This window comes from Salvelinus alpinus, chromosome 16, assembly GCF_045679555.1.
Source record: "Salvelinus alpinus chromosome 16, SLU_Salpinus.1, whole genome shotgun sequence".
NCBI lineage: Eukaryota > Metazoa > Chordata > Actinopteri > Salmoniformes > Salmonidae > Salvelinus > Salvelinus alpinus.
In genome coordinates this window covers 38456348-38528436 of record NC_092101.1, presented here as the reverse complement: position 1 = coordinate 38528436, position 72089 = coordinate 38456348, and the positions used below count along the sequence as shown (strand labels likewise).

Sequence of the window (72089 nt, the reverse complement as noted above, 5' to 3'; positions counted from 1 at the left end):
ATTCTGACATTTCACATTCTTAAAATAAAGTGGTGTTCCTAACTGACCTAAGACAGGGAATTTTTACTGGGATTAAATGTCAGGAATTGTGAAAACTGAGTTTAAATGTATTTGGCTGAGGTGTATGTAAACTTCCGTCTTCAACTGTACATTTTACGGACACAGTATATTTTACATGAGTATTCTTATTTTATTTTTATTTTTCAGTCCCACCCTTCAGCTCCCCTCTACCCCTTCCACCTATCTCTGTACACCATACAGTTTTCTATTTGCCATACATTTTTCAACAGTCCTGACTTAACTATTCCTTAGATAATAATGTACTAGAAACAATTTGAATATCAAACTCACAAAAATTCTAATTAATAATTACACACATTTCTTTTCAAAATTGTATCAAATGTGCAAATTTTGACGGCAGCGATCTTTTAAGAACTAGTACGATTAAGTTGTCAATGTCACATCTCCACATACAGTCATGTGAAAAAGTAAGTACACCCTTTGGAGAGAGGTTTCTTTTCTTCTTTTTTTTTTTTACAGATTTGGACACATTAATATTTGAGCTAAACTCCAACCACATTCATTGATAAACATCATCCAATTTAACAAATCATCCCAAAAAATGTTTTACTTTGAAAATGTTATGCATTTGAAATAAACAAACATGCAATTTCCTATTAAAAACATGCAATATCTATTGTTTACAGGAAACCCATTCAACAGTTTTAGTTTAAGTTTTGTGGAAAAAGAACTGGGGGGGCGAAATATATTTCTCCCATGGGCAAAGAAATTCAAAAGGGTTGATGGTTTTAATTAACAATAATTTTGATCCAAATGTGCAAATTGTCCAAACAGATCCTCAAGGTAGATCGATTATTTTAAATATGTTATTGGACAATAAACAGATATGGCTTATTAACCTATACGGTCCGAATAATGATGATCCAAGCTTCTTTGAAAATATATATAAGAATTTATCAACTCTACAAGCAACACTAGACTCTATTATTATGGTGGGAGATTTTAATACGGTCTTAAATACCTCTATGGACCGGAAAGGAAATCACACTACAAACTATCACCCTCAGGCACTTAATGAAATCATGAATGTCATGGATATATTGTAATTACTGGATATATGGAGACTTAAATACCCTGAACTAGTGAGATATACATGGCGGAGGCTTAATCAAGCTAGTCATCTTGATTACTTTCTTATGCCATTCTCTCTGGCACCAAAAGTTTAAAAAGTGTTGATAGGTGACAGAATGCGGTCGGATCATCACATAATTGGCATATATATTACTCTTACAGAATTCCACGTGGGCGAGGATATTGGAAATTTAATCAAAGCCTACTAGTTGATAAATTGTTTAGAACTAGGACAGAAGAATTTATAACTGACTTTTTCAGACCTAACATAGGTACAGCAGATCCCCGTATTGTATGGGACACTTTTAAGTGTGCCTTTAGAGGCCATGCAATTCAGTACTCATCTATAAAACAAAAGCAATTTAGATCAAAAGAGTCCATATTAACAAAGGTAATTGAAGAACTAACAGTACAGTTAGATAGCAATAAAAACGGTACCATAGATGCACAGAATAAGTTAGTGGAAAAACAAAAATAATTGATTGACGCATGATTCACCAAATTATATTTTGAAAGAGGAAGTAAAGTACTTTAAGAATATGTTTTCGTTTCAGGCTCCTCCATCTCCACTAACTGAAACTAATTGTATGGATTTTTCCCCTAATAATAATGTAAAATTATTATCTGTACAGAAAGACTCATGTGAAGGCCAAATTACAGAGGAGGAACTGCTTGACCCTGGGAAAACTCCAGGGCTGGATGGCATACCAGTGGAAGTATCCAACACTTTTTTTGATATACTCAAAGGACCATTATTAGCATGTTTTAACCACTCCTTTATAAATGGTAGATTATCAGACACGCAACAAGAAGGTCTGATATCATTATTACTGAAACAGGACCCAAGTGGTATATATAAAGATCCATTCCATTAAAAAAATTGGAGACCTCTTACACTTCAGTGTTGTGATGCAAAAATCCTAGCAAAATGCTTGGCGCATAGAATTTTAAAAGTACTGTCAGATATTATTCATCCTAATCAGACAGGTTTTTTACATGGACGATACATTGGAGATAATATAAGACAAGTACTGGAAACAATATAATACTATGAAATATCGGGGACACCAGAACTGGTTTTCATAGCTGATTTTGAAAAGGCTTTTGATAAAGTATGACTGGAGTTTATATATAAATGCCTAGAATATTTCAATTTTGGGGAATTTCTTATAAAATGGGTTAAAGTTATGTATAGTAACCCTAGGTGTAAAATAGTAAATAATGGCTACATCTCAGAAAGTTTTAACTATCTAGAGGAGTAAAACAAGGTTGTCCACTATCGGCATATCTATTTATTATTGCCATCGAAATGTTAGCTGTTAAGATTAGATCAAACAATAATATTAAGGGATTAGAAATCCGTGGCTTAAAACCTAAGGTGCCATTGTACGCTGATGATTCATGTTTTCTTTTAAAACCACAATTAGAGTCTCTCCACGGCCTCATAGAGGATCTAGATACTTTTGCTATCCTCTCTGGATTAAAACCAAATGATGATAAGTGTACTATATTACGTATTGGATCACAAAAAAATGCCAATTTTACATTACCATGTAGTTTACCAATTAAATGGTCCGACGGAGATGTGGACATACTCGGTATACAAATCTCAAAAGAAAGAAATTATCTCACTCCAATACATTTTTATAGAAAGTTAGCAAAAATAGATAAGATCTTGCTCCCATGGAATGGAAAATACCTGTCTATTTGTGGAAAAATCACCCTGATTAACTCTTTAGTTATATCACAGTTTAACTATTTGCTTATGGTTTAGCCTACAACTAGTGATCTTCTTTTTAAATTATATGAACAAAAAATATTCCATTTTATTTGGAACGGCAAGCCAGATGAAATTAAAAGGGCCTATTTATATAACGAATATGAATTCGGAGGGCAGAAATGATTAAATATTAAAGCATTAGACCTAAAGTTATCAGTCATACAAAAGTTATACTTAAATCCAAACTGGTTCTCTAGTAAATTGGTACGAATGTCTCGTACGAATGTCTCATCCTATGTTCAAGAAGGGCCTTTTTCCCTTTATTCAGATTACACCTGCTCACTTTCGGTTGTTTGAAAAGGAAATAATCTCCAAAATATCTTTATTTTTTAAACAAGCCTTTGTTGGTTGCAATTTCAGTTTAATCCACCTGAAAAGACAGAACAAATAATACAACAAATATTGTGGTTAAATTCAAATATACTAATTGATTAAAAAAACTGTATTTTTCGAAGAAATGTTTATAAAAGGTATAATTTTTGTGCATGATATCATAAATAGGACTGGTGGAGTTATGTCACACATGCAGCTAACACAGACATATGGATACACAGACATATGGATATGTCTGCTCTACCCAAAATTACAACCAATTAATTGCAGCATTACCACAAAAATGGAAGAGGCAAGTAGAAGGGGAAAAAAGTAAGAAACTTGTATGTCGGCCCTGTATTAAAGAACATAAATGGTTAAAGAAAAGTGTGATAAATAAAAACATATACCAATTTCATTTAAGGACCAAAAAAATGACAGCTGTGCCATATAAATGGCAAAATAGTTGGGAAGAGATTTTCGATGTACCCATTCCATGGCACATGGTTTATGAATTGATATGTAAAACAACGGCGGATTCAAAACTTCGAATTTTTCAATTTAAATTACTATACAAAATTCTTGCAACTAATAGAATGTTATATATATGGGGGATACAATCTTCCCAGCTCTGCAGATTCTGCTGTGAGGAGGCAGAGTCATTAGATCATTTATTTTGGTATCGTCCATATGTAGCTCATTTTTGGTCACAGGTCCAGGAATGGCTGAAGAATTGCAACATTTGCCTAGAACTAACGCTACAGATAGCAATACTGGGTGGTTTGAAAAGCCATAGTCAATCAATCAATAATATAATAATTATTTTAGCAAAAATGTTTGTTTTTAATTTACAATCTGTAGAAGCTATGAGAATAGAAAGGTTCAATTATTTTGTGAAGCATCACAGCACAGTTGTAAAATATATGGCAAATAGAAATCCGAAATGGATGATGTTGAGAGATAGATGGGAGGAGTTAAATGTTGCTGAAGGGTGGGACTAATAACAAGATAAACAATGTAAAACATACGGATTCTGTAAAATGTATATAGGTTCGGAACTTTTGTGAAATAGCACAGTTACAAATAGAAATCAAACTGGATGGACATCAGAAATAGAGGAAGGACTAAGACCAAACAAGAGAGAACTATTGTAAAGTAGACTGTGTCTGTAAAATGTGTATAAGATGTACAGTGGGGCAAAAAAGTATTTAGTCAGCCACCAATTGTGCAAGTTCTCCCACTTAAAAAGATGAGAGAGGCCTGTAATTTTCATCATAGGTACACTTCAACTATGACAGACAAAATGAGAAAAAAAAAAATCCAGAAAATTACATTGTAGGATTTTTAATGAATTTATTTGCAAATTATGGTGGAAAATAAGTATTTGGTCACCTACAAACAAGCAAGATTTCTGGCTCTCACAGACCTGTAACTTCTTCTTTAAGAGGCTCCTCTGTCCTCCACTCGTTACCTGTATTAATGGCACCTGTTTGAACTTGTTATCAGTATAAAAGACACCTGTCCACAACCTCAAACAGTCACACTCCAAACTCCACTATGGCCAAGACCAAAGAGCTGTCAAAGGACACCAGAAACAAAATTGTAGACCTGCACCAGGCTGGGAAGACTGAATCTGCAATAGGTAAGCAGCTTGGTTTGAAGAAATCAACTGTGGGAGCAATTATTAGGAAATGGAAGACATACAAGACCACTGATAATCTCCCTCGATCTGGGGCTCCACGCAAGATCTCACCCCGTGGGGTCAAAATGATCACAAGAGCGGTGAGCAAAAATCCCAGAACCACACGGGGGGACCTAGTGAATGACCTCCAGAGAGCTGGGACCAAAGTAACAAAGCCTACCATCAGTAACACACTACGCCGCCAGGGACTCAAATCCTGCAGTGCCAGACGTGTCCCCCTGCTTAAGCCAGTACATGTCCAGGCCCGTCTGAAGTTTGCTAGAGAGCATTTGGATGATCCAGAAGAAGATTGGGAGAATGTCATATGGTCAGATGAAACCAAAATATAACTTTTTTGGTAAAAACTCAACTCGTCGTGTTTGGAGGACAAAGAATGCTGAGTTGCATCCAAAGAACACCATACCTACTGTGAAGCATTGGGGTGGAAACATCATGCTTTGGGGCGGTTTTTCTGCAGAGGGACCAGGACGACTGATCCTTGTAAAGGAAAGAATGAATGGGGCCATGCCTCCTTCCTTCAGCAAGGGCATTGAAGATGAAACGTGGCTGGGTCTTTCAGCATGACAATGATCCCAAACACACCGCCCGGGCAACGAAGGAGTGGCTTCGTAAGAAGCATTTCAAGGTCCTGGAGTGGCCTAGCCAGTCTCCAGATCTCAACCCCATAGAAAATCTTTGGAGGGAGTTGAAAGTCCGTGTTGCCCAGCAACAGCCCCAAAACATCACTGCTCTAGAGGAGATCTGCATGGAGGAATGGGCCAAAATACCAGCAACAGTGTGTGAAAACCTTGTGAAGACTTACAGAAAACGTTTGACCTCTGTCATTGCCAACAAAGGGTATATAACAAAGTATTGAGATAAACTTTTGTTATTGACCAAATACTTATTTTCCACCATAATTTGCTAATAAATTCATTAAAAATCCTACAATGTGATTTTCTGGATATTCTTTTCTCATTTTGTCTGTCATAGTTGAAGTGTACCTATGATGAAAATTACAGGCCTCTCTCATCTTTTTAAGTGGGAGAACTTGCACAATTGGTGGCTGACTAAATATTTTTTTGCCCCACTGTATAAATTGAAGGTAAAAGCCGAAGTGTTTATTAGTTTACTCTAGTAATAGTAATAAAGGTATATTCTTTAAAAAAGTATGTATGTCTATATAGGTATGTGTATGTATATATGTGTATATGTATGCATGTGTGTATGGATATATATATTTACAAAAAAATATATATGGGGGATTGGAAATGATGCAGACAATTACATTGATGGAAGCAACATTCTTTCCGCAATATTAAGCTGATCCACCCCTTAAAAAACAAACAAACAACAACAACAAAAAACATGCAATTTCCTTATGCAGATTTTTTTTTAAAACCTCTACCTTTACCATCACCTAAGCAGGCTAAAATTAGGATCTGGTGCACCAAATCAGGTACAAATGATTAGGAAATCATTAGAGAGTACCTTGGAAGGGTCCAGCCTTCGATAAAGATTAGAAACTTGGTCTGGTTTGGTCCTAACCATATGGGTGTGTGGTAACACATCATGCCAAGATCAAAAGACCTATCCGAGAAAGATTATTGATGCCCGTGAGTCTGGGAGGGGTTATAAATTAGAAGTACATCGTTCCACTGTCCGACGGATCATCTACAAATGGAGAAAATTCCAGACCACTGGCAATCTACATCGGACATGTCGTCCCACCAAATTTAGCCCAAATTCAGCTCAAGACCTTCATAGAAGTCTCTAAGATCCCCAGGGTAACATCAAGGGATCTACAGGCCTCTCTTGCCACAATCAATATTGAAGTGCATGAGTAAACTGTCAGAAAGAGACTGCACAAATTTGGCGTACATGGGAGGTCAGGAAGGAAGAAGCCTCTGCTCTTAAAAAATGATATCAAGACAAGGCTGACGTTTGCCAGATAACACCTAGGTAAAGACTAAAACTACTGGAACAATGTGCTCTGGACCGATGAGTCAAAGGTGGAGTTGTTTGGCCACAATGCCAGGCGCCAAAGAAAACAAAACACTGCCTTTGAACAGAAGAACCTCATACCAACCGTAAAGCATGGAGGCGGTGGCGTTATGGTTTGGGGTTGGCCAACTAACCATCATTTAGTCAACCATGAATTCCATATCGTACCAGAGAATTCTTGAGGAGAATGTGAGGCCATCTGTCAAAAAGCTGAAGCTGAACCAAACATGGATCTTGCAACAGGACAATGATGCAAAACACACAAGCAAAGCTACAACAGAATGGCTCAAAAATAAGAAATTGAGGGTTATGGAATGGCCGAGTCAAAGCCAAAATCTCAATCCTGTCGAAATGCTGTGAGGGGACTTGAAGCGGGCCGTACATGCAAGAAATCCCTCGAACATGACACAGTTGAAGAAGTACTGTAAAGAAGAAATCTTCCCAGTCGATATAAGAGACTGATAGACAGTTACAAGAAACGGCGGCATGAAGTTATTTCAGACAAAGGGGGCAACATCAGCTATTGAAGTTCGGGGTGTACTTATTTTTTCAGCACTATGGAATTGCATTTCTGTAGATTTTTGATGAATAAATGATTGCAAAGTATAATCTTCCAGATTCATTTGTTAAATTAGGTTACCTTTATTTGTCAGTGTTGAAGTGAGGATTACATATCCATCTGTCCAAATATTTACAAAAATTGTAACTTTCCAGGGGCGTGTACTTACTTTTTCACGACCGTATGTGACAAAATCGAAAAGCCCAGAATGTACTCTCAAAGGAACAACATGACTTAATATGGTGGCTTATATGGCCTCAGAGATACGGACCAAGAACTGATGCCCACTGGAGAAAAGAAAAATGAATTGCTGGGTGAAAGGAGGATAAGGGGCATATCTCCTGGGTTATTTATGAGTATATAAAGAAAATACTGTACACACCTCTACCACTCACCACCCACCCACCGCACGCACACACACACCCCTTGACACTTTGAGCAGTACACTCGGAGTCAAGACAGGACAGGACAGGGCACTCAATTATCCCAAACTTAAGAGGACCCTACCAAGCCTGAGTCTGGATTTATGACTTTCAATTTCCATACTAAATGAGGTGGCAGGCCCACCACAGGTACAATCATTTCCCCAGATTAGTTCTTATTCAATACTTCCTGTTTAACCTTCTCTACTCCCTGTGTGTGCATCAAGTCAGAGGTAATCTGATTGGGGTATAGACCACATACACACACAATTGTAGGTGGGGTATTGTGCGTGGGTGTGCGTGTGCATGTGCAAGTGTGTGTGCAAGGGGAAGGCATTAATGTGGTATTGATCAGTGTGACTGTGACATCACTATTAGCTGAGACCGACTCAGTGTGTGTGTTCAGGGACAGAGCATGGACAGATAGAAGGGAGAATGATGGAGTATGATGGAGCGCCTCATGGAGAATAGTGGTGATCAGTTTGATCGAGTGCCTCATGGAGGATAGTGAAGTGATCAGTTTGATGGAGGGCCTCATGGAGAATAGAGAAGTGTATCAGACCAATTCAATTTAATTGGAGAAAAAAATCAATACGGCTGAAGCGTCTTATTTACTTCCTCCAAAATACCTGGGGTACTGTATTTCCCAAATGGCACCCTATTTATTTGTGTTTATTTTATTCAGATCCCCTTTAGCTATTGTTGGAGCAGCAGATACTCTTCATTGTCCCATAGGGCTCTGGTCAAAAATAGTGCACTATACAGGGAGTAGGTTGCCATTTCGGCCACAGACAGATATCTCCTGTCTTGGTGCTCTAGTCTAAACATTGTCTAGAGTGGCCAAGGTGTCTAGAGGGTAAACTGTCTAGAGATAGAGATAGCAGTGTAATGTGATTCACATTTCACAGCTTAGAAAAATACTTTTAACTTAACATACTCCAAAGTAACATTTCTCGGATGTTTTCAAACTGTTAAAAAATCCTCTTTCGAGATGTCCATGTGTTAAGCATGTGTAGCGGAGGCGAAGTCAGGTGCAGGAGAGCAGAGTGTAGCAAACAGGTGCACCTTAATTCCGTTCCAAATTGACAGCACAATAAAACATACAAGTGCCAAAACCACGGAAATAACAAAAGTAATGCGCCTGACAAACAACATAACAATAAACAATTACAGACAAAGACATGATGGGAAACAGAGGGCTAAATACATGTAGATTGATTGGAGAATGAAAATCAGGTGTGTATGGGACAAGACAAAACAAATGGACATATGAAAAATGGAGGGGCGATGACTAGAAAGCTGGTGACGTCGATCGCCGAACACCGCCCGAACAAGGAGAGGAGCCGACTTCGGCGGAAGTCGTGACACCATGTCCCAGGCCATTGGTTTTGTACATCCAGCTCACAGGAGGCTGCTGAGGGGAGGACGGCTCATAATAATGATTAGAATGGATAAAAAATGGAATGGCATCAAACAGCGATAATGTTGTATAAAACATTTGAAAGGCCTATAATACCGAAGACAATTAAATACTTTCAATTACTCACTTATAGACATGACCAATTTAGACATATTTTTTAACAATGTGATATTCTGCTTGAAATAACATGAAATAATTGATTTAAAAACATTTTTTTATTAGACTAGTGGTTATAAGTATTTAGGCATACAGTGTATCATGTGAATTAGGCCTCGTGAAATCATTGTCAAAAGTGCAACAGATACTGTTGCATGTAGGTCTAGATTATTTATGGTTGATTATATAGAAATATTCTTTAAACTCCAAAGCAATTGCCTTTCTGTGGTGCAGGAACCACTGACTCACTGCCTTGTTCCATTATCAAGACACCTGCTGGTAACTCTTAACTGGTTAGGACAGCTTCTGAGGTGTCCTAAATATCTGTCCACTAGGTGTGACTCTGATGACTAAAGAGGCTTCACGCATAGATTTTATTTTTACCCAGGAGTAAAATGGCTCTGTGCTCAGCACTAAAGACCGATTGTCTGCTCTGAGACCGTTTGTGGATACGGGAAAACCTTTATAGAGCATGGGTGGAAAAGGCCTTGTGGTGCTCATGTGACTTTCCTTTCTTTTCAGCTACAGACCAATGCCTATTCTCACTTAAAACTTGTTGTTTTTAATTATTTAGCTATGAAGGTGTCTGAAGTCCTGACCTGACCTTCATCCAGCACCATACTAGTGGTTGTGCCACACACCTACTCAACAGGATAACTAGCAACACTAGTATTAGTGTTGTTTTGACATACCGTACTTGCTGTTTAAAAACTGATACAGTATTTCTCATACTTTGCTGTTGTTCAAAGAAAAGTATTTATCATCACTTCCTCACAAAGTTCTGTGATGAATGTCTATAGGAGCTTCCAATTGGCTAATTCATCCCCCTTCCTCTCCCCTGTAGCTATTCCCCAGGTTGTTGCTGAAAATGAGAATGTGTTCTTAGTCAACTTACCTGGTAAAATAAGGGTTAAATAAATAAAAAATAAAAAATGAGGAGATTCCCTGCGCTCCTTTCTGACTGGTCAGGAATTTACCTGTCACATAACCTTGGTGAGGATGAACAGCCAATGAAATGTGTCAGAGCCACACAACACAGTGTCCATAAATCCACATAGAGAACCAGAGGGGATGATAATTTATGATAATGGTCTTCATAGATAGTGTGTGTGTGCTTGCAAAAGGCGAGCGTGCTCGCGGGTGTGTGAAATATGTGTGATAAAAGCACATGACTGAACAAAAACAGCAGACGGCAGCTTGTTATCAGGTGGGCTGGAGCTGCATTATGATTCAGCCAGATTACCAGGCACTTTTCATTTGGGTTTTAATCCATCCCATAGTTAGTTTGGGGTTTTACAGGTTAGTCTGGTGTGCATCCCAAATGCCACCCTATTGTGCACTGGGCCCTGGTCAAAAGTATTGCACTATATAGGGAATAGGGTGCTATTTGTGATGCAACCCTTTTCCTAGCCTGGTATGTCAGGTGATCTGTCAGGTGATCTATGGGTGATCTGATTGGAACAGAGGAGGAAGCATCATTAGTGTCATGTGTTCTAATTGGTCTGTAGTGATCATGGGCTCAGATAGCTTTAGGATTAATTGACCTGGTTTAGACATAGAGGATGGAGACAGCTGGGATTTCATTCACTCTCATCTTAATTTAACTGGTCAAAAACAAGAACCACAGTGAATGTAGGAATATACTGTACCTCCTGATTGTGTTGCCTTGCTGTGGGGACAGAAAGACAGACAGTTGACTAACAATGCTACTGATTTTAATTAAAAGGTGGCGATGATTCCCTGATACTGTAGAAAGTCTAAATCTGCACTGTTTATGACAGATGAAGAAAATACTTTTTGAGTGTTTGTTTCATCTAGATGGAAATCAGGGATGTCTAGACGCAAATCATTAAATTACTGTGTTTCAAATGATAACATATACACAATTGTAACAGACTGAATTGCACTGAAACAGTAGGCCTGACTCCAACATCCTTTCTATTTTCTGGGTCAGCCTTGAACAAGGCAGCGAGGGTATTTCTTGATAAAGATCTGCGATGGCTGCTATTGAAAGTGAATCCACTCTCAGGGCCTGAGGACTACAGAGGATTACAATCAGACACAAGAGAGAGACTGCTTCCTCAGTGGTCATAGCCACAGAAAATGACTTTCTCTCCCTTCAGCCTAGTGTATGAAACAAGAGAATGAGGGATGGGTGACACAAGGGAGAGCTTAATTCAGAGAGGAGGGGAGAGGAGAGGGAGAAGGAAGAGAATTGAATGAGGGACAGAGGGAAACAAGTGGATGAGTAGAGAGGTGGAATCAAGCGTTTGTCTGGCTGCATGGTCATATCTGATTAAAGTACATGAGGATTGAGGATGGAAGGCTTATTTTCATCTGGAAAGCCACACACAAACACAAACACAAACACAGAACAGGAGGCTGCTGAGGGAAAAACGGCTCATAATAATGTCTTGAATGGAGTGAATTGAATGGTATCAAACACATGAATTCGATACCATTTCATTCATTCCGTTCCAGACATTACTATGAGCCCGTCCTCCCCAAATAAGGTGCCACCAGCCTCCTGCTTTCTGCTGCCTTCTGAATCCAAGCTGAATAGCTGTGATGGTGCTCTCCCCCCCCCCACTCCCTCCCTCCCTCCCTCCCTCCCTCCCTCCCTCCCTCCCTCCCTCCCTCCCTCCCTCCCTCCCTCCCTCCCTCCCTCCCTCCCTCCCTCCCTCCCTCCCTCCCTCCCTCCCTCCCTCCCTCTCTTTGTCTGTCTTTCTCCCCCTTCTTTCTCTCCCTCTTTCTCTTTCTCTCCCTCTCTCTCCTCTCTCTCTTTCTCACATACTTTGTCACTGTTGTTTTTGAAAACCATGATTAAATGCATAGTTCACTTACACTGAATCTAAAAGTCCTAACCTGGGAAATATGGGGATGGCATTCTTTAATATATCAGATCAAATGTGCCTCAGTGCATCATGACATGTTGCTGTAAACATGACAAGAATATCAGTTTTCTACTGGTGCACTTGTCACTTACTCTCACCATCAAATCCAACCATAGTACCTCTGATCCAGTAGCTCTGTTGTGTTAGTTCAAGGTGTGTTATCTTATCTCAGTCATGCACCTGAGCACAGCGCTCTCTGAGGAGAGCAAAGCCTGGGGGACAAATTAGCTGCACACTTTTTAGAGGATTTATATTTAATTTTTGCATAAACCCTCTCCATCTCCCCATCTCTCTTTCTTGCATATTTCCCGCATATTAGCATCCCAAAATAACTCCCCTTGGCGGAAATATCTTTTAAGTAATTGTTGCTTTGATAAGAAAGTGAGAAGCTTTAATCTGACCCTGTAATAGTCACATACACTGTGACTGTATGACTGTATGATTAAGCTGGCTGCAGCACTGTGACTGTATGGCTGTATGATTAAGCTGGCTGCAGCAACTGTGACTGTATGACTGTATGATTAAGCTTGCTGCAGCACTGTGACTGTATGACTGTATGATTAGGCTAGCTGCAGCACTGTGACTGTATGACTGTATGATTAGGCTAGCTGCAGCACTGTGACTGTATGACTGTATGATTAGGCTAGCTGCAGCACTGTGACTGTATGACTGTATGATTAGGCTAGCTGCAGCACTGTGACTGTATGACTGTATGATTAGGCTAGCTGCAGCACTGTGACTGTATGACTGTATGATTAGGCTGGCTGCAGCAACTGTATGACTGGGTTCAGAAAGTATTTGGTTCGTATGACTGATGATGCTGGTGGTAGGGTTTGGGTTTTACGCATAGCTAGAGATATAGAGGACAGGAATAATCCTGTTTCGTGTTTATTTTGTAAATATCTCTGCCCCATCTGTCATATCTGGGATGCCTTATTTGGTCAAATATCGGTGTGAAAGTTTTGTATCTTCTCGGCTTTACCAAGTACTGTCTTAACAAACAAAACAAATCAGAATTCAAAATGAGACTGAAATAGGAATGGAATAAGCGGTCTATCAAAGACCACCTTTCTCTTTAAGTCTCTAGAACAGATAACCCATCAAATACAAGTCATTCATCTTTCATTTGAAGAGGATCACCACAGGAGTGCTTGTCTGTCTCTGTGGTAACACTAAGGTCAACATATTTATTTTTGCCTCTAAAAGAGGTCCTCCAGTGTGCAGAATAACTGGAACATACAGTAGATCAGGATGTCACTCTATCCAAAACACATTTAGGATATTGCAGCTTGCGTTTGTATAATATGCATATGTCATCCAGAATCTCCTTCCTTCCTTCTCTCTATCTTGTGCACGCCCCCCCCTCTCTCTCTCTCTCTCTCTCTCTCTCTCTCTCTCTCTCTCTCTCTCTCTCTCTCTCTCTCTCTCTCTCTCTCTCTCTCTCTGTCTCTCTCTCTCTCTCTCTCTCTTTCTCTCTCTCTCTCTCTCTCTCTCTCTCTCTCTCTCTCTCTCTCTCTCTCTCTCTCTCTCTCTCTCTCTCTCTCTCTCTCTCTCTCTCTCTCTCTCTCTCTCTCCAAACCTCTTTGGAACAGTTGGCTGTAACTCTATTCAATAATGTGATGACACAGAGAATGACTCAATCTGCCCTATTCTGTTCCATGATGTGTTTAGGGATCAGCGACTCCAATGGGTTCTCCTGGAGTGACAGGAGCCACTCTTTGAAAGCACTGATGTGATCTTAATTGAGTCTAGTTCATCTTCCCTAGGGGTGAGTGTGTGTGTGTGTGTGTGTGCTTGCATGTGTGTGCTTATGTGTGTGTGTGTGTGTGTGTGTGTGTGGCCGAATAGAGGATCCAGGGTCATCCCAGTCACAGAGGTACGCCTAAACTAAATATCACCAAAGATAATTGACAAGCCAGAGATGGTCAATGGCTCAATGACCTGTGGGGATAAAAGGAAATTAAAAAGATGGGACTATGAGCTACAACGTCTGAGATCATAAACATGGTCAGGGTTTGTGTGTGTGTGTGCATGCGTGATTATCTATCTATCTATCTATCTATCTATCTATCTATCTATCTATCTATCTATCTATCGATCTATCTATTCAATTCAATTCAAGGGGCTTTATTGGCATGGGAAACATGTGTTAACATTGCCAAAGCAAGTGAGGTAGATATTATACAAAAGTGAAATAAACAATACAAATTAACAGTAAACATTACACATACAGAAGTTTCAAAACAATAAAGACATTACAAATGTTATATTATATATATACAGTGTTGTAACAATGTACAAATGGTTAAAGCACACAAGTTAAAATAAATAAGCATAAATATGGGTTGTATTTACAATGGTGTTTGTTCTTCACTGGTTTCCCTTTTCTTGTGGCAACAGGTCACAAATCTTGCTGCTGTGATGGCACACTGTGGAATTTCACCCAGTAGATATGGGAGTTTATCAAAATTGGATTTGTTTTCGAATTCTTTGTGGATCTGTGTAATCTGAGGGAAATATGTCTCTCTAATATGGTCATACATTGGGCAGGAGGTTAGGAAGTGCAGCTCAGTTTCCACCTCATTTTGTGGGCAGTGTGCACGTAGCCTGTCTTCTCTTGAGAGCCAGGTCTGCCTACGGCGGCCTTTCTCAATAGCAAGGCTATGCTCACTGAGTCTGTACATAGTCAAAGCTTTCCTTAAGTTTGGGTCAGTCACAGTGGTCAGGTATTCTGCCACTGTGTACTCTCTGTTTAGGGCCAAATAGCATTCTAGTTTGCTCTGTTTTTTTGTTAATTCTTTCCAATGTGTCAAGTAATTATCTTTTTGTTTTCTCATGATTTGGTTGGGTCTAATTGTGCTGTTGTCCTGAGGCTCTGTGGGGTGTGTTTGTGTTTGTGAACAGAGCCCTAGGACCAGCTTGCTTAGGGGACTCTTCTCTAGGTTCATCTCTCTGTAGGTGATGGCTTTGTTATGGAAGGTTTGGGAATCGCTTCCTTTTAGGTGGTTGTAGAATTTAACGGCTCTTTTCTGGATTTTGATAATTAGTGGGTATCGGCCTAATTCTGCTCTGCATGCATTATTTGGTGTTCTACGTTGTACACGGAGGATATTTTTGCAGAATTCTGCATGCAGAGTCTCAATTTGGTGTTTGTCCCATTTTGTGAAATCTTGGTTGGTGAGCGGACCCCAGACCTCACAACCAAAAAGGGCAATGGGCTCTATGACTGATTCAAGTATTTTTAGCCAGATCCTAATTGGTATGTTGAAATTATCTATCTATCTATCTATCTATCTATCTATCTATCTATCTATCTATCTATCTATCTATCTATCTATCTATCTATCTATCTATCTATCTATCTATCATGTCTCTCTTTCTCTCGCTGTGTGTGTGTGTGTGTGTGTGTGTGTGTGTGTGTGTGTGTGTGTGTGTGTGTGTGTGTGTGTGTGTGTGTGTGTGTGTGTGTGTGTGTGTGTGTGTGTGTGTGTGTGTGTGTGTGTGTGTGTGTGTGTGTGTGTGTGTGTGTGTGTGTGTGTGTGTGTGTGTGTGTGTGTGTGTGTAGGGAAGCTGAGATAAACAGTAGAAAGGTAATTTTCAGCCCAAGCCTCCATTTTGTGACAGGCATTTAACTGCTGTTCCTCCCTACCAGGGAAGGCTGATGTGTTTGCTCCATTGTTTTCCAACACAGTCCAACACAGTGCGTCATTCAATCAGTAATTAAACTTATTAAAAATATATAAAATAAACTTGGTTCTCTCACTCTCAGTCATCCGATCAAGGCTATTCACTGATCTTAACATACTTTATATGCTGTTGGTCTGGAGTTAAGGCGCAATAAAATATATTCCTAACATCATTAGTTTATTTTATCTGTTGGGAAAGATCAATAGTAGAGAAATGTATGGTTAGGAGTTGTTTTCAGAGCTCATCCATATTGGGCTGAACCATATAATCATCTCAGCGTTTTAGGTTTTTCTAATGAGAAACCTAAATAAGTGTGTGTGTGTGTGTGTGTGTGTGTGTGTGTGTGTGTGTGTGTGTGTGTGTGTGTGTGTGTGTGTGTGTGTGTGTGTGTGTATGTGTGCGTGTACCCTGTCCCCTCTCACCTTATCTACTAGCCAGAGGCTATTTCATCTCCGTACGTGATCAGAGCACACCGCCCGTGCGAGAGAGAAAGTGTTGCTTTATCATTGTGTTTGCTCGGTAGTTGGTTACGCATTTAGGACAGAATGAGCAGGACAGAGCGACGGTCACTAATCACTCACTGACATGTCACACGCATAATGTTTTAGGGAATATTGAACAGATTGCTCGATGGCATTTCCACATTTCCACCATCACCCTTCATATGCTACAACTCTGCCCTTCAAAATACCCACACAGGCTCTGTGTAAAGGCCTATTAAAAAGTGATTAACCCCCCAAAAAGTAGAGGCAACATGACCAAATCAACATATTATCATATTGGTCATTCCACGCCTTTTGAGAAGTGTAACTTGGTCAAAACCAACTTTTGGCTTCATCTAATTTTAACATTCTGTCATAAGGATCTCAACTTCATAAAAACATATTTTACCACCTCAAAAGGTTCCCCAAAAATATATACTATAGTAAGTGCCTATGAGTGCCAAATGAAGTAAGTGTTGACTATAACAGGGTTGACGATTTCATCTTAAGTCAGCCATAAATACCCTTGTGACAGGGGGAATAGAACCTTGTTGTGTGCAACAGGGAGTGACAATTGAATGCAAGCTTCACCCAAAAATATTATATCCTCAAACATTTCTAGTCTGTCTATTTATGGGTAACAGGGTTGACGTCTTATACTTGACCCACTCAGTTTTCACCACAAAACACCAGAAAATGGCCAAAAAGAGTAGAACCAGCTCACCTGCTTTTACACTATGATTTGACTATTAGATGTTCAATGTTTCTTTTGAAAAATGGGGTTTAATTATCATTATTATTCACCATATTAAAATGAGAGTTCAGACGTAAATGAATCACTAATCAGATGAAATAAATAATAATCTTCAGAAATGACTTTGTCAAAGCAACTAAATAAATAGGGCAGTGCAATGATGGTGAAAACTTGGAGATTTTTTGGGGTTAAGTGGGTTAAAATCTTCCTAGAAGTCACAGAGGGTGAATGGAGGGACATTCTTTAGCAGGTCTATTAATATAAAAATATGATTTATTGAATTATCCATGTGGTCTATATCAAAGGGAACTTCATTTACTATAACATACTTTTGAAAATCGATATTTGTGCACAATTTCTTCTTAAAATATCAACGGCACACTTTTCGTTGAACGACCCACCCCTTTGTCCAGCTGTGGGTGCGTTGTGTTAGGACATGGAGTCATGAACACATCGAGAGAGAGCAAACCAGAAGATTCTGCAACATCGCTCTCTCACTTCTGCACTTCAGCGCTGGACAGCGCTCAGCCGCGTCTCTCCAGATGGAAACGGGATATGAAGTCATGGCAGGCAATAATGCAACTCTGCCAGCCTAACACCACGGCATGACTTACCTTGTCATGTACTGGTGACTGACCACCTTGGTGGAAGAGCAGGAGGTGCGAGGCTATCGCATACATGTCACCGTGACTTTTTCCAGATCGAATATTTTTCAGTGTTCAAAGCATGACCGTAGTTTGACGCGCGAAACGGAGAACTCCGCACTGCAGTCACACAGTAGGCTATATCACGTACTTTCAGTCGCTCTTGCATACACATTTTATTTCATGCGTGTTTGGTTGATGTCGTGAGGAAAATTCAAAAAAAGGTTTCTCTGCATGGAAATGAAAGTAATATACCTGATGATGACACCGCATCTTTCCTAACAGTCAGTCAGTCAAGGGAGTTATTATGGAATTAACTGCAAACGACCGAAGACATTTGACATATGTAAGGAAATAAAATAAATAATTTACCACATTTTTGTAATTCGCCTTTTCACCAATGCGTGCTAAATTAATACGTTTATAATGCATCTGAAAAAACTGGATCTGAAAACTTTAACAATCGCTTTTATGGGCTAGATGTAGAATATAAGGCTATTTTATTGTATATCGGTTCTCTTTAATAATTCCAGTCGACTCCTCTGACTGTGACAGTCGTGACCAATGTTGGACCCTCGAGCTCAACATGCCTCTCGTGACTGACACATCAGAAGGAAATCTATTGGATTTATTACAAAACAACCACATCTATCTTTACTAAAGACAGCAAGAAGTTTGGTCAGTTGAGTGGATTTTATTTCGTGAATGACACTTTTTTATTTTTACGCATTAGATTTTTGTGTCTTGGTGACCTGGCTGTCATTACGCGGTATTGATGGACACACACACAGGTTGTTGTTGCTGCCGGACCTCGCGCAGTGATATTTAGTAGACATCATGTTTCTATGCAACACAAGTGCAATCAAAGACTGGAGCTATTTCCTCTCTCAGATCCTGCCTCTGATCAACAAGACGTCTGGCTTGGTCAACCAGGGCATCATCGACGAAGCGGAGGTGGCGACCACCACCATGGTGACTGCTCTAGAGCCGGACCTAAGCGGGATAAGCGCCAGTCACCCCCCACTGAACTCGAATCACACCTCCGGGATGGAACATGTCTTTCAGTACTCGGAGAGTGACCTTCTGTATACGGACAACAGGACACCAGCCCGGGACTCCATCCCGCTGCCCAAGGCCGTGCTCTACCTTGTTTGCGCGGCGCTAGTGGTGGTCGCGGTGGTATATGCTATAGTGGGACACCTGGTCAAGGATCTGGTTACTGAGTTTGTAGGTATGTGTCAACAGTTAGTGCTCTGACAAGATGTGTGTGTGTGTGTGTGTTTGTGTGTGTATTTGTGTGTGTGTGTATGTGTGTGTGTGTGTGTGTGTGTGTGTGTGTGTGTGTGTGTGTGTGTGTGTGTGTGTGTGTGTGTGTGTGTGTGTGTGTGTGTGTGTGTGTGTGTGTGTGTGTGTGTGTGTGAGAGAGTGAGTGAGTCAGCATATAAGGTGTGACTATCATTAGTTTGCAACTTTTGGACCTCAGCTTCAGAGCTTTGAGAATGAAAAAGTTGGAACTGAAACACACATTAGTTAAAATTGTGATAGTGTTAGTTTATGATGCAGTATTGCACTGTTTGTAAAGGTAATTCTCTTTTCAATTGGTCAATGCGCAGATATACAGTACATGCCCTTATTAATCTGCAATTTCCACATCATTAAATAAGATAATAATGCCTTCTCTACCAGGGATAGACTGTTGTTTATTATAATGAATAGGCCAACAGTATACAGCACAGCCTTTACCGACTCAGCCTTACTTTAGATACTGTGGATTTTGACCTTGGTGAAAAACTGAGTTTACCCTCAGATTAATTGTTCAATTCAGAAAATGATTTTGAAGAGGTAAACAACATAATGTTTGACCTTTATGGGAGAAATATAGACAGACCAATGGACAGATGGACTGACATCTTATCCTTACTGTCCCTTGTGTCAACAATATGTGTGTTTTTCTTTTTTTGTGGGGGGGGGGGGGGGGGCTGTTTGAAAGCACATTGACATCATGGTGATTAGTTCTTGTGATCAACCAGTTTACCTTTCACTCATTAAAACATAGACCTTGCCACCCAATCCCCCCCAGACCCCCGAACCCAAATAACAGAACCCAAATAACATATCATGCCATCATTTATTGCAAGATTTATTTAAAATATATTTTGAAGGTCTTTTTCTGACTTTATGGAACCGATAGATAGAGGATGACAGTGGGGGAAAGACAGAGGTTGTGTTGAAGGGCAGTAGGCCGGATACGAACCTGAAGCTGCCTTATTACTGCTAGGCCAGCTAGGCCACTATACACACACACACACGTTCTCCGTAAGCAGTGAACCAGGTAGAAATGGCGACGTGGAACAGTGAGTGTCTTACAGAAGCACTTACTATGCCCCAGAGCTTAACCTCTCTCTCTCTCTCTCTCTCTCTCTCTCTCTCTCTCTCTCTCTCTCTCTCTCTCTCTCTCTCTCTCTCTCTCTCTCTCTCTCTCTCTCTCTCTCTCTCTCACCCATCTACCCCCTTCCTTTATCCTTCCCTTTCCTCTGCTTCCTCTTGGTGTGTTTGGGTTATGTTCCTAAGGTGTACGTGTGAAAATTGTGCAGTGGTGAGGCTGTAGTGATAGCTGTTTCTAACATCCCTGGAGCAGCATGAACAGGTTCTTTGTCCCTGGGATCTGGAATGCTGTGATGATATTCCAAAGCAATGCCTCACATATTGGGCAAGAAGACATAAGGCTTTCAGTCTTTCAAACATACAGATCTAGATAAAATTGTCAACATATTATTTGATTTGGACAATAATCTTTCAACTTAAATATGGAATAGCAATAGGACAATGGGAGAGTAGGTTTATTGTCTTTTCAGGATATCCCTGTTTCTATGGTCATTTCCATCCTAGTCCTTTATTGCCAGACACCAGACCTAAGGCTCATGAGGTACAGTATATGTAGGTGAGATAAACACATACGGTAGCTAACCACAAGTATTTGCAAAATAGACTGTTGATGATATTGTTTGACTAATGACAATTAGCTAGATCATTCAATATAGAAGGCAAACTCAGCAGCAACTTATAGTCTGCTGTGATTACTTATAAAACACCACACAGCCCTAAACAATATCTCAACAGAACTTACCAATGAGTTGAGCTTTGTCTTTTATTTTGTAATAAAATATCCCCTCCCATGAAAACCAAAATTGGTTCTGTCAAAGTTCCCAGAACGTCCGTTAGGTCAAGCAAATGTTCTCATAACACAAAAACTGTCCAAATCAAATCAAAGTTTATTTGTCACGTGCGCCGAATTCAACAGGTGTAGATCTTTCAGTGAAATGCTTACTTACAGGCTCTAACCAATAGTGCAAAAAAGGTATTAGGTGAACAATAGGTAAGTAAAGAAATAAAACAACAGTAAAAAGACAGTTGAAAATAAAAGTAGCAAGGCTACATACAGACACCGGTTAGTCAGGCTGATTGAGGTAGTATGTGCATGTAGATATTGTTAAAGTGACTATGCATATATGATGAACAGAGAGTAGCGTAAAAGAGGGGTTGGAAGGTGGTGGGTGGCGGGACACAATGCAGATAGCCCGGTTAGCCAATGTGCGGGAGCACTGGTTGGTCGGCCCAATTGAGGTAGTATGTACATGAATGTATAGTTAAAGTGACTATGCATATATGATAAACAGAGAGTAGCAGCAGCGTAAAAGAGGGGTTGGGGGGGGGTCACACAATGCCAACGGGTAGCCATTTGATGACCTGTTCAGGAGTCTTATGGCTTGGGGGTAAAAACTGTTGAGAAGCCTTTTTTGTCCTAGACTTTGCACTCCGGTACCGCTTGCCATGTGGTAGTAGAGAGAACAGTCTATGACTGGGGTGGCTGGGGTCTTTGACAATTTCTAGGGCCTTCCTCTGACACCGCCTGGTGTAGAGGTCCTGGATGGCAGGCAGCTTAGCCCCAGTGATGTACTGGGCCGTACGCACTACCCTCTGTAGTGCCTTGCGGTCGGAGTCCGAGCAATTGCCGTACCAGGCAGTGATGCAACCGGTCAGGATGCTCTCGATGTTGCAGCTGTAGAACCTTTTGAGGATCTCAGGACCCATGCCAAATCTTTTTAGTTTCCTGAGGGGGAATAGGTTTTGTCGTGCTCTCTTTACAACTGTCTTAGTGTGTTTGGACCATTCTAGTTTGTTGTTGATGAGGACACCAAGGAACTTGAAGCTCTCAACCTGTTCCACTACAGCCCCGTCGATGAGAATGGGGGCGTGCTCGGTCCTCCTTTTCCTGTAGTCCACAATCGTCTCCTTAGTCTTGGTTACGTTGAGGGATAGGTCGTTATTCTGGCACCACCCGGCCAGGTCTCTGACCTCCCTATAGGCTGTCTCGTCGTTGTCGGTGATCAGTCGTGCTGATGACGATAGAATGTTTGTTTAAAACATTTGCCTGATTTTGCAATAACGTTCATAGAACACATTTAATCTGTTCCCCAAATGGTTCCCCAAATGTTTCATTAGGTTGTGGAAAAACAGAAGGCTGGTTGGAACATTATGGGGACATCACAAAAGATATGTTCTCAATACACAAAACCTGTTAAATTGTGCAGAATATTCTACAATGTTTATTTTAGGGTGCAAAACACATTAACCTGATGTTACAAGAAAGTTCCTAGAAAACATTTTGCTTGTTCTTTAAAGGTTCCCATAATGTTTCTTTAGGTTGTGGGAACATTGTGGGGTATCCCAAAACACAGTGCTGATTTTCAGATAATGTTTGTATCAGGGTACACAAAACAATCCTTTTGTCACGCCCTGACCTTAGAGTTCCTTTTTATGTCTCTATTTTGGTTTTGTCAGGGCGTGAGTTGGGGTGTTTATTCTATGTTCTATGTTTTGTAGTTCTATGTTTTGGCCGGGTAGGGTTCTCAATCAGGGACAGCTGTCTATCGTTGTCTCTGATTGAGAACCATACTTAGGCTGCCCTTTTTCCCACCTGTGTTTGTGGGAAGTTGACTTTGTTTATGGCACATAGCCTTTAGCTTCACGGTTTGTTTTGTAGTGTTCATTGTTTTGTCGGCGTATTCACCTAAATAAAAGACAATGTACGCTCACCACGCTGCACCTTGGTCCAGTTCTTTCAACGGCCGTGACAGAACTTCTCACCAACAACGGACCAAGCAGCGTGGTAAGGAGGAGCAGCGTGTCCAGGATTCATGGACTTGGGAGGAGATCCTGGACGGTAAGGGACCCTGGAGGCAGGCTGGGGAGTATCGCCGTCCACGGGAGGATCTGGAGGCAGCAACAGCAGAGCGGCAGCGTTACGAAGGGACACGGCTAGCAAGGAAGCCCGAGAGGCAGCTCCAAAAAAAATGGGGGTGGCAATGGAGTGTGGCTGAGTCAGGTTGGAGACCTGAGCCAACTCCCCGTGCTTACCGTGGCGAGCGTCATACTGGTCAGGCACCGTGTTATGCGGTGTAGCGCACGGTGTCTCCAGTGCGCGTGCACAGCCCGGTGCGCTACCTTCCAGCTCCCCGAATCGGCAGGGCTAGAGTGGGCATCCAGCCAGGTCGGAGGGTGCCGGCTCAGCGCATCTGGCCGCCAGTACGTCTCTACGGCCCAGGATATCCTGCACCGGCTCTGCGCACTGTGTCTCCGGTGTGTCTGCACAGCCCAGTGCATCCTGTGCCAGCGCCTCGCATCTGCAGGGCGAAAATAACCATCCAGCCAGGACGGGTTGTGCAGGCTCTACGCTCAAGACCTCCAGTGCGCCTCCACGGCCCAGTGTATCCTGTGCCTGTTCCCAGAAGGACAGGGCCTCCTATATGTCTCTCCAGCCTGGTGAGTTCTGTGCCTGCGCCTAGAACTAATCCTCCTGTATGTCTTCCCGACCTGGTGAGCCCTGTGGCAGCTCAACGTACCAGACTGCCCATACGTCCCCTCCCTCCAGTGATGATCCATGGCACGAAGCCTCCAGTGATGATCCATGGCAAGAAGCCTCCAGTGATGATCCATGGCATGAAGCCTCCAGTGAGGAGTCATGGCACGAAGCCTCCAACTAAGGCCTCCAGTCCGGAGCCTCCAATGAAGGCCTCCAGTCCGGAGCCTCCAGCGACGGCCTCCAGTCCGGATCCCCCAGCGACGGCCTCCAGTCCGGATCCCCCAGCGACGGCTTCCAGTCCGGATCCCCCAGTGACAGCCTCCAGTCCGGGGCCCCCAGCGACGGCCTCCAGTCCGGGGCCCCCAGTGACGTTCTCCAGTCTGGGGCCCCCAGCGACGTTCTCCAGTCCGGGACCCGCAAAGATGGTGCCCAGTCCGGGGCCCACAACGAGGGTGCCCAATCCGGGGCCCGCAACGAGGGTGCTCAGTCCGGGGTCGACGACGAGGGTCCCCGCACCAGAGGTGCCACCAAAGTTGGGTGAGCCAGTGGTGGAGCGGGGTCTGCGTCCCGCACCTGAGCCGCCACCGCGGATAGATGCCCACCCAGACCCTCCCCTATAGGTTTAGGTTTTTGCGGTCGGAGTCCGCACCTTTGGGGGGGTGGGGGGGCGGGGGGGTACTGTCACGCCCTGACCTTAGAGATCCTTTTCATGTCTCTATTTTAGTTTGGTCAGGGCGTGAGTTCTGGTGGGTGTTCTATGTTTTGTAGTGTTTAAACCGGGTAGGGTTCTCAATCAGGGACAGCTGTCTATCGTTGTCTCTGATTGAGAACCATACTTAGGCTGCCCTTTTTCCCACCTGTGTTTGTGGGAAGTTGACTTTGTTTATGGCACATAGCCTTTAGCTTCACGGTTTGTTTTGTAGTGTTTATTGTTTCGTCATGTATTCACCTAAATTAAAGAAAATGTACGCTGACAACGCTGCACCTTGGTCCAGTTCTTTCAACGGCCGTGACACCTTTGATGTTGCAAGAATGTTGACAGAACAGCCTTTCTGAGTTCTTTAAAGGTTCGGATTACATGTAATTAGGTTGAGGGAACAGTGTGGGTACAGTACAAGAGATTGGTTCCCAAAACACAAAATACGCTCAGTTGTGATGACATTGATGCAATGTTTAAGTTAGGTTGCACAGGACATTCCTATAATGTTGTAAGAATGTTGATAGAACACCTGGTCTAAGTTCTTTAAAGGTTCCCAGAACATTTAATTAAGTTATGGTAGTTGTCTGGGATGTTGTGAACATTCTTATGATATTCACATAGGTTGCACAGAACATTCCCACGTTGCACAATTTTCCAAAATGTCCAAATAATAAAATGATAATAAAATGATGTGCATCATGAGCAAAAACGGTTCTGGACAGTTAGCTCACAGTGGTAAGGTGAAGAGCTCCTTACATCTATTGACACTTGCGGTGTATGTTTAATCACCTGTGGGGCGCAAATTCTTTGTTGTTGAAATGTGGACTTACATTTATTGCGGTATTGTGTTGGGAAGAAAAGTGCAATCATCACCTTGAAAATGAAGATTAGGGGCTCAATTCAATCCAACCTGCACTGCAGTAATTATTCAAGTAGCTATTTTTCAAACTCATTTTTAACTCACAGATTGGTCTTGGGTACTGTATAAAAACCTACAACTACTACCAGTGTGACCCTTCTCACAGGTAGGCTTTCACTTTTCACAATTACAAATTGTGTGGGCATAGGATGAATATTGTAAATAAAGGATTTGGAAGTAAAAAAAGATATGTCACAAATATTTAACTATAAGCCAACTGTCCTAGCGGACTGTGCCACCAGTCCGCTAGGACAGTTGGCTTATAGTTCAGTTGGGAAAAAATACAACGAGTTGACATCACCACCATTGCAATCTATTTTTTGCTACGATGGATGTCGCTACGAATATAAACATATAATCCTCATAGCCTACATGCTTTTTTCTCTTCGTAAAAGCCCATAGATGTGTATGAAACGGGAAGCAAAAACGTACAATTTGGCCATATGCAGAAATGTGCCTTACTGCCTTTTGAATTTTGTGTAACGTCAGTAGTCTGAAATAAAAGATCCCAGAAAATGTCTCTCAAATTTTGTGCACAAAATTTGTAAAATTTGTTTACATCCCTGTTAGTCAGCATTTCTCCATTTCCAAGATAATCCCTCCACCTGACAGGCGTGGCATATCAATTAGCTGATTAAACAGCATGATAATTTCACAGGTGCACATTGTGCTGGGAACACTAAAAGGCCACTCAAAAATGTGCAGTTTCGTCAGACAACACAATGCCACAGATGTCTCAAGTTTTTAGGGAGCATGCAACTGGCATGGTGACTGCAGGAATGTACACACACACACACACACACACACACACACACACACACACACACACACACACACACACACACACACACACACACACACACACACACACACACACACACACACACACACACACACACACACACACACACACACACACACACACACACACACACACACACACACACACACACAGAAATCAGTACCATAGACAGTCACATGTATTAGACTAAGCACAAGTGATTTGATTATGTTGAAATGTTGAAGTTGAAATGGTTCTGGAATAGTGGATGCAGCTCCTGTTTTCTATGTGACTTGCAGTAACTCTCCTGTGTTTATTTGGTAGTCTGAAATTGTCCGAAACATTAACTTGATCCTGTAGGTCATGTAACATGTAATATGCTTGGTCGACTCCACCGGACAGATGTTGGTCTCCGGTTTTGTGATAAAACAAAGGTGTGGTTGAATTTGTCTTGGCCTTAGGCCTATATATCACGGTGGGAAGGCATATGAACTAACAGGTTATAGAGCAAACAATGCAATTATCACAACACATAGGTTGTAATATGGCTTCTTTTCCTGGCTTGCCTTCCCCAGGGATTTTACCCATGTACCGCTACTGATTAGATTTACTCTACTTGTCCTAAATATTTTTGTAGTCTTATATTATTACTTGGAATGAAATGAAAGCTAAAACGCTCTTTGTCCCAGAATGACATGCTAGCTAGTGATAAATCTATCTGCACCTGTTAGCTAGCAATTGTTGCACTTGTTGTAACCAACTAGCTAACTAGCAAGCTAGCTACATTACTACGGTTGCTGTGTTCTAAGTTGGGATTCATTTTACAGTTTGCATTGATGGCATCACGTTTCTATAACTAAATAGTTAGATTTAAAATAAATGTAAAATAATTTACCAGATAGCAATTTGCCAAATGGAAATCTTGCTCAAGATGATATCAGCTGTCTGTCTACTACTGTATCTTAGATACGGATAAATGGATTGGCAGACGTGATCAGCAGAGATAGTACCATGGATAGTACACAAGTTTTGATTGGTTTAGAGTTTAGTACTCAGCGGTGTTTGCCTGTCCAGCTAGCAAACATAAGTATTACATTTCTTTGAGCAAGAATTGACATTGCCAACAAACAGAAATGTGTTCAAAATAAATAAATAAACACAATATGTAAAAACCTGCTCCTCCCTTGGCAGAGATCAATAGTCTCAACAACTAAAGCAGATAGCTTGCTATGGCCCACCACCTACTTCCTCTGGGGACCGCTTTGGAAAAAAATGATTGACAATTGCTTTTTCTTTATAAAATATTTTACTTTACACTAAGTTAATAAAGTATGTATTCATATTCACTTAGCTGCCTTCGTGGTTTGTCTGTCTGTCTGTCTGTCTGTCTGTCTGTCTGTCTGTCTGTCTGTCTGTCTGTCTGTCTGTCTGTCTGTCTGTCTGTCTGTCTGTCTGTCTGTCTGTCTGTCTGTCTGTCTGTCTGTCTGTCTGTCTGTGTTGTACTCATGGGCAGTGTCTCTCTCTGTGCTTTCTACATGGGCTGTCTTCAGGGTCTGTCTTTGTTTGTCTGTTGTACTCATGGGCTGTCTGTCTGTATGTGCTGTCTTCATGAGCAGTGTCTCTGTGCTTTCTTCATGGGCTGTCTGTTGGTCTGTCTGTATGGACTGTCTTCGGGGGCTTTCTGTTTGTAAATGACAGAACAGGTCAAACCTTGGAGATAAGTAGAAGGACACTGTCAAGGTGTTTTCAACAGCCAGTCTGCTGCGATATTTAGATTTTGTTACATCAAGAGAGGAGAAGCTGGTCTCACATAAGTAGGTAGAATGAAAAGAGATTGACGCCTTCATTGCCATCTCACTGAGTCGCGGGTATTCTCCGCTGCTGAACAGACAGAATGTGGAAAGACACATCTCATTAAAACGAGCGTGCAGGCCTTGGTCACAGGACAGCTCCAGTAGTTTATCCTCAAGCTGTGATAAACTGTGTCTCTTCAGTGCTGGTGAATGGATTACGCATCTACTGCCTTCCCTGACGTGGATCAGATTGTGAGAAGAAGTAAGCCTTATGAGAGACACAGCTTGTCTGTGAAATTATTGTGCAGCATTTTTGTTTGGTTGGTCATGTCATCTCGTTTAAACAAAGTCTGGTTAATCCTTGAGATGTGGATGCTTTGTTTCTAAATGTTTACGCAATTTTGATGGCTTCATAGCGTCGTTGCGGTCGTCACTAGTTACCACAGCCACAAAGTAAGAAGGCCCGCCTACTCAACCAATCAGATGAGGAAGTGTGATAAAGCGTATGCCGGCTCAGAAGGCATCCAGATTTGTTTTGAAACAAAGTTATTTTTGTCCTCTGAAGAGGGATGTGGATGGGCCAATAACATGAATGTAAATATAAAGTATGTAAATCGGGTTTGGGTGGTGAGTTTTCCTTTACACTGGGTTGGCAGGTAGCCTAGTGGTTAGAGTGTTGGGCCAGTAACCAAAATGGTTGCTAGATCAAATCCCTGAGCTGACAAGGTAAACATCTGTTGTTCTACCCCTGAACAAGGCAGTTAACCCACTGTTCCTAGGTTGTTATTGTAAATAAGAATTTGTTCTTAACTGACTTGCCTGGTTAAATAAAATACACGACTAAGAGCTTTCGGTATCTAGAACTGTGCCAAGTCCATTCAGTTATTATTAAATGTTTTGCCATCTTCCATAGCTTGAAGACCATGCCTTTGTACAGAGACAGAAACTGGTACAACATACCAAAAAGGTGCCTTCCGAAAGTATTCACACCCCTTGTCATTTTCAACATTTTGCTGTGTTACAGCAAATGGATAAAATTGTGATTATTTTTGTCGTACAATACACCTTAATGTCAAAGTGGAATTATGTTTTTAATCTTTTTGGACAAATTAGTTGAAAATGAAAAGCTGAAATGTGTTGAGTCAATAAGTATTCAACCCCTTTGTTATGGCAATCATAAATAAGTTCAGGAGTAAACATTTGCTGAACAAGTTACATAATAAGTTGCATGGACTCACTGTAATAACAGTGTTTAACATGTTTTTTGAATGACTACCTCATCTCTGTACCCCACACATACAATTATCTGTAAGGTCCCTCAGTTGAGCAGTACATTTCAAATACCGATTCAACCACAAAGACCAGCGATGTTTTCCAACAGTGGTGGTAGGTCCCGTTTAAGACGAGGAAGGACAATTTTTTTTGAATGAGCATGGCCTTATTTCTATTACAGCATATTGGATGACTGTCATTCATATTCAATTCACCCAGTTCATTGTAACATCGATAGGGTTAGGCTACTACATGATACTTGAATGTCCCCTATACCCATCATGAGGTTGCTTCAACCTAGCCTATGAATGAAAGTTTACAACATAGGTGCAGGTCTAGAGAAACATCCGAGTAGGTGATGGACAGTGAGTCATTCAATACCAACTTGCACACTCTTGCCTGCATCTAGCTGATCTAGGGTCTAGGGTGCATTTTTCAACAGAATTGGCAGAATAAATACACCCCTAATCACACACAAACACAGTTAACTTTCATAACAGCCACATACTAATTATTTCTCGCATCTACGCGCTGTCCTCCTCTCACCCTTTCCCTTTACTTGTGGACTCCAGTGCACAACACATCAGCTGTCTGTGACCAGGCCCAAAAAAACGTATCAAAACCTCTGCTACACACAGCCTACTTTGTTGTCACCATAGTAGCTAACGTCATAGTCAACATAGCTACTAGAACTAATGCATTAGTAAACCCGCTACAATCATTCAGTACAGTGTACAGTCAGCAAGCAGTTTAGCAGTTACACTGGCGCGCCCCAGTGGCAATAAAGTAATAAAACCTTAAGCTTACCCTGACTTGGAAGTGTTCCAGTGTTGGATAGCCATAGCGAGCTAGCTAAGATAGAATCCCTCTCTGTTTGAGCCAGGTGTTTGAGTAGGCTAAACTAGCTAGCTGCATTCGCTAGCTAAGTGAAAGTGAAAAAGATACAATGAAACATGGTCTCTCTCTCTCTCTCTCTCTTGCCTCTCCTTCACTTTTAAGGACATTAATTGGTTGAAAACTGTTAAACTATTCTGTTTCTCTCTCTTTGAGTGAACTACTCACCCCATTGTATGCACTACAGTGCTGGTTAGCTGTAGCTTATACTTTCAGTACCAGTGGAGGCTGGTGGGATGAGCTATAGGAGGACGGGCTCATTGTAATGGCTGGAATGGAATAAATGGAATGATGTCATACATGTGGTTTCCATATGTTTGATGTGTTTGATACAGTTTCATTTATTCCATTCAAGCCATTACAATGAGCTCATCCTCCTATAGCTCCTCCCACCAGCCTCAACTGTTCAGCACTGGATTCAATCTCTGATCATTTGATTGGGTGGACAACATGTCAGTTCATGCTGCAAGAGCTCTGATAGGTTGGAGGACGTCCTCCGGAAGTTGTCATAATTCATGTGTAAGTCTATGATAGGGGGTAAGAACCATGAGAACCATTAGGGTTAAAATTTAAGTCAATGTACTCAGAGGAGGACGGAAATGTAGCTGTCCTCTGGCTACACCATGGTGCTACCCTACAGAGTGCTGTTTAGGCTACTGTAAACCTTTATTGCAAAACAGTGTGTTTTTATCAATTATTTAGTGATGTGAATATATTTGGTAAAGTTTTATCTCAAAACATTTAAATAAAATCAACTTTATTTATATAGCCCTTCTTACATCAGTTGATGTCACAAAGTGCTGTACAGAAACCCAGCCTAAAACCCCAAACAGCAAGCAATGCAGGTATAGAAGCACAGTGGCTAGGAAAAACTCCCTAGCAGTGGCCAGTCCTCTTCTGGATGTGCCGGGTGGAGATTATAACAGAACATGGCCAAGATGTTCAAATGTTCATAAATGACCAACATTGTCAAATAATAATAATCACAGTAGTTGTCGAGGGTGCAACAGGTCAGCACCTCAGGAGTAAATGTCAGTTGGCTTTTCATAGCTGATCATTGAGAGTATCTCTACCGCTCCTGCTGTCTCTAGAGAGTTGAAAACAGCAGGTCTGGGACAGGTAGCACGTCCGGTGAACAGGTCAGGGTTCCATAGCCACAGGCAGAACAGTTGAAACTGGAGCAGCAGCACGGCCAGGTGGACTGGGGACAGCAAGGAGTCATCATGCCAGGTAGTCCTGAGGCATGGTCAAAGGGCTCAGGTCCTCTAAAAGAGAGAAAGAAAGAGAGAGAGAATTAGAGAGCATACTTAAATTCACACAGGACACCGGATAAGACAGGAGAAATACTCCAGATATAACTAAATGTTTCACTATTTTATTTTTATGAAATTCACTGAGGAGGATGGTCCTCCCCTTCCTCCTCTGAGGAGCCTTCACTGTTTTCAAAGGCTGCGCAAAGAAGGGCACCTATTGGTAGAGGGGTAAAAAAACTAAAAAGCAGAAAATCCATTTGAGCATGCTGTTATTAATGACACTTTTGGATGGTGTATCAATACACCCAGTCACTTCAAAAATACAGGTGTCTTTCCTAATGCAGTTGCCAGAGAGGAAGGAAACCTCTCAGGGATTTCACCATGAGGCCAATGGTAACTTTAAAACAGTTACAGAGTTTAATGGCTGTGATACGAGAAAACTGAAGAGGGAGCAACAACATTTTAGTTACTCCACAATACTAACCCAAATGACAAAGTGAAAAGAAGGAAGCCTGTACAGAATACAAATATTCCAAAACATGTATCCTGTTTGCAACAAGGCAATAAAGTAATACTGCAACAAACGTTAGCAAAGCAATTACCTTTTTGTCCTGAATACAAACTGTTATGTTTGGGACCAATCCAATACAACACATTACTGAGTACCACTCTCATATTTTCAAGCATAGTGGTGGCTGCATCGTGTTATGGGTATTCATGTAATCCTTAAGGACTGGGGAGTTTTTCAGGATAAAAAATGTATGGAATGAAGCTGAGCACAGGCAAGATCCTAGAGGAAAACCTGGTTCAGTCTGTTTTCCACAAGACACTGGGAGATGAATGCACATTTCATCAGGACAAAAACCTAAAACACAAGGCCAAATCTACACTAGAGTTGCTAACCAAGAAGACAGTGAATGTTCCTGAGTGGCCGAGTTACAGTTTTGACTTAAATCTACTAGAAAATCTATGACAAGATCTGAAAATGATTGTGTAGCAATGATCAACAACCAATTTGACAGAGCTTGAAGAATTTTGAAGAGAGTAATGAGCAAATGTTGCACAATCCCAGTGTGGAAATCTTAGCTGTAATCGCTGCCAAACGTGCTTTTACAAAGTATTGACTTAGGAGTGTGAATACTTATGTAAATGAAATATTTCTGTATTTCATTTTTAATAAATTTGCAAAAATTTCTAAAAACATGTTTTCCAATTTGTGATTATGGGGTATGGTGTGTAAATCGGTGAGAAAAACATATTTAATCAATTTTGAATTCAGGCTGTGACAACAAAATGTGGAATAAGTATGATTAATTTCTGATGGCACTGTATGTTAAGTTAAACAAATACATGACTATAGTAAGTGCCTAGGCGTCAAATAATGTATTTATTTTAACTAGGCAAGTCAGTTAAGAACAAATTCTTATTTACAATGACGGCCTACCCCGGCCGAACCCTCCCCTAACCCAGATGACGCTGGGCCACTCAGGATCCTACATGTAAAATAATATTAATAAAGTAACAGGGGTGAAGTTTTCATCTTAAATCAGCCAAAAATCTGCAAATTTTTGTGAAACTGTGTACGTTTTACTTGTGGATTACTTGAGGATTTTGTCAATTAAAAAATAAACTCAAGATGTGTCAATTTGTTTGTGTACATGCCATTTTAAAAACAATGCAGATATTGGAGTAAAACTATTTTGGGTTAAGAGAAGTAAGAATCAGTAATAATCATAATAATCTTGCAAGCTGAGTTTGAATAACACTTTGCATTTATAACGGTTGGTTTTGCTATATCTAATAAATAACCAAGTCATTGATGGAGCACTAGATAAAATAAATACATGTCTCTTCTCTGCCCCTGGAAGCCAGTTGGCATACGGGTCATCCCACTCCCTCATCTGATTGGTCGAGTAGGCAGCCTTTTGACTTTGTGGCGTTGTTATCTAGTGATGACCAATCGTTGCTGAGGCAAGTTTGAAATATCACACAGACACATTTTGGAGGGCAGCTGTTATTTGAAACAAATCCAAACTTGATGCAGCATGGATTGTACTTACAAGTGAATGGACAATACTGTTTTGTTTTAACTAGGCAAGTCAGTTAAGAACAAATTCTTATTTACAATGACGACCTACCCCGGCCAAACCTTAGGCCAATTGTGCGCCAACCTATGGGACTCCCAATCACGGCCGGATGTGATACAGCCTGGAATCAAACCAGGGTCTGTAGTGACACCTCTAGCACTAAGATGCAGTGCCTTAGTCCGCTGTGCCTCTCGGGAGCCCTAGGTTTGTTTGTTAATTTTACCTCAGATGAATTTGTTTGGTCCACTTCTTTCACATTAAAATACGAATCTAGTCGCTTGTGTTTAGCTATCATACTCCAATTCCACTGATTTCAAAACATGATCCCCAGAAAGTGGAGAGCAACACTTATGCAGTTCCACTACACAATTTTAAAAAAAGATTACAGGATTACCAACACAGACTGACGAGCTCAAATAGACAGAAGCCTTATATATGGCAGACCAATCCGGAACTTCTCTCTCGGCATGTCCAGCCCACTCATTATCTCTATTTTTCTGTGGCTTAACCAACAAGGCTCGTAATTTAACATTTTATTTGTATTTACAGATGTCATACAAGTTTGTTATTAAGGCACATTAAGGCGCATTTTGGTTAAAAATATATTTTTACGTTCAAATGGCTCTCCTGTAAAGTTGTGACTTGCGACATACAACTAGTTTCTTGAATCAGGTCACAATTTTGGTTTGCTGGGAAAACATTACTGGTACATTGTGGTATTACATTACCTGGAAACTTAATGAGAACTTTTGGGGAATGTTCTGTAGTGTTTGTTACAAATGTTGTGCACATTTTTTTGAATGTTAGGAGAACATTCAAAGGATATTTCTTTTAAAATCTTTTTTTTTTTTTTGTTTGTGATGTTATCATCCCAATGTTAGATAAAACCCTATCTAGAACTTAATGGGAATCGTAACTAATGTTCTGGGAATGTTCCCGGTTTGCTGGGTCTGCTAAAGCAAGGGCAAATACCCTACAGCACATCCTAACAGTATGTCAGACGTGTGTGTGTGTGTGTGTGTGTGTGTGTGTGTGTGTGTGTGTGTGTGTGTGTGTGTGTGTGTGTGTGTGTGTGTGTGTGTGTGTGTGTGTGTGTGTGTGTGTGTGTGTGTGTGTGTGTGTGTGTGTGTGTGTGTGTGTGTGTGTGTGTGTGTGTGTGTGTGGGTGGTGCGTGTGCATGTGTACATGCATGTTCGAGTGTGTGGGACCGAGTTGAAGAACACAATTTCACAATACACTCATCCTTCTGTCTGCTCTTTCCATTGTCTGTCTGCCTTAATTCCAGCTCCCTATCTGACACCCCAATGATTGATGTCTTCCAATCAAGATCTCTCCCCCACATGATGGGGGTGGTGTGTGGTCTGTGCGAATGGCAGGCAGGCAGGCGGGTGAGGCATTTCCCCAGAAACAATTTTTTAAAAATTGTCCCAAATGGCACCCTATTCCCTACATAGTGATCATTGTTTGGTCAAAAGTAGTGCACTTTATAGGGAATAGGGTGCCATTTGGGTCATACACAATTTGATGGCGTTTTGCCTCTAATGGAATTACGAATAGTAAAGCAATCATAACTCTGCGTCAAATGAAGTTTGCCTTGTTCTTTTGAATGTCATGAATTTAAGGCTTTCTCACATTCACATTCAGCTGCAGGCATTTCCTATTGTCCTGTCCTCCTCATGTAGTCCACAGCAGCACATCATCTATGAACGATATGTGTGGAGTTTGTGTGTTGGTGTGTGTTTGTTTGCTGTGTGTGGTAGTGGTAGCCATTAGCATGCAGTGTGAGCAGTACAGTGACTATCATAACTATTCACCCCCTCAGATCTCTTCTCATTTTGTTGTGTTACAAAGTGGGATTACAAGGGTTTTAATTGTCATTTTTTGTCAATGATCTATACAAAATACTATCTAATGTTGGAATGTTTCTTCAAAGTGGAAGAATATTCCAACATTCTTTAAAAATGAATGAAAAATTAAACACTATTATGTCTTGATTAGATAAGAATTTACCCACCTGAGTCAATACATGTTAGAAACTCCATTGGCAGCAATTACAGCTGTGCGTCCTTTCGGGTATGTCTCTAAGAACTTTGCACACCTGGATTGTGCAATATTTGCCCTTTAAAATTGGGGAGAAAAAAGCGGGTAAAATACAAAAATAAAATACAAATAATATGGAGAGTGATACTCAGTGATGAATAGTGTGAAATTTGCCCCAAACATAACACTTTGTATTCAGGACAATTTTTTGTTGTTGCAGTATTAGTCAGTTTGGAAGGACACCTGTATCTTTGTAGGGACTGTGTGTATTGATACACCATCCAAAGCTTACTTAATAACTTCACCATGCTCAAAGGGATTTTTTTTTTTACCCATCTACCAACAGGTGACCTTCTTTGGAAAAGCTCCCTGGTCTTTGTGCTTGAATTTGTGCTTGAAAATCACTGCTAGTCTGTAGGACCTTACAGATAATTGTGTGTGGGGGAGAGACAGGGTAGTCATTCAGAAATCATGTTAACCTCTATTATTGCACACAGAGTGAATCTACGCAAGATATTATGTGATTTATTAAGCAATTTTTTACTCCTGAACTAATTAGCATTTTCCATAACAGTTATTTATTGTGTATGAATCTGTGAACATTTATAGAATTTTCTTTTCACTTTGACATTTTGTGTAAATTAGTGACAAAAATATCTCTAATTAATTAATTTAAATCCTACAAAAAATCCATGGTGGATACTTAAACATGAATAAACGCATATTATTTTGAAATAATATCTTTCAAATAATTGACATAAAGGAAGGGACCAGGAAATCTGGTCACAATGCAGACACAGTGGATGGATGAGACACATTTTAATACCATGTGTAGACACGTCGGAAAATGTAAGAACAATCAGAATGTGGATAAGATCAGGACAAAGGACACATGTTAGTCCCATGTATAAACGAGGCTTGAGAAATGTTCTCTCTCTCTCTGTCTCCTCTAGACTGCAGGTTGTTTGGTGGCTGCAGAGTGACCAACAGGAGTAAGAGTGACATAAACTGTATCACCAACAGCGTGAACGAGATGAGTGAGATGAGCGAAAGGCCACGGTTGGTAGAGATGAACTACATTACTTGTAACCACAGTAACTGCCTGGGGGCGACTGCCCAACCAGAAGAACTCATAGTGACCATAGACGAGACGTTACAGCTGCCCCGGGATACACACACTGGGACCTAAACCTTGGACACAACAGTCATCTGATATCGGATAAGAGGGAAAGGAAACAGCCAGTTTGCTTGGGTTTCCTTCATAAATGGAGCAACCTAGTCTATCACAAACCGATATCCACTGTCCATTACAGTACAGCAGTGGCATCGTCTGATGTTTGTCATGAGGTTGTTAAAATGAGGACAAAAAGTATTGAAAAGTCTTAAAACAAAGGAGATGGACAATTTTACAGCACTGGATGCAAAAGTTTGACATTGAACTGGATTCATCATCACCGTGAGGATGATCTGAAACAGTTAGTTTTTCTCAGAGGAATAACTAACAGTTGGAGTGGACATTCTTTTTCTGAATTTCACCATCCTGTCACCCATCAATGTGGCTTGTTCTTGGTAAGCCTTTACCTGTACACATTGCACTCTCTAAATGTGATCCAAGTATCTGACTGTGACTAATCTCTCGTTCACACACACACACACACACACACACACACACACACACACACTCACACTCACACTCACACTCACACTCACACTCACACTCACACACACTCACGCGCACGCGCACACGCACACGCACACGCACACACACACACACACACACACACACACACACACACACACACACACACACACACACACACATACACACACAGTCTTAAATGTACAGTGTAGTGGTTGAAGTGCAGTGACGATCAATTCAATTTAGCTCCTATCTTCTTCATTGTCCACATACAGTTCTACGTGCTATGAGCAAGATGTGATCTCAACAAAATCATAACGTTCCAGGTACAATATGAGACAATATTTGTTTTTTTTCTCTTGACGTTGTAACATGACTGGTGAAACCAAGGTCATTTCGTTCTATGGAAACTGCAATTTATATTACACAAAAAAACACATGATGAAGATGTGCATGTGCATGCGTATTTCACACCCATTTTTATTTTATTTTTTTATTTCATGTGTTACATATTTCTGATTAATAACTTCTATGTGTACCGTGTCTTTCCAAATGCTCCCTGTGACTTCAATCTTCAATCTCAGCAAGATCTTACAGTTCTGATATATTTTATAATATTATGTATAGCAATGGGAACGTCCCAAATGCACCCAATGATATTTGAAGCCTTTCATTCTGTATTACCTCACTACTAAGGGCTAAGAGCTGCTGCTGTTGTGTGTGTGTGTGTGTGGTGTGTGTACCATGCTGCCAAGGTGACCTCAAAGCTAAGGGGGTTCCCTCTCCTATTCTACTGCTTTACTGTACGCTCCCTCTAATGGTTAGATGCATTGGGGGAAATCATGGTGTACTTAACAGTAACTTCTGCAATGCACAGTGATGCTGCATAATGTCACATATAGAAATGTCATGCATAGATTGCATTTCATGAGTAATAGAGCATAATACAGTAGTCCTTTCTATTCATTCTATTTCTACATGTACCATTGTTGCAAGAAAATTCTCTGCACATCAAGCACAAGGTCTAGTTTCACCAGGCTTTTGATCAAGTCTTTCCTCACCACTTAGTCCCCTCTCATTGCAGTCTGTGATTTCCAGTGTGTCCAAAAAGCTGAGCACGAATAAAGACCAAAAACAAACTAGAAGTAGTCCTTGTCAGTTTCTTCTTGATTACATTTATATTTCTCCCTTATTTTACATTTCCAGAGTTAAGAGATTTCACAAGTTACAGATGTTAATATTATATTCTGATTGCAAAATATTTTAACTAAATGCAGTCTATTTGCTTCCAGAATGTAAGTAGCTATATCTAGCTGTCCGATAACACATTCTGATTGTGTTAGCCCTCCCAAAAAATGTAATAAATTGTCACGACTTCCGCCGAAGTTGGTCCCTCTCCTTGTTCGGGCTGCGTTTCTAGCCATCGCCGATCCACCTTTCATTTTCCATTGGTTTTGTCTTGTCTTCCCACACACCTGGTTTCAATTCCATCATCAATTCCATCATTACATGTTTCCCCCCATGTCCTTGTCCGGAATTGTTTATTGTAGTGCTTGTGCACATTATGCTGGTGTGTACCGGGTTTTGTTTACCCATTGATTTATTGTTCTGTTTACGGTGGTTTTGTTTATTAAACTGCGCCGTTGTAAATCAGTTTTTGCTCTCCTGCGCCCGACTTCTCTGCCGCCAGTACGCACCCCCTACATAAATATCATATTAACAACTGCAAACATTTCTCATTGCAGGAAATTTGCTGTAAAACTGCTCATTTTCCTCTCCGCCCCATGGCAAAACAAGTCGAATTGCACAAATTACACCAAAACTTAAACATTTGTATTAAAGTTGTCATAAAATTTCAAAATCTTCTGTCCGCTCCATATTAAAATGTGTAGAATTGCAGCAAGCTAGCTTTAAAACAACACAATTTTCTCTACATCCCATTGCAAAATGTGTAGAATTAACTTAAAAATGCTCTCTGCAGTGAGTTCTGATATTTTATGATCCCATCCCCATCAAAGTTGCCCAAAAGCTAATCAAAACAGAATAGTTTTTTATTTCTTAATCAGCTTTAGATGTAAAGGCTTTTTTTGAAATGGTTCGGGAATTGGTAATGTAAATTTAAAAAAATGATAATATTCACTCACAGCATCTTTACTGTGTTGCACTTTGACATTGAGAACGGACAATTATTTATCCAAACTCATGATGTAACGGTTTTTGTCGTCTGAAGAAGAGTAGTCGGACCAAAGCGCAGCGTGGTAAGTGTTCATGCTTTTTTATTAGAACAGAACACTATAGCAAAATAACAAGAGAAATAAATGAAACCGAAACAGTCCTGTAAGGTGCAAAACACTAAACAGAAAATAACTACCCACAAAAACCATGTGGGAAAAAGCTACCTAAGTATGGTTCCCAATCAGAGACAACGATAGACAGCTGTCCCTGATTGAGAACCATACCCGGCCAAAACAAAGAAATACAAAACATAGAAAAAATAACATAGAATGCCCACCCAAATCACACCCTGACCAAACCAAAATAGAGACATAAAAAGCTCTCTACGGTCAGGGCGTGACACATGAAAATATATGAAGTGTGGTCTAACACTAATTAGGGATATCCAATTAACAGTACCTTGTAAGCCTTAAATTCAATCAAGCTTGAAGGCAGCAGGGAGGAGACCACAATTAGCCCACATTAACATTGCAGACTTTTATCCAACCTGCCTCGGATTCTGATTAGTGTATTTAAACTCATAACACCCCCCCCCCCCACACACACACACCTTTCTTGGAAAACAAGAGATATTTTCCTGCAATTCTGCACATTTTGCCATAGGGCGTAACATTTTGCCATTTTAAAGCAAGTTTGCTGAAAGAATTTTTAGCAATTTTATAGCTAATTTCATGCAATTATACACATTTTGCCATAAGGTGGAGGCAAATGTTTGCAGCTTATAATATGGTAACTGATGATCAATGGGCCCCACCCCAGTCGGTAATTCGACCATGCTTACTACAAGTTAAGATAGCTGTCCGCTAGACTAACTTACCAATCTTAAAAACTTTAGCTGACATTGGCAAATTGTGAGTGCTGATGCAGAACCAAATTTCAAAATTGCACCTTGTGTATTCTATTATTCTAACTCTCAACAGTAAGTTGAGACACTGACTGAGTTCCACAAAAAAAATCATTAATATACTGCATATACATGTATATTTTTTTTTATTCGTCCGCTAGCCTACAAAATGGGAGTCACTGCCTGTTGCCCATCCCTGTTGTAAATTAAGTACATGATTTACGTTGAAAGTCTAAAACACACTACTGCATTATCAATCTAATCTTCCCTTCTTCATCAAGTTCAAGCTAGGACTACAAAACATGGTTTGAGACCTTGATATGTCGGCTATTAGTGGTATATGCAGTGTCATTACATAATTGTATCAGTACTACTATCCTTACATAAGTGTGTTTTCTCCATCTGTAGCCCTTTCAGTTTTTTGGTGTGATGAAAGAATTACACTTTGGTTTTTGCTATTTCCTTTCAATTTGTGTCAGACAACCAGGTGAAGGAAGCTTCTAATAATCAATGACTTTAGTTGATCAATCAAGTACAAGGGAGGAGAGAAAACCTGCAGACACTTGGCCCTCCAGGAATTGAGTTTTCACCCCTGCAAAATGCTGTGGGGGCCTCATCGAAGTGTTGCACACAGCTGGTAGGGCTTGGGACTGTGTGTAGATCCCATCTTAAAGTCCAGGCTGGGTTCCACCCCTGGGGGAGAGGAGAAGGTGAAACTCTGCAGCAGGGAGGTGAAGAACAGGAACAGTTCCATCTTAGCTAGCTGCTCCCCAGGACACACCCTCTTAGCTGATGGGAGAATCAATCACAGAACACCTTCTCTAACTCTCAGTGTAAAGTATAAAACAGTAACTATGCTAGCACTAACATACTCTAGCTATAGAGACAAGTCAATGATTCAACTTCAGTTAAACCGAGTCAACTATTACCATGTAAGGAGGATGAGTTGTACATGTGCTATTTCCTGTAGGGCAGCATCATTTGGCACCAATCTGGGGTCAAATGACATGGAAGAGATGTAGTACCATATTACATAAAGAGAACGGTAGGATAAATGTAGCACAGTATTACCTAAAGAGAATGGAAGGAATGCGTCTCTCTTCCTGAACTTGCCCTCCTGATCCAGGAAGTGTGCAGGGTTGAAGGTGTGAGGGGTCTCCTACTCTGACTCATCAAACAGGACAGACTGGAGGGTACCTAACACCCTGGTGTTCTGAGGGGACAACAAAACAGACATGATCTCATCAACTCACTGTATTATTTATTAGATACAACTAGTACACAGTGTACACAGTGTTATGGCAACAAAGCTTTATGTATAGTTGAAATTAGTAAGGGATAAACGCAGACATTCTGTACATTATCTAGGAAATTATGGGCAACGCTCCCGAGTCCATTTGCGATGTTAATTTTTCAAAGGTAATGTACATTACGGATGTGTTTATCCAACTTATACCACAGTTGTGAAAGAAAACAATACTCAAGCACAAATTTACTGGTATGTTTAGGCGCATATTGTGTCATGATTTCAAAGTGTCCTGATATCTTTTCCAACTGTCCTGATATCTTTCCCAACTGTCCTGATATGCCCATTCTAGAATGCCCTTTTAGCCAATCAGAAACGAGTATTCAACAACGCTGTGGTATCTAACTCTTTTTCGAATGTTGTTATGGACACAGTCAAACAACGGAAGTGATGGATTTGACGGATGGATTCGCTAAACTGCAGCACTCCATTGGCAAACTTGCCAGAGTAAATTATTTGAAAGAGTCAATTTATAAAGTCATGTAAACAAGTGTAAGTGTATATGTGTAATTGTATTTTTTATTTAATTCAAGTTCGCTAACGTTAGCTAGACCTACTAGTAGGCTAGTTCTGTTGTGCTAATAATGTTAGTTGTTTTGTGGTAGAGTTAATTAAGGCCCAGGCCATCCACCAAGCCAATAACTACAGCCTAATGATACATGTAATGATAAAATATAGGCTACATAACTATAAAACTTTGTTGAGCATCCACACTAGAGGACAGTTGATAGTTTATTGTTTTACAGTTCTACATTCCTACAGTCCTACACCTGTCAATCAACTGATCAATGCATCCTACTTCTGCCTATGAATAATGTTGTAACACAAGACCAGGTTTCTAACACACAGATATTGATTCAAACCATTCAGTGCTTTCAGGATGTGTTCATTGTCATAGTGACAACTGAAAATAATACTTCAATGTAAATGTAGGTCTAATGAAAAATTATGTAGTAACTTGTATTTAAATGTAGCAATTCAGCAACAAACACTGTTTGGCCTGCACATATTTTACAGCATGTAATGGCCTCATTGCTCAAATGGTTTGCAAGTGATTGCCATTGGTCTAATGGTTGTTAATTCCTTTGGGTCTTCTTTTTCACTGTGATCATCTCTGTATGTCTTGTGCACCTATTTGCAATGCATCCGTGTAACATGCATTTTCTACGCTGTAGGCCTGTTCCACCTTCAGCAATTAGCAAGAGCAAGCCAACTTCTTTCCCGGGATAGACTAGTAGGCCTAGTATAAATACATGTTCTTTAGCTTTGTAGCCTATAGATTTTCCTGGGATTTCACGAGAAGTGGAATGGCCTATAGCCTGTTGCGCAAGGGAACCGATGAGAGAGGCTAGTGATCTGTTGCCAAAGTAAGAAGCTAAATATTAGCTAGATATTAGGCCATTCGTTAGCTAAATATTAGCGATATAAGCTAAATATTTACCTGTCAAAGTTCAAGAAAAATAAGATAACAGATTATCAAATGACAGATCTGTAGTGCGTTTCTCCAGGCTGCGCTCTGTGGTCCCCAGTCACGCAAAGCTCCACAGTATGGATTAGGCCTATGTTTTTAGACAAGAAAATGATTAAACAATGGGCTACAACAACAGAGTGCAATGAGGAGTGAGTTGTTGTTGTCAAGAGAATACGCAATTATTGTCCATGGGCTGTACACTTCAGTGATGCAGGCTAATTTGAATAACCACTCATGTCCTGTTTTGTTTCATGCTGAAATAACTGCATGCCAACAGCCTAGGCCTGACTATGCAACCATTTGGACCAGTTTAGGTCTATTCTAGACCGTTTAGAAGGTCCAGAAAGTTACATTAGCAGGACACTCACTATTTTGTCAGAATGTCATCCGGTATTAAGATACAGTAGGCCTACTATTGAAAATAGGGGCTTCACCTTTCCTACACTATTTCACATTCAGCAAGCAAGAGCAAGCGTGCACCTCTCTTCCAATAGGCTATTAGTAAGTTGCTTCCACTCGTTCTGTGGCCCTTGTTAAGGTCAATGGCATCTGTCAAAGGCATCATGAACCTTATCAAGTACCAGGACATTTCAGCCACAAAACTGGTTGCCACTGCCATGACATTGACACTTGTCCACAAGCAGATCTTCCAGCAATACAATAACCTCAAGCACACATCAAAATCCACAAAGAAATGGTTAGATGACCACAAAATCAACATTTTGCAATGGCATCTCAGTCTTCGAACTTGAACCCCATTGAAAACCTGTGGTTTGAATTGAAAAGGGCAGTCCATAAGCGCAGACAAAGGATATCAAGTATCTGGAAAGATTCTATATGGAGGAATGGTTTAGGATCTCTTCCAATGTCTCATAAAGCATTTTAGAAAAAGGCTCAGTGTCATTATCCTCACAAGGGAAGGGTGCTGGAGTATTGAAAACTGGGTATCCAATCATTTTGACCCTTATCTTAAAAAAGGTATTACTTGTTAAACCAAATCTCTTTCTCTGAGAAATTTAATTAGTATAAAATAATAACATTTGTCACTTTTTTTGCATGCAATACTACAGCTCAGTTCAGATGTGATTAATGAGGAGCATCCAGATGCTGCACTTGATGAATTTATGAAATTGCTTTTTCCAATTATTGATAAACATGGACCTGTTAAGAAACTGACTGTTAGAACTGTTAAGGCTCCATGGTTTGATGAGGAATTGAAAAACTGTATGGTTGAAAGAGATGGGGCAAAAGGAGTGGCTAAAAAGTCTGACTTCACATCTGACTGGCTGACTTACAGCAAGTTGAGAAATGATGTGACTAAACTCAAACAAAAAGAAGAAGAATCTGTTTTATGAAGCCAAGATCAAAAAACTGTGGAGTATTTTAAATGAAATTATGGGCAGAAAGACAAATTCAACTCCACCTTTCATCGAATCAGATGGCTTATTCATCACAAAACCATTTGATGTTGCCAGTTATTTTTATGATTACTTAATTGGCAAAGTGTGCAAAATTAGGCAGGAAATGCCAACAATAAACAGTGAGCCATTGTACTCATGCAGAAAAAAAGACCTATCAGATTGCTGCCAGCTCATAGCAAACTGTTGGAAAAAAATGCATTTGACCAAATACAGTGATATTTCACTGTAAACAAATTAACAACAGACTTTCAGCATGCTTATAGAAAAGGGCACTCAACATGTAATGCACTGACAGAAATGACTGATGATTGGTTGAAATACATTGATAATAAGAAGATTGTGGGAGCTGTACTAATAGATTTCAGTGCAGCCTTTGATATTATTGACTATAATCTGTTGTTGAGAAAACGTACGCCACCGGTCAAAAGCTTTAGTACACCTACTCATTCAATTGATTTTTCTTTATTTTTACTATTTTCTACATTGTAGAATAATAGTGAAGACATCAAAACTATGAAATAACACTATTAAATAACACTACAACTATTATAAAACCCTTTTGCAATTATGTTAGCACAGCTGAAGACTGATGTCCTGATTAAAGAAGCAATAAAACTGGCCTTCTTTAGACTAGTTGAGAATCTGGAGCATCAGCATGTGTGGGTTTGATTACAGGCTCAAAATGGCCAGAAACAAAGAACTTTCTTCTCAAACTCGTCAGTCTATTCTCGTTCTGAGAAATTAAGGCTATTCCAGGCGTGAAATTGCCAAGAAACTGAAGATCTCGTACAACGCTGTGTACTACTCCCTTCTCACATGGAATTGCCTTCATTTCTCAGAACAAGAACAGACTGACGAGTTTCAGAAGAAAGTTATTTGTTTCTGGCCATTTTGAGCCTTGGATTAGCTAACACAACGCTCCATTGGAACATAGGAGTGATGGTTGCTGATAATGCGCCTCTGTACGCCTATGTAGATATCCCATTAAAAATCCGCCGTTTCCAGCTACAATAGTCATTTACAACATTAACAATGTCTACACTGTATTTCTGATCAATTTGATGTTATTTTAATGGACAAAATTGTGAATTTCTTTCAGAAACAAGGACATTTCTAAGTGACCCCAAACTTTTGAACGGCAGTGTAACTCAGAGGGTTTTCTTTAATGGAAGCTTCTCTAATGTCAAACATGTAAAGTGTGGTGCACCGCAAGGCAGTTCTCTAGGCGCTCTACTCTTTTCTATTTTTACCAACGACCGGCCACTGGTTTTAAAGAAAGCATGTGTGTCCATGTATGCTGATGATTCAACCATATACACATCAGCAACCGCAGCTAATGAAGTCACTGAAATCCTTAACAAAGAGTTGCAGTCTGTTTTGGAATGGTTGGCCAGTAATATACTGGTCCTGAACATATCTAAAACTAAGAGGATTGTATGTGGTACGTATCATTCCTTAAGTTCTAGACCTCAGCTGAATCTGGTAATGAGTGGTGTGGCTATTGAACAAGTTGAGGCGACTCAATTACTTGGGGTTACCTTAGATTGTAAACTGTCATGGTGAAAAAATATAGATTCAATGGTTGTAAAGATGGGGAGTAGTCTGTCCGTAATAAAGAGATGCTCTGCTTTTTTGACACTACATTCCACAAAGTAAGTCCTGCAGACTCTAGTTTTATCTTATCTTGATTATTGTCCAGTCATAGGGTCAAGTGCTGCAAAGAAATATCTAGTTAAGCTGCACGTCTTGCTCGTCAATGTAATGAGAATGCTAATGTTAATATTATGCATGCCAGTCTCTCTTGTTTAAGAGTTGAGGAAAGACTGAATACATCACTTCTTGTTTTTATAAGAAACATTAATGTGTTTGAAATTCAAAATTGTTTGCATAGTCAACTTACACACAGCACTGACACACACACATATCCCACCAGACATGCCCCCAGGGGACATTTCACAGTCCCCAGGTCCAGATGAAATTCAAGGAAAAGTACAGTATTATGTTGAGCCAAGAGTGCATGGAAGTCCCTTCCAACTTATATAGCGCAAGTGAACAGCAAACCTGGTTTAAAAAACAAATAAAGCAACACCTCACAGCACAACTCCTCTCCCCCATGTGACCTACTTGTTGTGTGCATGCACTGACATTTATGTGTAACTGATAGATGCACACACACACACACACACACACACACACACACACACACACACACACACACACACACACACACACACACACTACATGTTCATGTTTTTAAATGGATGTAAATAGTAAAGTCTTCAGTTTGTAATGTATTTTTCGTTATGTGTTGGACCCCAGTAAGACTAACTCTCGCCATTGTGTCGGCTAATGGGGATCCTAATAAATCAAATCGATTTTTCCTTTGCCATCCTCAGTGGCAACGTTCTTATCCCTTGCTTGCTGCTAGTTAGTTTACTAGCTACGGCTACATAGTCACAACCTCTGCAAACAGAATAAAAGCAACGTTTATTGCGTCAGTTTGTTTAAGCTTTTTATCCTGCTTATACCAGTTGCCAAAGAAAACAAGACTAAGCACATTTCCGTTGATAGTTTCATTTATATAGGCAAATTCGAACTTTCTCAACTTTTGGTTTGCCATAGACCGGCGATCCAGTCGTTCATTCGAATAGTTCTATATTTATGGACGCGACCCAGTTGTTCGTTCTTTATGTTCCATTGCCATGCTCACTGGCAATGTTCTTATCTAGCTAGCTACAGATAACACAGTCACAATCTCTGCAGCCAAAATAAGAGCACAGTAGCCATTTTCTATTGACATTCATTTGGATACATCCATAACAATGAGCTGATAAGGCCGATTTTGCCTGGCATACAGTGGCTTGCAAAAGTCTTCACCCTCCTTGGCATTTTTTTCCTATTTTGTTGCCTTACAACCTGGATTTAAAATAGATTTCTGGGGGGTTTGTATCAATTGATTTACACAACATGCCTACCACTTTGAAGATGCAATTTCTTCTGCAATTTTAGTCTCATCTGATCAGAGTACCTTCTTCCATATCTTTGGCGAGTCTCCCACATGCCTTTTAGCAAACACCAAACATGTTTTCTTTAAGCAATGGCTTTTTTTGTCCACTCTTCCATAAAGCCCAGCTCTGGGGAGAGTACAGCTTAAGGTGGTCCTATGGACAGTGTTACAGATACAAGTATTATGTGTGTATCCTGTGTTTCTTTTCTCTCCTTCTCCCCTACTCACAGGTGACAATCATCATTCCCCAATCAGTCATCAATCAGTCGCTAATTGGAAGACACCTGCTCCTTTTCTCCTACCCAATCACATTCCCTTTCCCTTGGTTTAAAAACCCTGTCAGTTGTTTTCTCTTGAGCTTAATTCTCTTTGTCAATGCCATCTGTCTGTAGATCTCTTGTGTGGTTTAGCATCTACATGTCACTTTGTCCCCACCTGTGAGTATTGTGTTTGTTATGGTGTTTGATTGATAGTGGGAAAAGGGGGTAACCAGACAGGTCGCCCATGGGCATACACTACCCGTAGGTAAACTTTGTTAAATACACTAGTTAGAACTGGGCGGACCATCCCCTGTATTTTTGGTTAGTTAGTTAGCTGTTGGTGAAGTAGGCTAGTCTAGCTTAGGGGTGTTTGTGGATACTTATTATTTCTTTCCTTGGGTCCAGCTCAGCCCCTTTTCCTGCTCCCCCCCATTACCGTGTGTTTGTAAATAAACCCTGAGTGTTAGACGGTAGATATTAGTTGTCGTGGTTATTTCGTTCTCACTCTTACTTTGTCACTACTATAATTTGCATGAGTTATGTTACGGGTCCCATTACCATCCACCCTAGACTGTCGGGCCAAAGGGATTCGTAACAGACAGATACTCCAATCTTCGCTGTGGTCCTTGCAGCTCCTTCAGGGTTATCTTTGGTCTCTTTGTTCCCTCTCTAATGCCCTCCTTGCCTGGTCCATGAGTTTTGGCAGGTTTGTTGTGGTGCTATATTCTTTCAATTTTTTAATAATGGATTTAATGGTGCTCCGTGGGATGTTCAAAGTTTTGGATATTTTTTTATTACCCAACCCTGATCTGTACTTCTCCACGACTTTGTCCCTGACCTGTTTTGAGCGCTCCTTGGTCTTCATGGTGCTGCTTGCTTGGTGGTGCCCCTTGCTTAGTGGTGTTTCAGACTCTGGGGCCTTTCAGAACAGGTGTATATATACTGAGATCATGTGACAGACCATGTGACACTTAGATTGCATACAGGTGGACTTTATTTAACTTATTATGTGACTTCTGAGGGTAATTGTTTGCCCCAGATCTTATTTAGGGGCCTTATATCAAAGGGGGTGAATACATATGCACGCACCACTTTATTTTTTATTTTAAATAAGTAATAAAATAAAAAAATCACTTCACCAATTTGGACTATTTTGTGTGTTCATTATATGGAATCCAAATAAAATCCATTTAAATTACAGGTTGTAACACAACAAAGTAGGAAAAAATGCCAAGGGGGATGAATACTTTTGCAAGGCACTGTAGCTAGAAAAGTGTGCCTTCTCGTCAGGACACTCATCAACACTGACTGTTATTTACGAGGAGATAGGATTGCATATCAAACACTAGGCTAGAAGCTAGCTAAATAGTTTGTTGATAGCAAACCTGCCAATATGACAACCAAATAAAAAAATATCAGTTGCTGAAAACAGCTTGTCAAACTAGAAACATGTTGAAGGATTTGACAGATTTAGTGACTGAGGTGATGGGAGAAATTCATGTACAACATTTACCACTTTAGGTCATCAGACGCTCCCCCTAAAAATATGTCTCGGCAAAAACAAATCAATGTTTTTCCTCAATGTATCCAATTTCAGTTTTTGTAGTTGTTGGTTTAACTTTCTGTAACTTTGTAGCAAGTATGGTCTGCATGTGTAGGTGCATATTGCGTGATTGCAAGGTGTCCCGATATCTTTTCCAACTGTCCTGTTATCAGGTTTTAATCTCCATTCTAGAAACTAGTTTTCAACAATGCTGTGGTATAATAATGAATAAACCCTATACTTTTAAGTCCCTATCAGTTTGTGTCCCTATTGGCCCTACTCCCTACCACATTTAAGGCTTCTAAATGAACAAACAGAACACAACACTCTGACAACATACAATACATTGAGTTGCATTTGAGTTATGAGGAACAAATCCTTGAGTGTTGCAGTAAGTGGTCCCTGAGATGACTGACCTTAGGGATGGTGTACCCTCCAACCTCAGTGTCTTTAGTGGCCTTGCGGTATGATATTCCCCATCTTCTGTGTCTCATGGATGACTACATCTATGTAGGGCATGCTGTCCCTGTCTTCCATGGAGGGCTGCCGTGACGACCCAACAACTGCATCCATCTCTGCCTGCACCTTGGCTACATCAGGGATAAAAGACAATGCAAAGAAAGTCATCATGCTAATTAATTGTGTGTGTGCAAATGCTCGCACACATCTTTCTGCATGACCTTCTTTTAATCAATCAAGATCAGAGAAGGCCCCAATAGAGGGTTGTAGAGGTGGTCTATGTCCCTGCTACAAATAGATTCAGAGTGCAGAAGCACAAGTTCTCCAAGTTAAACTCAGCCCTTGTCATCTTCCCACTGTGCAACAAAACACAACAAACTAGATACTTTATAAAAAATATTTAACTTATTGACGATGCTGAAGCCAATTTACCAATGTGTCAAGAAAATGTGATACAGAAATATGGACATGTACTGCAATACAAATAATAGCTTTGAATCCCCATTATTTGGATAGTGAGTGTGCCCGGCCTGCAGCCTAAAATATTCTAATAGTACAACTACTTGCTTACCTAAAAGTACTCCCTAATACAATTTTTTTTATGTAACTCTTCTCCAGTCCCACATCATCATCAACATCATCAGCTGTGTAGTGGAGGGTAAACATACAAAAACACTGTTTACCCACCTAGTGTGGAAAAAAGCATTGAAAATATAGGGAGAAAATATGGGTTGGACCGTACTTTTGTCATCAATCATTAAAAAAAAGATCTACTTGAGAACTGGAAATGAAATGATCCTCCATTGTTAAGACATTGGATGTGTCACGCCCTGACCTTAGTTATCTTTGTTTTCTTTATTATTTTGGTTAGGTCAGGGTGTGACGAGGGTGGTATGTGTGTTTTTGTCTGGTCTAGGTTTTTTTTTATGTCTAGGTTGTGTGTGTAGTTAGGCATACGTAGGTCTATGGTGGCCTGGATTGGTTCCCAATCAGAGGCAGCTGTTTATCATTGTCTCTGATTGGGGATCCTATTTAGGTTTCCATTTTCCAGTTTAGTTTGTGGGTGATTGTCTATGTTGAATGTCTGCACTCGTTATTATTAGCGTCACGTTATTTTGTATAGTTTGTTTCGGTGTTCTTTCGTTGTCATTAAATAAGATGTATTCACATCACGCTGCGCTTTGGTCTCCTCACTACGACAATCGTGACAGGATGAATCAAATGCATTAGTATTTAAATATTAAACAAATGTTGGCTAGAGAGAAAAACAAAATCGTGCAATTTGAAGCCATATGGTATAAAGTGTTACAAGTACTGGAGATATCCACAATATTAGAAATGGGAAAGGATGTTATTGTGAGATGGACAGGATGGGTGTGAATACAGTGGGAGCATGTGGGTCTGAGCAAGTGTGATGTCATTAATGTTTGTTGAAGGTCATGTACTTCCGAGTTGGTGTTTTTGGTCTTTATTTGTCTTTTTTCTCTATGTTGAAGGTTGGGCATTAAGTCCCTGCCAACGTCATGTTTAGTTTACTGGACCTATGTTTGTCAAATGTTAAATGTCTATTATCTTTGTATATGTATATTTGTTTATTTTCTAAACACTAAAATACAATTATAAAAAATAAATAATAACATCGGGAGAATTACTATATTCACTGCGAACGGCATCAGTGTTTACCCGACTACTTTATTTTACCAATACATCAGTGAGTCATCATCCTCAGCATCATCACGATCATCATCATCATCATCCCCATCATCTTCTCTATCTCGTTGAGGAAGCAGTCAATGAAGTCTCTTGGGGACGAGGGGTCGTTGTCCTTCTTGTGCTCCTGAATCCTGATCTTGATGAAGGAGATGACCTCCTCCCAGCCAGAGAAGATCCTTCTGTGAGGACCAGGAACCCGATGCATGACCCACGGCATCATGTTATACATGTGAGGACAGACAATCAATCACTCAATTCCATTTATTTATAAAGCCCTTTTTACATCAGCAGTTGTGACAAAGTGCTTTACAGATATCCAGCCTTAACCCCAAAGAGTAAGCAATGCAGAAGCAGAAACACAGTTGCCAGGAAAAACTCTAGAAGGAAGGAATCTATAAAGAAACTTAGAGAGGAACCCAGCTCAGAGGGGTTGCCAGTCCTCTTCTAGGGTCAATGCTAATATGAACGCCTGTCTAGTTCAGTCATATTTAATGATTATTCTAAATATAATATAATATAAATTAATTAAACAAAAAAGGAGAAAGAGAGAGACTTACTTCAGCCCAAATGCCTCCTTCCAAAGACATAATCTCATTGATAGTGTTCATGAGGGTTTGGAATTGGTCGTTGCTGTATTCAAAGCGGTCACCAAACACAAGACAGCAGATAACATTGGAGACATCGTTGTTAATCAGCATCGGGGGTTGAAGGGTTTTCCTGCATGGGACAAAAGCAACATGGCTCAGCACAAACATCATTTCTTTTTTGCGTGTGAGCCATATCCTTACACTGAACTTCAGTCTGAAATCATTTTTCTGGGTAAGCACCATAGCTTATACAGTTTTGTCCCAAAAATATTTATTTGTGCGAGGACTCCTGATCTCAACTGAATCTGTCACCATAAAAATCAATACATTATTTATCGCTGCGTGTCTTTTACATCCAAAACAGAGGCCTCTCAAGTGTAAACTTAACAATAACAATGTCATTGTAGTGTATACTCAAATCTGTTTTGAAAAGTATACAAATTTCCTTGTGGGGACAATAACATTTGAATTGAACTGTAAGCATATCAAGTACCTTGTTCACTCTAAAAGGCTTCATTCAGACACTGTGCTTCGATCTGGATGGACGGCTCCAAACTCTTCTTGCCCAGTCCAAAGTTCCTCAGTGGATACCCATGGATACCCATTCGTCATAATCACACTTAAGTGTACGAAAAGTTTTCAGTGATCAGTGAAGAAGCAAAAACTTGTACCATATCCTCTCAAATGTAACTAAGAAAGCCTTGGACAAATATCCTTGTCTGAGTTAGAACGGCCCATTCCCTGTTACTGTAGTGTGAGGGAGCTTGATGTTCAAGTAGGTACACCCCCTGGATAGGATGCTATTTGTTGCAGGTTCCTTACCACCCCAATCCAAGAAAATAGGCACCAGGTCAAATGTTTTGCCTTTGGTATGAGTAGACTGGGGATCGAACCCCTAAATGTCCAATTTAGGACTCTAATACACTCAAAGGTACAAGGATGTAATATTTCCACAATATTATATTATTACCAATATGGTCAGTTATCAATTATCAGTCAATAGACATACTGTAAGGTAAGGACAATGTCCTGCCTTTCCAATAAAAACAAGTCATCCAGCACCATAATTTAATCATCATAGTATGCAGTATTGGCAGTGTAAAACGCCTTCACCTAATTACCTTTACTTCCCGATGCTTGACTTCGTGCCTGAGAGATGGTTGATTGAACTCCAGGATATTACTGTAATAACATACTGCTCTCTAGTGGTGTTGAAGTATCATGCTTGTTACGCGTCTTTTCTACACCCGGTCTGTACACATCAGATATTTTCAGATAAACATGTCTTGCTGCTCCTTACACTATATATGTTTTAAAGATTTAATATAATTGAGGACCATGGTCTCAGTTTCATGCAAAGATGAGGTGCTGTGAACTGATTTGGGCATTGAACTGTGTGCACTCACCGTTAGATGTCACTAGAGACTCATTCTATTACGCATCTTATAAAATAATGCAGGATATTCAACCTAACGGAAATCAGGAAACAATCAATTCTAGAAATCAAGAAACAATCAATTCTACTAAAAACAAAAAATAAGTGAGAAGTAGGCATTGGTCTGAAGCTGAAAAGTAAAGTCAATTCACATGCACCACAATGCCCACTCTACCAAGGTTTTCCAGCAAACAGCTTTGACCTACTACAGCAGTAATGTTGGTATATTGTACTTTAAACAATGTGTATGCAGGTTGCTTAGTATTCAAACCTTCTCAAAACAGCCTAATTCATACTCTAAGAGCAGGTGCCCCCACAACAATGTTGTAACGGTCATCATCTGGAGATGAGGAATCATTGGACCAAAGCGCAGCACGTGTTCATGTTAATTTATTAAAACCAGAACACTTAACAAAGCGAATGAAACAAAACAGTCCTGTCTGGTACAGACACAAAGACAGAAAACAACTACCCACAAAACCAACATGGAAAATGGCAACCTAAATAGGCTCCCCAATCAGAGACAACGAAAAACAGCTGTCTCTGATTGGGAACCAACTCAGGCCACCATAAACCTACATACCCCGAGACCATACAAAATCCCCATAGATAAACAAAAACCCTAGATAAGACAAAAACCCCTAGACAATACAAAAACTAAACAAACCACCCTTGTCACACCCTGACCTAACCAAAAAATAAAGAAAACAAAATATAACTAAAGTCAGGGTGTGACAAATGTGATTTGTATTGCATACAAGTTAAAGTATTGTATTCTTCACACACCACACTAAGCCCATGTCACTACCTTTTAAGGCTTTTAAAAAATTATATGAAAGCAAGCTTTGTGTAAATAACACATACACATGCTTTTGGCATAATTAAAATATACTGTACATTAAAATGAAGCTGGTAAATGGCACCAGCAGATATAGTTTGCCAAGCCAACTGTACATTTGGTTTGACAGTGGACAGTATAAACTATAATGAACAAAAATATAAATGCAACATGCAACAATTTCAACGATTTTACTGAGTTACAGTTCATATAAGGAAATCAGTCAATTGAAATAAATTCACTAAGCCCGAATCTATTGATTTCACATGACTGGGCAGGGGAGCAGCCATGGGTGGGCCTGGGAGGGCATAGGCCCACCCACTGGGAAGCCAGGCACAGACAATCAGAATTAATTTTTCCCAAACAAAAAGGCTTCAATACAGACATAAATACTCCTAGGTTTTATCAGCTGTCCAGGTGGCTGGTCTCAGATGAAGAAGATGGATATGGAGGTCCTGGGCTGGCGTGGTTACACATGGTCTGCGGTTGAAAGGCTGGTTGGACGTCCTGCCAAATTCTCTAAAATGAAGTTGGAGGTGGCTTATGGTAGAGAAATTACCATTAAATTAACTGGCAACAGTCTGGTGGACATTCCTGCAGTCAGCATGCCAGTTGCACGCTCCCTCAGAACTTGTGGCATTGTGTTGTGTGAAAAAACTGCATATTTTAGAGTGGCCTTTTATTGTTCCCAGCACAAGGTGCAGCTGTGTAATGATTATGCTGTTTAATCAGCTTCTTGATATACTACACGTGTCAGGTGGATGGATTATCTTGGCAAAGGAGAAAGGATCTTTTATTTCAGCTCATGAAGCATGGGACCGACACTTTACATGTTGCGTTTATATTTTTGTTCAGTATATATACAGTGCCTTCGGAAAGTTTTCAGACCCATTGACTTTTTCACACATTTTGTTACGTTACAGCCTTCTTCTGAAATGGATTAAATAAATAAAAATCTCAGCAATCTACACACAATAACACATAATGACAAAGCATTAACACTTTTTTTGTTACTACATGATTCCATATGTATTATTTCGTAGTTTTGATGTCTTCACTATTATTCTACAATGTAGAAAATAGTAAAAATGGAGAAAACCTCTTGAATGAGTAGGTGTTCTAAAATTTTTGACCGGTAGTGTATTTCTGTTTTTTATTTATAATAAATTTGCTACAATTTCTAAAAACCAGTTACCTTCTTCAGGATCGGTGTCCCTTCCACTGAACGGTTGAGCTAATGTAGGCTAATGCGATTAGCATTAGGTTCATTAGGTTCATTAGATTAGTCTAAAACGTTACACAATTACTGCTGCCATCTAGTGGCCAAAATCTAAATTGCACCTGGGCTGGAATAATACATTATGGCCTTTCTCTTGGATTTCAAAGACGATGGTACAAACAAAATACAAAAGAACAGTTGTTTTTTTCTTTGTATTAACTTTTACCAGATCTATTGTTTTATATTCTCCTACATTCCTTTCAAATTTCCACAAACTTCAAAGTGTTTCCTTTCAAATGGTAACAAGAATATGCATATCCTTGCTTCAGGGCCTGAGCTACAGGCAAGTTAGATTTGGGTATGTCATTTTAGGCGAAATTTGAAAAAAAGGGATGTATCCTTAAGAGGTTTTTAAACAAATCTAAATATATTTGAGATTCTTCAAATAGCCACCTTTTGCCTTGATGACAGCTTTGCACACTCTTGGCATTCTCTCAAACAGCTTCATTAGGTAGTCACCTGGAATGCATTTCAAGATGTGCAGATGTGCCTTCTTAAAAGACACATTTTGGAATTTCTTTCTTTCTTAATGCGTTTGAGCCAATCATTTATGTTGTGACAAGGTAGGGGGGTGCACAGAAAATAGCCCTATTTGGTAAAAGACCAAGTCCATATTATGGCAAGAACAGCTCAAATAAGCAAAGAGAAAAAACAGTCCATCATTACTTTAAGATATGAAGATCAGTCAATACGGAACATTTCAAGAACTTTGCACTCGCAAAAACCATCAAGCGCTATGAAAACTGGCTCTCATGAGGACCGCCACAGGAAAGGAAGACCCAGAGTTACTTCTGCTTCAGAGGATAAGTTCATTAGAATTACCAGCCTCAGAAATTGCAGCCCAAATAAATGCTTCACAGAGTTCAAGTAACTGACACACCTCAACATTAAATCTTCAGAGGACACTATGTAAATCAAGCCCTCGTGGTCGAATTGCTGCAAAGAAATCACTACTAAAGGACACCAATAAGCAGAAGAGACTTGCTTGGGCCAAGAAATAAGAGCAATGGACATTATACCGTTGGAAATTTGTCCTTTGGTCTGGAGTCCAAATTGGAGATTTTTGGTTCCAACCGCTGTGTCTTTGTGAGATGCGGTGAGGGTGAACGGATGATCTCCACATGTGTATTTCCCACTGTAAAGCATGGAGCAGGAGGTGTTATGGTGTGCGGGTGCTTTGCTGGTGATGCTGTCTGTGATTTATTTACTTAACCAGTATGGCTACCACAGCATTCTTCAGCGATACGCCATCCCATCTGGTTGGGCTTAGTGGGACAATCATTTGTTTTTCAACAGGACAATGACCCAAAACACACCTCCAGGCTGTGTAAGGGCTATTTAAACAAGAAGGAGAGTGATGGAGTGCTGCATCAGATGACCTGGCCTCCAAAATCCCCCGACCTCAACCAAATTGAGATGGTTTGGGATGAGTCGGACCACAGAGTGAAGGAAAAGCAGCCAACAAGTGCCCAGCGTATGTGGGAACTCCTTCAAGACCGTTGGAAAAGCATTCCAGGTGAAGCTGGTTGAGAGAATGCCAAGCGTGTGCAAAGCTTTCGTCAAGGAAAAGGCTGGCTATTTGAAGAATCTCAAATATAAAATATATTTTGATTTGTTTAACACTTTTTTGGTTACTACATGATTCCATATGTGTTATTTCATATTTTTGATGTCTTCACTATTATTCTACATTGTTGAAAATAGTAAAAATAAAGTAAAACCCTTGAATGAGTCAGTGTTCTAAAACTTTTGACCGGTAGTGTACCTTATTTACTTAAGTATTCAGACCCTTTGCTATGAGACTCGAAATTGAGCTCAGGTGCATCCTGTTTCCATTGATCATCCTTGAGATGTTTCTCCAACTCATTTGGAGTCCACCTGTGGTAAATTCAAATGATTGGACATGATTTGGAAAGGCACACACCTGTCTATATAAGGTCCCACAGTTGACAGTGCACGTCAGAGCAAAAACCAAGCCATGAGGTTGAAGGAATTTTACTGCTCACCAACATGAGGCTCATCCTGACTCTCTCACCTATGCACTGCTCCATACAGGTAACACATTCTAATTACTTTCATTCTATCGAAGGCCTTTGGGGACAAAATGTTAGTGATGTTTCAACTAAAAGTATGTTTGTTTGACATCAATCATTTGGGCACATCTATCACATCTTTTTCACTTTACCTTTGTTTACATTTTTTATTTGTGTGCTTTAATTATTTGATATGTTTTACAGCGGACATGCTGATATGCTGATACTGTGATGATGATACAGACTCAAAATGTACAAACCCAACCTTGCAGAATAGTAGTGCAGGATATACAAACATTAAGAACAATGTCAGGGCATGGACTACAAGGTGTTGAAAACATTCCATGTGGCTCATGTTGACTCCAATGCTTCCCACAGTTGGCTGGATGTCCTTAGGCTGGTGGACCATTCTTGATACACATGGGAAACTGTTGAGCATGAAACCAAGCAAAGTTGCAGTTCTTGACAAAAAATGGTGTGCCTGGTATCTACTACCATACCCTGTTCAAAGGCATTTAAATATTTTGTCTTGCCCTATTACCCTCTGAATGGCACACAGGTTGTGTATATGTTAAAATTTTCTCAAGGTTTAAAAATCCTACTTTTTAACCGGTCTCTTCCCCTTCATCTACACTGAGTGAAGTGAGATTATCAAGTGACATCAATAAGGGATCATAGCATTCACCTGGTCAGTCCATTGTGGTGGTTAATGTTTTTACTCTCAAATGAGAAGAGACAAACTTGTCAGAGTTATACTTATACTAAATCTTTAATCACTTATGGGAGCAGGTCAATACAACGCACACATATAAAGTGAATCGATTGAGTGCTCTACGATAATGATGGCTGGTCGACGATTCACACTCAGATGACTCGTTGAGAGTCCCGAGACAAAGGTCTTTTATAGCCAAGATACACCCCTTTCAACCTACATGGAATAGTGGAACATGTTCCAGGATTCTTCCTATGGCATTGAGGAGTGCACCACAGCCGTCACTGGCTTTCTCAATAAGTGCATCGAGGACGTCATCCCCACAGTGACTGTACGTACATTCCCCAACCAGAAGCCATGGATTACAGGCAACACTCACACTGAGCTAAAGGGTAGAGCTGCCACTTTCAAGGTGCGGGACTCTAACCCGGGATCTTACAAGAAATCCTGCTATGCTCTGCGACGAACCATCAAACAGGCAAAGCATCAATACAGGGCTAAGATTGAATCATACTACACCGGCTCCGATGCTCGTCTTGTGGCAGGGCTTGCAAATTATTACAGGCTACAAAGGGAAGCACAGCTGTGAGCTGCCCAGTGACACGAGCCTACCAGACGAGCTAAATCACTTCTATGCTCGCTTCGAGGCAAGCAACACTGAGGCATGCATGAGAGCATCAGCTGTTCCGGACGACTGTGTGATCACGCTCTCCGTATCCGACGTGAGTAAGACTTTTAAACAGGTCAACATACACAAGGCTGTGTGGACAGACGGGTTAGCAGAACGTGTGCTCCGGGCATGTTGCTGACCAACTGGCAGGTGTCTTCACTGACATTTTCACCATGTCCCTGATTGAGTATGTAATACCAACATGTTTCAAGCAAACCACCTTAGTCCCTGTGCCCAAGAACACAAAGGCAACCTGCCTAAATGACTACAGACCCGTAGCACTCACGTCCGTAGCCATGAAGCACTTTGAAAGGTTGGTAATGGCTCACATCAACACCATTATCCCATCATTAGGTTTGCAGACGACACAAGTGGTAGGCCTGATCACCGACAACGACGAGACAGCCTATAGGGAGGAGGTCAGAGACCTGGCCGGGTGGTGCCAGAATAACAACCTATCCCTCAACGTAACCAAGACTAAGGAGATGATTGTGGACTACAGGAAAAGGAGGACCGAGCACGCCCCCATTCTCATCGATGAGGCTGTAGTGGAGCAGGTTGAGAGCTTCAAGTTCCTTGTTGTCCACATCAACAACACACTAGAATGGTCCAAACACACCAAGACAGTCGTGAAGAGGGCACAACAAAGCCTATTCCCCCTCAGGAAACTAAAAAGATTTGGCATGGGTCCTGAGATCCTGAAAAAGGTTCTACAGCTGCAACATCGAGAGCATCCTGACTGGTTGCATCATTGCCTGGTACGGCAATTGCTCGGCCTCTGACCGCAAGCCACTACAGAGGGTAGTGTGTACGGCCCAGTACATCACCGGGGCTAAGCTGCCTGCCATCCAGGACCTCTACACCAGGCGGTGTCAGAGGAAGGCCCTAAAAATTGTCAAAGACCCCAGCCACCCCAGTCATACACTGTTCTCTCTACTACCGCATGGCAAGCGGTACCGGAGAGCAAAGTCTAGGACAAAAAGGCTTCTCAACAGTTTTTACCCCCAAGCCATAAGACTCCTGAACAGGTAATCAAATGGCTACCCGGACTATTTGCGTTGTGTGACCCCCCCCCCCCCCCCCCCCCAACCTCCCCAACCCCTCTTTTTTTACAATGCTGCTACTCTCTGTTTATCACATATGCATAATCACTTTAACTATACATTCATGTACATACTACCTCAATTTCTGCCGACCAACCCGTGCTCCCGCACATTGGCTAACCGGGCTGTCATTCAGTGGCTATCCACACTACATACATAATTTTACCAGGTTCCCGTGAAATTATTGTAATGGCAGTCCACCAAAACATACCTGAGTTTACTGATTACCAAGTGGTAGTCTGTTAAATTTCATTGTGTATTAGAAACACAATTGAGATCATTGTGAGGGGATTTTACCCGTGGTTAGTAGAGGGCATTGGTCTTCTTGGAAAATGTTGTCAGAGAATTATTGTCTGTCATCCTTCTGTGTGCCCACAACACTATACTCTGTAGGGCAATATGGTGCATATGTTGCTGTGTACATAAGAGCATACGAGCGAATTCATTTGGGGAAAATGATTATTTTACATAGGTTCTGTTTCATATGAACTTCCTCCAAAACCACATTCAATTTATTTCTTGCTGAAGATGTTTTTGTACTTCTAGGTAATTATTTTCAGAAAATTCAACCTTTGTCTGGCTGGTTGGTTAGCCTCAGTCTGTCATACTACCCTGTCCAAGCTCACTGACCCGAGACGCACACCCAAAGTCCAGAATTGGGATAGCTCTAACCTATGTGTCTAACCTGCTGTGTCTGAGGTATGTAAAAATGTAGCTGAGAATGACCAAAATACCCAGAACATTATTAATCATTCCAAACAAGGTGTAATGAAATGGTTGTTGCAGCTGAAACTAACTGAAGGAGCATGGTTAATGTATTATTTATTTATATGGTTGTTGTACTGTATACATCTGTTTCAATCCTAAAGTGACATATTAGACTTGAAAACTAAACATTATTCAGAAACTAAACACTGTGCTCCCAAGTTTCAACTTGTATAAACAGTTCTAGACAATTGAGGGTTTGGAATATAGACAGTGCTACTTGAGTCCTTGGAGGTCAACACTGACAGTTGTAGACTAGTTGAGGGTTTTTTGGTGTACATAGACAGAAAAAAATGTTGTCTATGTAGAAAGTGCTAGTTGAGGGTTTGGTGATCTATAGACTGTGCTAGTTGGAGGTTTCTGGTCTATAGACGGTGCTAGTTGAGGGTTTGGAGGTCCTGTCTGGTGAGGGATGTATTCCCTGAGAGAGGTGAACCCCATGGTGAGAGGGATCAGAATCTCACCACAGAGGGCGCTACAGAAACGTTCAGAACAGATCACTGCACTACTCCAACAGGTGAGTCACTAACCATGTTTCCATCCAACCATTTAATGAAGAAGAATTACTTGACGCATGAAGAAAGTCACGACCAGGCTGAAACAGGAAATGTTGGAAAAATTTTATACATTTTGGTGGAATATTTTGTCTGTAAAATGTATTATGTAATAAATGGTCGGTGGAAATGCCTTTATGAGCAAATATTGATATCATATCGAATTAAACTTGGAGTCACGCAATATGTTGTGTGGTCCTCCCACTACGACTCAGGAAAGCATGCAGTTTATTAGGCTAGAGATGAAATCAGTTATGATGAACTTCACAGGGTGGTGAAAGTGCAAGGTGATGAGCTTGATGCTCCTTTACAATAAATATCGAGGGTCTTATTCTGGTGATGCTTTGTTGTAGTTTGACAAATGAAAAGAATCCATACAAAATCTCATGTAGACTAGCCAACCCGCACTGTATCTGCGAGCTGTTGGCTAGAGCACACATGCCAAGAAGAGTGGGCACATTGGCTATTTAAAAACTTAGGGCTAGGCCCCTTTTTTCCCAATTTCCGCCTGAATCACGTGCCCGAAGTAAACTGCCTGTTGCTCAGGCCCTGAAGCCAGGATATGCATATAATTGGTACCATTGGAAAGAAGACACTTTGAAGTTTGTATTAATGTTAAAATAATGTAGAAGAATATAACAATATATGGTAAGAGAAAAACCAACCAGAATTTTTTTTGAGACCATCCTCTTAAAATGGCAAGTATGAGGTAATTTTGAAAATTAGCTCCCTGGATGCAATTCCTACCACAGGGTGTCAGCAGTCTGTTCAAGGTTTCAGGCTTGTAACTTACAAAACTAAGAAATACCAGTTTTAGTACAGGCACACAGATCAGATTGCTATTTGTGAATTTCTGAAACCTGTGCGGGTGGAAAAATATTTTGATGTGGGGCACTGTCGTCAAACAATTGCATGGCATGCTTTCGCTGTAATAGCTACTGTAAATCGGACAGTGCCGTTAGATTAACAAGAATTTAAGCTTTCAATTGATATAAGACACTTATATACAGTTGAAGTTGGAAGTTTACAGACACTTAGGTTGGAGTCATTAACTTGTTTTTCAACAACTCCACAAATTTCTTGTTAACAAACTATAGTTCTGGCAAGTTGGTTAGGACATCTACTTTGTGCATGACACAAGTAATTTATCCAACAATTGTTTACAGACAGATTATTTCACTTAATTCACTATCACAATTCCAGTGGGTCAGAAGTTTACATACACTAAGTTGACTGTGCCTTTAAACATTTTGGAAAATTCCAGAAAATTGTCATGGCTTTAGAAGGTTCTGATTGACTAATTGACATAATTTGAGTCAATTGGAGGTGTACCTGTGGATGTATTTCAAGGCCTACCTTCAAACTCGGTGCCTCTTTGCTTGACATCATGGGAAAAGCAAAAGAAATCAGCCAAGACATCAGAAAGAAAATTGTAGACCTCCACAAGTCTGATTCATCCTTGGGAGCAATTTCCAAATGCCTGAAGGCACCACGTTCATCTGTACAAACAATGGTACGCAAGTATAAACACCATGGGACCTTGCAGCCATCATACCGCTCAGGAAGGAGATGCGTTCTCTCTCCTAGAGATGAACATACTTTTGTGAGAAGTGCAAATCAATTCCAGAACAACAGCAAAGGACCTTGTGAAGATGCTGGAGGAAACCGGTACAAAAGTGTCTATATCCACAGTAAAACGAGGCCTACATCGACATAACCTGAAAGGCCACTTAGCAAGGAAGAAGCCACTGCTCCAAAACCACCATTAAAAAAAGGCAGACCACGGTTTGCAATCTGCACATGGGGACAAAGATTGTACTTTTTGGAGAAATGTCCTCTGGTCTGATGAAACAACAACAGAACTGTTTGGCCATAATGACCATTATGTTTTGAGGAAAAAGGGGGAAGCTTGCAAGCCGAAGAACACCATCCCAACTGTGAAGCACGGGGGTGGCAGCATCATGTTGTGGGACTGCTTTGCAGCAGGAGGGACTGGTGCACTTCACAACATAGATGGCATTATGAGGAAGGACAATTATGTGGACATATTGAAGCAACATCTCAAGACATCAGTCAGGAAGTTAAAGCTTGGTTGCAAATGGGTCTTCCAAATGGACAATGACCCCAAGCATACTTCCAAAGTTGTGGCAAAATGGCTTAAGGACAACAAAGTCAAGGTATTGGAGTGGCCATCACAAAGCCCTGACCTGAATCCTATAGGTAATTTGTGGGCAGAACTGAAAAAGCGTGTGCGAGCAAGGAGGCCTACAAACCGGACTCAGTTACACCAGCTCTGTCAGGATGAATGGGCCACAATTCACCCAACTTATTGTGGGAAGCTTGTGGAAGGCTACCTGAAATGTTTGACCCAAGTTAAACAATTTTAAAGCCATCGCGCGCCATCGTGCATACATTTATTTTGTCCACCACACCAAACGCGATTGCGACACGCAGGTCAAAATATCAAAACAAACTCTGAACCAATTACATTAATTTGGGGACAGGTCGAAAAGCATTTATGGCAATTTAGCTAACTAGCTTGCTTTTGCTAGCTAATTTGTCCTGGGATATAAACATTGAGTTATTTTACGTGAAATGCACAAGTTCCTCTACTCCAACAATTAATCCACACAAAACGGTCAACCGAATCGTTTCTAGTCATCTCTTCCTTCCAGGCTTTTTCTTCTCTTGACTTTATATTGCAATTGGCAACTTTCATAAATTAGGTGCATTACAGCCACTGACCTTGTTCGTCTTTCAGTCACCCATGTGGGTATAACCAATGAGGAGATGTCACGTGGGTACCTGCTTCTATAAACCAATGAGGAGATGGGAGAGGCAGGACTTGCAACGCAATCTGCGTCACAAATAGAACTGACTTCTATTTTAGCAGCGCAGACACGCGTGAGCAGTGTGGGTGCAATAATTGAATAATATAGATTCCAACATTTATTTTTCAACGTTATTTTTCAACGCGACGCGAGCAGTGTAGTCAGCCTGTAACTGACTTAAGACAGGGAATTTTTCCTAGGATTAAATGTCAGGAATTGTGAAACTGAGCTTAAATGTATTTGGCTAAGGCGTATGTAAACTTCCAACTTCAACTTCATATGTGTGTGTTTTAATATCCACCATTTTTATGATTGATTATTTGATTTGCGCGCCCTCCAGTTCCACTGGAAGTTTCCCGCTAGCAGTTTTTGTGACAACCATCAGAGTTGAAATGTGATTGAAACCCATTAACACTTTTTTTCATTACATGGGAATTTAACCACTTTTTTTTTTGGTGCACTGTCATCACGCGCATATTTATTTTCTTGAGGAATATTTGTTTTAGGCATGTTTTCTGCAATTCATATTTTGCCATGGTGAGGAGAGAAAATGTTGCTATTGTACTGTATAACACATCATGCAATTCATTTTGTCATAGGGAAGAGAACCAACTTGCAGTTTTCTAACCATTTTGAAATGACTTATCTCATATTAATGACATCTGCATGAGAGAGAATATTAAGTCAAACTCAACAGTAAGTTGAGACCCCAACTGAGTTTTGTTGGGGGCTCCCTAGCAGCCAGGGGCCCTAGGCGATTGCCTATGTTGCTTATGCCTGGGTCCGGCCCTGCGCACACAATTTTATTCAGGTTATCAAACCAGGATGTGGGTTTTAATTTCTGTTAAATGTTAGCTTTCTCCAAAATGATTAAACTGCATATAACGTGTTGAAGGATAGATTTAGTCATGTCATACTGATGCACCAATGTAATGATCACGCTGTTTAATCTACTTCTTGATATGCCACGTGTCAAATGGATGGATTATCTTGGCAAAGGAAAAATGCTCACAAACAGGGATGTAAAGAAATTTGTGCCCAATTTGAGAAGCTTTTTGTGCGTATGGACATTTCAGCCCATGAAACATGGGATCAACCCATTACATGTTGCGTTTATTTTTGTTCAATGTAGATAAGTCCCCTTTCTGTCTTCTCTACAGGGAGAGCAGAAACCATTCAAGGAAGTTATTGACATTAGCTCATGTGATTCACACAGGACCGGGATAAAACCAATCTCCTTTGTGCGACAGGTGTGGTCTCTATCTTTCTGTCTCACTCCCTCACGCACACTCGCTCTTCTGCCCTCTCTTTCGCTCACTCACGCTCACTCTTTTCTGCTCTCGCTGTGGATCTGTCTATGACCAAGTATCTTGGTATCTTGTCTGTCTTCAGCTCTGTGTCTGTGTGCTGTCTGTCAGGTCCTGTCGGTCTGTCTGTACCCTGAACTCCTGCATGATGACACACTTCCTGGGGACGTCAGGCAGAGAGCCCAGAGGCTGCTGGGGGAGTGTGATGGGGGCAGTGTGGGTAAGTTGGTTGTTTATGCGTCTCATCACTTAGGCAGTGAATACAGCAGTAGGCCTACTTATGGTATATTTGGTTTAAATTATGTTAAAGGGTATATTTGTTTTAGTGATTGATCTGGTTGGTTGATTGATTCATTAATTGGCTGTTTTGTAATAGGTTCATACACAGACTCCTGTGGGCTGCCTCATGTTCAGCGCAGCGTTGCAGAGTTCATCACTGGTCGAGACGGAGGAGTGCCTTCCTATCCCCGCAACATCTTCATCTCTGCTGGCTCACAGACAGCTCTGAAAGTAAGAATATAACAACCCCAGATCTTCACACTAAACTGTACGACCATACCAACCAGATGTCTACTGTAGACTTCTATTTTCAATAGATATATTGTTAAGATTGTACAGCCTGCAGGTATAATGCACTATGATGCATAGTAAGATTTGTGATGAGCATTTATGACGCCCTTATAATTCCCCCTCCTCCACACGACCCTTCTACAGGTGATGGTAAAGCTGTTGGTGAGAGGGGAGGGTGTGTCCCAAACGGGTGTGTTGATCCCCCAGCCCTGCCCCCACACCCTGCCCATGCTGCTGGAGGAGGTAGGGGTTGTCCTGGTGCCCTACCAGCTGAGAGAGGAGCAGGGCTGGGCCCTGGAGCCGGGGGAGCTGCACCGAGCCCTCACCGCCTCTAGAGGGCACTGCAGGCCCAGAGCGCTCTACATCAGCAACCCTGGTAACCCCACTGGTCTGTAGTCAAGTTCGGATGTCATTGTGTGTAATGCTTTGAAATTGATTTTATTAAATTATAAGCTATTAAATTGACTTAGCCAAATAGTTTGAAGTTTAACAAAGTCTTGAGTCCATAGGTCTTTCTATAGATCACATTTTAATCGTAGCATGCAGGGCTCTAGCCTTTTGGGGGCCTTAAGTGAGATTTGGTTGACATCGGAGGGAAAATTTAAGTTCATTTCCTGTAGTTCACACATTTTGCTATGCGGCTTAGACATTTATGCAGTTTTAAAGCATGTTTTCTGCAGTTCTACAAATTTTGCTATGAGGCGGGGATAGGTTTTTGCAACTTTATAACTAATTTCATGCAATTCCTCTCATTTTGCAATGGGGCAGAAATAATTTTTTTGTCGTTCTAAAGCTAATTTCCTGCAATTCTACACGTTTTGACATGACTTAGGCACTCTCATTCAGATATCATGGTTTAACAAAATAAATGGGGGTGAGTGTAAGTGGCCAGAGTCCCTAAGCAACCACTTATGCCACTTATGCCTCGAGCCGGCCCTGGTATTGTGTGATAGTTAGGTGTTTTCTTTGGCAACATGCCCATCAAAGTTTCCTGTGACATTTTATCTTTAAGATGATATTACCCGCTCACCAAACTGTCATTTTCCCTCCCTAACAGGTCATGTACAGAGCAGGAAATCTATAGAATGGGTGATTCAGTTTGCTGCAGAAGAGAGGCTCTTCCTATTGGTCAATGAGGTGATATTGATAATTATTGGAGATCAGGGGGTCATTTATAACCGTTGCGTAAATTGCACACTAAGTATCTGCATGCGCCATTTCTGAAAGGACTGCACAAGTACAAAAATATTGAATTATTAACTTGGTGCAGACCATACATATGCATTTTCCCCCGTTTTTAATCAGACCTGTCCTGAAATTGTGGCTCGTTAACGAGCACTAAAATGCTGATTATTCACCTTTCATGGTAACAATAACGCCATTATTTGTTGTATACTTTGGAAGTATTCGAATTAGGCCGGTATAGTTTTCTAAAGGCAATAGCAAACTTGATCAAATAGCCTACATTTATTTGGCGGTGATGGAAGAATGTTCAACTTTTTCAGTGACGCTTGCTGCAGGCCTAGGCTAACAGACCAAACGTTTATGAAAGACAACCACAATTGCTGTCGACCTGTAAACAGACATTTGCATTTAATAGGGCCTAATGTTATGTGTTTACTTTTTATCCAACTTATGCTGCAGTGGGCAAATCCTAAAACATTGTCTACTTATAGTGGCAGCCTACACACAGATCAACTGTCTGTTCACCTGTTAAATTCTACTGTATGTTATAAACCACGCTTCCTTTCTGATGCATAGAGCAACATACTTGAAATAATAGCGTATCTAATAGGCCCAATTTAAATCAGAGATGTGCATGGTACTTTGTTGTAGGCTAAGGCTACTTCGGGAATATGAACCCATCATTGCCAGAAAAGGTGAATAATTTATTCTGCAATGGTTATGAAAATATGTATTATGTCTATAAATGCAATATTGTTTACTGGAGAAATTTGAAATGACAGTATTCAGACGTGATCTACCTTTAATAAACCGCACTCCGGATCAGATGGCATAGAGAAAAGTACTTGAAATAGCTTATCTATTTGCTACTGTGAAGGGGGTCCAATTAAAGAGAGATGGGACAAATATTATCCTTGTTGTAGGCCTGTGCTACCTCGTGAATTTGAAACCATCACAGAAAGGGTGATGAATTTATTATGCAATGATCATGGAAATGAAATAAATAATAGCCTGGGAAATACAGTAGATGCCTTTTTTCTAATTATTTTAAAATGCAAATATAAACAAAATAGATTTTCTCTTCTCACTAACGGCAAATGATTGCATCTTGTTATTAACCTGTATATTGTTATGAATAAGTTTGTCCATCATAGGCTATCCCCCATTTTCACAAAATACCAATCTACTTGCCTGCTTTCAATGCGTTACTTCAACCACTAGAAACTGTGTGTATGCATGGTATAAAGTTTGCGGGATGGTGAGCACATTGTCACATCAAGTTTCAAGTTTTATAAATGCCAGCTTTTGTGTGAACTGGCATAAACATGTTTTGGGGTCTTTTTTGTATTTACACAGTTTATAAATGAGGTCCTGGGGGTTAGGCTGTGGGTGCAGGTTACACAGGGTGTCCAAATATCAGAACTACACTTTTGGTTTGGTAGTGCATGAAAATAACACCTGGTAGGTCTACTTTAGTTGCCTGAACACCTGTTACACATTAGGATGTGCAGTGGGAGAGAATTGGCTTTTCTCTATTTCACTGTCTCTCACTTTTCCAGCCTTCATCTCTTTACTTGTCCTTCCTGCTCTGTCTAGGTGTATCAGGACTGTGTGTATGGGGAGGGCAGGGAGTTTGTGTCCTATAAGAGGGTCCTGTTTGAAATGGGTCAGCAGTACTCTGAGATGGTAGAGCTGGCCTCCTTTCACTCCATATCCAATGGCATCATGGGAGAGTGAGTCTTGCAGTAGATCCACTTCATCCACATACTATAGTTGGCAATGTCAAAAAGTCACCAATGTCTGGAGATGATTTATTAAATGAAATACCAAAATGTCTACAAATTAAAGCAAAAGGCAAATGCTTAGCCTTAACTCTTCTAATGATTTATAATCATTGTAGCTTTTCTGCCCTGTTAAACTACTGTATGCCCTTTGCCTCCTGATCCCCCTGGCTGTGTATAGGTGTGGGCTGCGTGGGGGGTACATGGAGCTGGTGAATGTGGACCCAGCAGTGATGGTGTTTGCTGAGAGCCTCCTGTGTACTGACATCAGTACCCCCGTCACAGGACAGATCGCCCTAGAAATAATGGTTAACCCTCCCAGACCTGGAGACCCCTCCCATAGCAAGTATACACAGGTACTTATGAGTAAGGAATTCCTGCATTAGTTACAGTAGTCTCCTATAATTCTTAGTCTCATATTAACTCAAAGGTTAAAAAGGAGGTAATCATTACACAGGTTCAGTATTATATATTAGCTGTGTTAAGGTGTGATGTGTTAGTTACTGCTCTCTTTGTCTCCACCAAAGGAGATTCTGACCAATCGGATCACCCTGGCCCAGAATGCTCAGCGGGCTTGGGAGTTTCTGATTGGTCTTACGGGGGTGAGCTGTCAGCCAGTGATGGGAGGTATTTTTATCTACCCCCGTCTGAGCCTTCCCCCTGAGGCAGTGGAACAGGCCAAGGTGGGCACACAGACTTCCACTATACCCCTCTGTAGCACCAATACACTGCCGACCTACACATGACAACAGTAAAACTAATATTGCAGTATTAACCTGCAGGTTGTCAAATTATGTTAGGTTAGCTGTCTTTTATCAAGTGTCACATTCGTCTTACAGTGATTGGTTACAGGTAGTAGTCTTCATCTACCTTTTTTCCCCTCTCCGCTCCCTCTCTGTAGTCTGACGGACTGGAGGCAGACGCGCTATACAGTCAGAGCCTACTCGATGAGGAGGGTGTGTGTGTGGGAGCAGGGTGTGAGCATGGGCGGAGAGAGGACAAATACCACATCAGGTAATTGTGAGTGTGCAGAGGCACCATGCCCACAGGGGCACATGCCCTCTCAGATTTGTTTTGTTAAACAATAGTGCTCAGCATAAGCAGCATGGCCACCACAGCATTCTATAGCAATACGCCGTCCCATCTGGTTTGAACTTAGTGGGACTATCATTTGTTTTTCAACGGGACAATGACCCAACATACCTCCAGGTTGTGTAAGCCATAAAATGGACTTGGTCTTTTACCAAATAGGGCTATCTTCTGTATACCACCCCTACCTCGTCACAACACAACTGATTGGCTCAGCATATATATTCAAGCATGTTTATCCCATCTCAATTGGGTTGAGGCCAGATCATCTGACGCAGCATTCCATCACTCTCCTTGGTCAAATAGCCTTTACACAGCCTGGTGTGTTGGGTCATTGTCCTGTTGAAAAATAAATTATAGTCCCACTAAGGTCAAACCAGATGGGATGGCGTATCGCTGCAGAATTCTGTGATAGCCATGCTGGTTAAGTGTGCCTTGAATTATAAATAAATCACTGAAAGTGTCACAAGCAAAGCACCATCACACCTCCATGCTTTACAGTAGAAAACATACATGCAGAGATCATCCGTTCACCTACTCTGCATCTCACAACACAGCGGTTGGATCCAAAAATACCAAATTTGGACTCAGATTTTCACTGGTCTAATGTCCATTGCTCATGTTTCTTGGCCCAAGCAAGTCTCGTTTTATTGGTGTCCTTTAGTAGTGGTTTCTTTGCAGCAATTCAACCATGAAGGCCTGAGTCAAGCAGTGTCCTCTGAACACTGTAGCATTTATTTGGGCTGAAATTTGAGGTGCAGTTAATACTAATGAACTTATCCTCTGCAGCAGAGGTAACTCTGGGTCTTCCTTTCCTGTGGCAGTCCTCATGAGACAGTTTCATAATAGCGCTTGATGGTTTTTGTGACTGCACTTGAAGAAACTTTCAAAGTTCTTAAATGTCCAGATTGACTGACCTTCATGTCTTAAAGTAATGATTGACTCATTTCTCTTTGCTTATTTGAGCAGATCTTGCCATAATATGGACTTGGTCTTTGACAAAATAGGGCTAGCTTCTGTATACCACCCCTACCTTGTCACAACACAAATGATTGGCTCAATCTGTAATGAACACGAGAGGAGACAGAGCTGGTTTCAAGCGCAGGGCGCAGCAGGTGTTAATTGCAAAGGACCACAGGAGGAGGCAGGTAGCTGGGTCCAGGGGCAGGCAGAAGGTCATACACAGGGGATCCAAAAGGGCAACAGTACAGGCAGGGAAAAGGCTAGTAACGTAGTCCGGGAGATCAGGCAATAGGTAGATAACGGGAAATCCAATAAAGTACAGGCAAGAGGCACCATTAGTTTTGCCTGGCTGCCTCACTATCATACACGGGAGGAGTAAACACAGGAAAAAATAGCACTCCAAAAGGTGTCACATAACAAACAATACCTCAGTGATGCGGTGCAAAAAAACTGAACTAAATAGTGTGTGATAATGACATACAGGTGTGTGAACGGGTGATTAGAATTCAAGTGATTGGTATCTGGAGAGTGAGCTGCGTTCAGGGGATCTATGTGTTTGAGAATGAGTTAGAAGGAGACGTTACACAATCAGTGTAGAAAATAGCAAAAATAAAGAAACCCTTGAATGAGTAGGTTTGTCCAAACTTTTGACTGGTACTGCATATTTCTCTCTCTAATACTACTTGCCACCTAGTAATTGTATGAAGTTGTCTTTAGCTAGCCCAAATAGGTTCCCAACCTCATAACTAGCTACAAAGACACTTGAGGCTATCAATAAAGTTAGGCAGCTTGTATAACTATCTTAATTGGCATTCCTGCTGGCAAGGTTGGTAGACTTTAGAAAAGCAAGCAATTTCAAAATGTACTGAATAACACTCAGTCCTTTTATTCTTTACCCAGATTTTATGTTTTTAGTTTCTTTAAAACAAAATAATCACCA

General features: G+C 40.7%; 2 protein-coding genes and 1 pseudogene across 4 annotated transcripts in view; 2 read left to right on the top strand and 1 right to left on the bottom strand.

Annotated features, from left to right (window-relative positions):
- The first annotated feature begins 17827 nt into the window (after positions 1-17827).
- Positions 17828-38330, top strand: LOC139541462 (uncharacterized). The gene is made up of 2 exons (XM_071346130.1): positions 17828-19178; positions 36503-38330. The coding sequence occupies exons 1-2, from the start codon at positions 18785-18787 to the stop codon at positions 36736-36738; spliced, it is 630 nt and encodes a 209-aa protein (XP_071202231.1). The 5' UTR covers positions 17828-18784; the 3' UTR covers positions 36739-38330.
- Positions 38331-40851: 2521 nt separating this feature from the next.
- LOC139540620 (cytochrome P450 2J2-like) lies at positions 40852-52639 on the bottom strand (annotated as a pseudogene).
- A 4914-nt stretch (positions 52640-57553) lies between these two features.
- LOC139541460 (alanine aminotransferase 2-like) overlaps positions 57554-72089 on the top strand; it is a 15525-nt gene continuing 989 nt past the window's right edge. Inside the window, exons 1-10 of one of the 3 annotated variants that reach the window (XM_071346129.1) lie at positions 57554-57641; positions 65415-65504; positions 65673-65781; positions 65938-66071; positions 66276-66519; positions 67189-67268; positions 68913-69049; positions 69279-69453; positions 69625-69780; positions 69999-70111. In XM_071346129.1, the coding sequence (XP_071202230.1) occupies positions 57597-57641; positions 65415-65504; positions 65673-65781; positions 65938-66071; positions 66276-66519; positions 67189-67268; positions 68913-69049; positions 69279-69453; positions 69625-69780; positions 69999-70111 (1283 nt within the window). In that variant the 5' untranslated portion in view covers positions 57554-57596. Of the gene's footprint in view, positions 57642-61032; positions 61387-65414; positions 65505-65672; positions 65782-65937; positions 66072-66275; positions 66520-67188; positions 67269-68912; positions 69050-69278; positions 69454-69624; positions 69781-69998; positions 70112-72089 lie in introns of those variants that run through there. The other 2 variants (XM_071346128.1, XM_071346127.1) reach the window with 2 other exon arrangements.

Bases quoted from the DNA above. Each gene is read 5' to 3' on its own strand.
- LOC139541462 (XM_071346130.1), top strand. From the start codon at position 18,785: ATGTTTCTATGCAACACAAGTGCAATCAAAGACTGGAGCTATTTCCTC. The intron at 19,179-36,502 runs GTATGTGTCAAC...TGTCTCCTCTAG, and splicing joins TCTGGTTACTGAGTTTGTAG to ACTGCAGGTTGTTTGGTGGC.